General features: G+C 31.9%; 5 protein-coding genes and 1 long non-coding RNA gene across 7 annotated transcripts in view; 3 read left to right on the forward strand and 3 right to left on the reverse strand.

The window, feature by feature from the left end:
* Window positions 1-12,222: 12,222 nt before the first annotated feature.
* Window positions 12,223-22,177, reverse strand: LOC105318052 (uncharacterized). The gene is made up of 20 exons (XM_034446886.2): window positions 22,027-22,177; window positions 21,233-21,878; window positions 20,723-20,813; window positions 20,192-20,445; window positions 19,670-19,838; window positions 19,475-19,570; window positions 18,787-19,386; window positions 18,123-18,692; window positions 17,986-18,026; window positions 17,653-17,816; window positions 17,247-17,442; window positions 17,049-17,072; window positions 16,845-16,949; window positions 15,779-16,006; window positions 15,371-15,491; window positions 15,135-15,258; window positions 14,998-15,040; window positions 14,895-14,919; window positions 12,723-13,058; window positions 12,223-12,597 (listed from the first exon to the last, which is right to left on the reverse strand). Exons 2-20 carry the CDS (start codon window positions 21,866-21,868, stop codon window positions 12,575-12,577), a joined length of 3,846 nt encoding a protein of 1,281 aa, XP_034302777.2. The 5' UTR covers window positions 21,869-21,878; window positions 22,027-22,177; the 3' UTR covers window positions 12,223-12,574.
* LOC136271413 (uncharacterized) lies at window positions 22,055-31,381 on the reverse strand. Its single transcript, XM_066071421.1, has 13 exons — window positions 31,303-31,381; window positions 30,195-30,362; window positions 27,560-27,699; window positions 26,240-26,327; window positions 26,025-26,119; window positions 25,687-25,929; window positions 25,288-25,443; window positions 24,394-24,736; window positions 23,898-23,930; window positions 23,485-23,573; window positions 22,931-23,164; window positions 22,338-22,508; window positions 22,055-22,087 (listed from the first exon to the last, which is right to left on the reverse strand). Exons 2-13 carry the CDS (start codon window positions 30,349-30,351, stop codon window positions 22,055-22,057), a joined length of 1,782 nt encoding a protein of 593 aa, XP_065927493.1. The 5' UTR covers window positions 30,352-30,362; window positions 31,303-31,381.
* Window positions 31,382-35,690: 4,309 nt separating this feature from the next.
* LOC105318055 (transport and Golgi organization 2 homolog) lies at window positions 35,691-38,350 on the reverse strand. Its single transcript, XM_034446887.2, has one exon. The coding sequence runs from the start codon at window positions 38,294-38,296 to the stop codon at window positions 37,409-37,411; it is 888 nt and encodes a 295-aa protein (XP_034302778.2). The 5' UTR covers window positions 38,297-38,350; the 3' UTR covers window positions 35,691-37,408.
* An 8,035-nt stretch (window positions 38,351-46,385) lies between these two features.
* LOC105334719 (uncharacterized) lies at window positions 46,386-49,448 on the forward strand. The gene is made up of 4 exons (XM_011438269.4): window positions 46,386-46,437; window positions 46,588-46,860; window positions 47,943-48,143; window positions 48,304-49,448. The coding sequence occupies exons 1-4, from the start codon at window positions 46,386-46,388 to the stop codon at window positions 48,528-48,530; spliced, it is 753 nt and encodes a 250-aa protein (XP_011436571.3). The 3' UTR covers window positions 48,531-49,448.
* Window positions 49,449-51,389: 1,941 nt separating this feature from the next.
* On the forward strand, window positions 51,390-52,464 carry LOC117683270 (uncharacterized). Its single transcript, XR_010710195.1, has 3 exons — window positions 51,390-51,613; window positions 52,016-52,110; window positions 52,326-52,464. It is a non-coding gene; the product is annotated as an uncharacterized lncRNA (long non-coding RNA).
* A 12,731-nt stretch (window positions 52,465-65,195) lies between these two features.
* The window catches only part of LOC117681780 (uncharacterized), a 7,669-nt gene continuing 775 nt past the window's right edge, over window positions 65,196-72,089 (forward strand). Inside the window, exons 1-4 of one of the 2 annotated variants that reach the window (XM_066075892.1) lie at window positions 65,196-65,306; window positions 65,442-65,714; window positions 70,071-70,289; window positions 70,454-72,089. The exon at window positions 70,454-72,089 is cut by the window's right edge and continues 775 nt beyond it. In XM_066075892.1, the coding sequence (XP_065931964.1) occupies window positions 65,252-65,306; window positions 65,442-65,714; window positions 70,071-70,289; window positions 70,454-70,671 (765 nt within the window). In that variant the 5' untranslated portion in view covers window positions 65,196-65,251 and the 3' untranslated portion in view covers window positions 70,672-72,089. The remainder of the gene's footprint in view (window positions 65,307-65,441; window positions 65,715-70,070; window positions 70,290-70,453) is intronic. The other variant, XM_034447715.2, reaches the window with a different exon arrangement.

Here is a 72,089-nt window from a genome sequence, read left to right on the forward strand (position 1 = left end):
ACCAAACTGAAATGGATGATAATACATGTATATATAATTTTGTTCCAATGTCAAATTTCTCTATATTTTTTTATTACTGTCCAAATTAAGAATTTAAAGACTGTTTTTAAAAAGCAATTAGGGAGAGAGGGGTTCTCTCATTCAACTTTCCAATTTTCTGCATACATCATTTATTCGTTAAGACTTAGAACACAATCCGTTTATTGTTTACAAAAAAGTATAAGTATTAACTAAAATAATATAAGTATTAACTACCAATCTGTCATAATAACGAGATCTTTTCTTATAATTACGTGATCTTTTCTCGTAAATATGAGATAATTTACTAGTTATAACGAGATATTATCTCGTAATTACCAGAAAAGATCTCGTTATAACGAGTTAATTTCTCGGAATTACGAGAAAAGATCTCGTTCTTACCAGAAAAGATCTCGTAATTACGAGTTAATTATCTCGTATTTACGAGAAAATATCTCGTTATAACTACTTACGCCCATAATTACGAGAAAAGATCTCGTAATTATAAGAAAAGATCTCGTTATTATGAGAAAAGAGTTATATAAAATGTTTTTCTGAAAGTCGACTGGTTTAACCTTTCAGTCTATCACATGTCATGTCAACATGCAACATAAGTATGTTGACATGCAAGAAAACAGAAATCAAGTAAGAATTATAGAAAATCTAAAATGAAACTCAAATATCGCCCAAATGTGATATCGAAGATGAAAATACGTTTTGTTTAAGGATGTTTTAAATGATTTATTTCATTGATTTATTATGACAAAATCTAGACCCATAATTGGACATAGTTCATTTTTAAACCCCCCACAAAAAACTTAGGGGCCACAGCACTCACCCGAGTAACATCAGCATTAACTATAATCAAATCAGCTAACTCTTATTAAAGGGCATAAACACGATTTGAATTTGAGCTCACAATTTTCGTTTGTCTTCCATTTTTTATGTCTAGGTGGATAATGTCAAAATGTGACAGTCGAATATTAAGTTACAGGCCAGATACAGATTTCTTTCTGCTGTATTTGTATAAGCTTCAACTTTTGCCAAGAGTCTTTTTGTCAAAGAAATGGCAATTTCTATACATTACACTATTTGTAAAAATATAAGAAAGAGCTTTGTTAATATACGAATGGATTCGGAACTGTAACTTGATTGACTTCTAACATTCAAGTTTTGGTCATTCGTTCTAAATGCGCAAATAAATATTGTCACACATGAAAAATTAAAAATAAAATTTTGATCTTAAGTCGTGTCCAGATCCCTTTAAAGCAGCTTTATTTAAGTCAAAGATAGATTTTTCAGCCAGTATTTTTTCAATTCTTGTTGTGTAAACAACGAAGGATCGGGATGCTTTAATACATAGTAATATAGCAAATTGTAGCATTGCAGTTCTAATTAAGAATATAATTATTTTACCTACACATTTCTGAAATTTTTAAAATCTCTCTTGCGACCCATTTAAAGTTTTTAGGGGTTTGGAGTAATGTTTTAATCAAATTCTAAAATTTATTTATAAATATACTTTGGATATCTTAATACCGTATACAGGGTTATTTTCACCCCGTGTTATTTTCGCCCATTAACAATTGCAAACGGTTTCGCCCCGTCTTGAATTCGCCAAGATGCAGTTGTGTTAACCAAAATATTATTTGCAATAGAGTTCGCCAAGTCTTCAATTCGCCCTTCGACAACGAGGGCGAAAGGGACGAAAATAAAACGGGGGCGAATATTTTTTGTATACAGTAAGCTCCAAGTTTTTTGTCATAATTTAGAAATTTGTCCTTGCATAGTTAATTATCACATTGTAGCATTGAAGCTCTCGAAAAATTGTTTCACAACTTTCAATATATATTCTGATAAACTGTCGAACGCTTCTGGGACCCTGAAACTGTCCAGGGATCAAAGGATCAAAGTTTGAAACATTAAGAATAAACATTGAAACAGATTATTTTAACCTCTCACATGTAATATTAGGCTTTCGTTTTTGAAAAAAAAAATCTTCATCTTGATATTGCCTGAAAATTTCTGTTTATCTGCTTAATACAATTATCATTTTAATTTAAATTCAATGATAAAAGTTTATCTTTTTATGCTGATGAATGAAAACATTGTTACGTCATAACTTATTAAGGGTGCGTGGTGTTTACTCAGGGTTTGAGTTCTCAAATTCGGATTGTTATAAAGTTCAATGTCATGAGTAAAATTTGTTCTAAACACAAAAAAAAATTATGAAATGAATTATTATTGACATAACATTCGATATTTCTACTACATATATATTACGGAATCCAGCTCAAACAAAAATAGACTTTTAACCAAACAGAGGAAATTGGGACTAAATTTTGCAGATTTTGTTTTCCGCTAAAACATTTTTGGCAGTACTATGATATTAAAAGTTCAGATTTTATATGTTAGTCTATATAATTTTGCATATTTTCTGTTGGTTTTACCTCATTATTCATTAAAATAATCGTATGGCCCGAATAGCAAAAATATTGAAAAATGCTTAAAAACGATAAAAGACACCATATTTTATTTTGATCATTGACCTCATATAAATTTTATGCCAACAGCATAAGGTTAATATAATTTGCTTAATACTATTTATGTAGCTATTTTGTGCCACTACCATTCATAAACTGTATTTTATTTTATAAAGTGTTTAATTATTTGTAATATTTTCACAATTAAGAAAATCTCCATCGTAGTGAAAAATTTAATTGGATTTTTCTTAATTTTTCAAAATATATTCAGTGGTCATTAATTCAAAAAGTAGGTCATTGACCTACTTTTTTGAAAGAGAGAAATTACACTACAATCAAAAGTCTATAACTTACAATAGATGGCTTTTCATTATCATCAGTGGATTTTTGTCATTCTGAGTAAACGTCATCCTTAACACGTGCGCTATGATTATAAAACGTGACGACTGAGGTACCTTAAAACTACTGAGCTTTTTCGTGGAGGTTTTAGTCCTTGAAGAATATTGCACTTTAAGGTACACTGTATTAAGCATATAGAAAATATGCAACTTCAACAAGGAATTTAAAACAAGCTGCAATCAACAACTTAGGCAATATACTAAAATTATAAGACTAAAGTTAGTGACTCGCCTATCTAAGTATGAAAAACATGACATTGTTTACATTGTCATAAACCCACAGTTGTTACAACATTAACGACCAATAGGAAAGAATATATCTAACCTCAATAAATATATTTTTACAAAGTGCTTATACATGTTATAAGATGAACTCATGTTTACTGTTCATTAACCTAATGTAGGTATCGCTTTAATGATTAATTTTATTACCTTTCTGTTGGCAAATCGAGGATGTTAAGTGAGTTATCATCATCAATTCTCCGATCATGATATAATAATTTTCTTTTAAAATAATGATAAAAGTAAAATACATATTTTAAAAGATGCCTACAGACCCTAACGGCAACCTGAATGCTTTATTGCATACAATGTACATACATGTACTGTTGTACTAGATGTGTCAGGAAGTCTCGTGTTTGCACTTTTGCATTGCCGTATTATTCTGAAGTCTTTTTTGCTCAGCTTTATTGTATTCAATTTCAATCACACAATAGTGATGAAATGTAAAATATTGAAACCAGTTCTTATTCTTCCAACCCAAGGATAATGCATTTCACAATATAAGATGAAGGCTTAATGGATATCATAACCCAATGTATACAAATTATAAGTTTAAAGTATTTGAAGAATATTTCTTTATTTAAAAAGATTTCTATTCAAACGGTAATTAAACAGTCTGAAAATGAAAATAAAGTTCTGTGGCTAAAAAGTGTTTGCCAGGCAGAGTAAATTTAAGATTGTATGTACTTTTAAGTCATAATGTTGTATAAAGTTATAATTAGATGCTTACGATCAGTTGCAACATCATTTATAAGAGTGAAAACTGGGTTGTTCAGTTTCCACTGAAAATTTTGAAGCGGATAACTGTTGAATTAAATCATGTACATGTACAATGTACTTCAATTGTACAATAAGTACAGAAATTTATACAGTTTTTTTTCGTCCAATGAATCTGAAAAATGGAAACATCTGTGGCTTTTTAAAATTTGCAACCTTCGATCTTTTCCATTTGAAATATATAATGTTTTATTTGTTATATTATTTATTTTATATTATTGTTTTCATATTATTTTACATTTGCATTGGATATCTTTTTGTATTGTAACTTTTTTCAATTGTATTGTATAGATTATCATTTGGATTGCATGATTTCGTACCTGTATTGATTCTTTAATTTGGTTTGTAATAAGGATATCATTGGTTTAATCTTATAATCACTAACGTTTAAACTGCGAAATGCACAATGTGATCTTGTGGCTACAAGAGATATTGTCTTCATTTTTTCGAAGGAAAGTGTAAGTGTTAATGGACAAAAAGAGTTTTAAAATTAAGCTACCGGACATTTGTTATTTTTTTAATGCTAATAGATGAAACACAGTTCAAAATTCCCGCATAATTTAGTTAACCCTCTTAAAAATAATTAAGACCTTGTGGTTAACCGAGAATCATCATTTCTCAGTTCGATACATGATCAATATAGATTGATTTGGTCTTTTTTAAGGACTCGCAAGGAGAATTTGATTTCATCTTAAACAATGGCAGTCATTTACTCATTTATGGCACTATGCTTTACGTGAATTTATACAACTCCACTGTGGTAAATTTGTATTCAACACCTTCTGCATCTGTTGAGCAAGGTGTCGTAATGCAGATCACAATTAGCGGTGCAAAACGCCGACCTTAATATTAGTTAATATTGCAGTCCCTGTGGCAACAACTGATGACATTCATAGAATAGCTGAGACTGTGAGAGAGAGAGAGAGAGAGAGAGAGAGAGAGAGAGAGAGAGAGAGAGAAAGAGAGAGAGAGAGAAAGAGAGAGAGAGCGCTAAAAAGTAAATTTATTTCAAGAGGACATACCGTAGAGGATCTTCAAACCTATGCAATATTTCAATAAAATGTGCGATGGAAATATCCAGATCAGAAAAGAGATATACAAATTAGAGTTATAACACGACACGATCTCGTTGCGAGCAACGAGGAGGTCTTCCGTGCAATATTTTGAAGAGAATATGACATTTTCGTCAACGAAACTTCATGTTAAAATGGAAGCAGAGTCAAAATGCCCTTATATTTATATAAAGTGCTTTTCAAAATGTATCTCGTTTTTGAGAAGGAAAGGATCAAGCTTTTTGGGATACTAGTCCTTTAAAATACTTAATTACGTAACAATTAAGAAAACTTTCATGGGGAAAAAAGAATGCAAGATTTTTCCTTCTATAGCATATAACAAAATATGTTTCTTTTTAAAGACCTACGATTAAAAAACTTTGGAACCCTTTTATTCCCTAATTTTAGGGACAAGCCCCTTTTCTTAATATTAAATGAAAGGTCTTCTGATTTTCAACAGCTTCTTATTTCTATATATATTTTTTCATTTGTTTATACATGTATGTTAATTATTAACAAAGTTGACTTCTCATGATATTAAACATGTTTGTTCAACAAGTGTTTAGAAATCTGTTTCCGTTGTTGTGCTATATTGTTTTGAGGGGACGAACCCTTATATCCTTATCGGGGCCACATAAGAAAATCAGTTAAACGCTACGGAAAAGACTTCAAAGCCCTTTTGGCCCCTAAGTTGAGAGGCCAGCCCCTTTTTCTTGATATTCAATGAAAGTGTTTTTTTTCTATATATTTAACATATCTTATTCAACAGGTGTTTAGAAATTCGTTACCGTTCTTGAGCTATCTGGGAAAGAATGTTTATGGGGCCACCCCCTTATCTCATTATCTGGGTCACATAAGGAATTTTGATAGTTAAATATTTTAGGAACACTATTCTAAGCATTTTTTTACTCTATAATACAGCAAAACTCGTTTAGAGCGAATTTCAGGGGACCACAGAAGAAATTTCGTTATAGCCGTAATTCGTTATACGTTTATAGCGAATTCGCAATTTTTTTATAGCGAATTCGCTATAAAACTGCACTTAAGCTGACAATTCTTCAAACTATTGTACGTTAACAGCGACCATCGTCAGTAAAAAGAAATAGTCAATACAATATTAAACTTTATTCATGTGATTGTTCAATTCAACGATATTGTGCGTAATATCTAATCTGTTTTTTTTAAATGTTTTAACTAGCAAAAATAAAGAAATAAAACTTATCATTATTCGTCATTTAACTTCATACCACAAACAAGCAACCGGATACATGTCTGGCAAATTAAAAATAGAAAAAATTCAATAAAGATATATATTTATGGAATTTCTTTTTATTGTGGTAGACAATGAAAGTGTATACAATTTATTAACGTTTCTTTTATTGTGGCAATCAATAAAAATAAATTAGATTTACAAACATAGATACATGAACATGTGTTCACGGCATAAACCGGTTTTTATCTCGGGTATTATGCCACGTTAAAGTAATTATCGTCGAGTTTTGACTGCTTTGATTTACTGGCGTGTATGAACTTTTCAATTTCACATAGATAAGTAAAGAGACGTTCTGGGGCATTTTCACTTCTTTCAAGACATTGCCTCAACGAATGAATAGAGTTAATGCCATCGTCCGGATTTGGAAGATCTGTTGATTCTACGAGTTTGTCATCATTGTCGCTATCGGCGCTGTTTGGTTCGGAGTTAACACCAAGAATATCGTTGACGATGTCATCTTCGGATCTTGTCTCAACACTTATCACGTTCTCGTCCACACGAACAATATCTTCTAATGACCCGTTGAATCTCTGAGCATACAGCGCTAACGGAACATCATCATCGCATTAAACACTTTACTATTTACATCACTACACAAGACAAATTTACAATTCTTACGTACATTCTTTAATAAATTTTGTTGAAAAAATATATTCAATATAGGAATTTTCCCGTATCTTAAATGAATTTTTTAGTGAAAAAAAAAATTCGTTATAAGAATGATAAAAAACGTTCAAATTTCATCAGCTGGGATCTTAAAATTACTTCGTTATAACCGTAAATTCGTTATAGCCGTGTTCGTTATACGCGACAATTTTATAAAGGATTATATAAGGACTTTGCCGGGACTTTGCTGTACTTTTCAAAATTTTTTTTTTTTTTTTTTTTTAGATATAAGTGATCAAAGTTTGGGATTTCTGGCCCCATAAAACCCCAAATTACGTAACGCATGAAGTTTTATTTATAATCTATGGTAAGATAAATGTGAAATGTACATTTTTGCTTCTATAAGATATAACAAAAAAAATTCTCAGGAGAGTGCTATGAAAGGAAGACTTCAGAGCCCTTTTGGTCCCTGCATTGAGGGACCAGCCCCCCTTTTTTTTTTATATCTGGCCCCTAAAAACCCCAAATTACGTAACATGTGAGAAAATTTTTATAATCAATAGTTAAATAAATGTGAGATAAACATGTTTGCTTCTATAACATATTACAAAATATTTCTCAGTAAAGTGCTATAGATAGAAGACTTAAGATCCTTCTCAGCCCCTAATTCGAGGGGCCAGCCCTTTTTCTTTATATCAAACGAACGCTCTTGGAAATATAAACTTTATTTGCATTACATGTCTTAACAAAATATTTTTCAGAAAAGAGATAAAGAACACCACAAAAAATCGAGATTTTTTTAATTCTCAATTTTCAGGTCCATGCGAGCTTTACCGCCTTTTAAGCCAGACAATTATGAATGCCTAATATCACATCTGCCATCTCTTGTCTATAATCCCTGAAAGTTTGAACTTGATATCTTCTATGTTTAGTAGAAGTTACGAGGACAAGCTGACCCTTAAACGGCAATAACTCTAAAACGGAAATGCCGTCATCAAAATAAAAAAAACAGATGTTTTTAGTTCGAATGAACATGTATCGGATGTGAAAGTTTCGTGAAAATCGATAGAGCCATCTCCGAGAAATCGCCTGCACAAAAATGCGTAAGAAAAAACCCCCAAGAATAATAATAGGGAAAAAGAAACAAAGCAATAACAATAAGGTCTTCAGTTGGAAACGGAAGACCCTAATTATGATCAGATATTTGGTTCGAATGTCGGAAATTCCAAAATATGTAGCTGGAGACAAAAATGCTAAATTTTGGAGGTCACAATCAAAGCCAGGAATAAAATCTATCGAGTCAAAATTGATTTTCTTAAGAGATTTGAAATGTAAAGAAAGCAGCAAGTTAAAATAAAACCCTTTTGTTTAAAAACAAGACCATTCCTACCTATTATCAGCATTTCAAGGAAAAAAATGATTCATAAAAATGTGCTAAAATTCAATTGAATTTTAAGGCTAGTGTAATTCAAACAAAGACCGTTTCTAATACACTATACTGCGATGTTTTTGCCACGGTATATTGCCAAATTGCTTTTCATAATTCTCATATCAATCCTTTTTTTAAATTCTATCTAGTTTCTTTTCATTTGAAATGACTGGCATAAACCGAGAGTGTAATGGGGTGAGTTGTTAAGCAAGCAGTGTGTTAAAAAAAAACGCTTTATAAATCGTTTCCTAAGTTAATAATTCAACGCCGTGTTTAAACAAAATCATTTTCAATACAAATGCATCTATACCATCCTCTCACATCACAACAATCACAAAAAAGTTGGGAAAATAAACTAAAAATTATACATGATCAGGCCTTACTTTATATTATTCAACATCAAAGACATGCCTATTTCGACCATTTTATTTGGTAAAATCTATTTTTCAACATAAGTTTCTCTGAAGAATAGAAATTTGGTAAATATTTCACAATATTATCAAATGCAATATTAACACCTTTTATGGACTGGCTAAAAATATGCCCCTTAACTAACATGATAATTAAATTTATAGCTATGTATTTCTTTTCTTGAGAACCAAAAATAACAGATTTGGCATTAGCTGCAGGTCTGTATCTCCCGGTCATAAAACATTCGGATGGACGACCTGGGAGCTACAGTGCCTCCCATAGTAAAAATCTGCAATTTACGGCGCACAAAAAATTGCGCTAGATTTGGACTGATTAACCTTATTTCCACACAAATTCTGTAACAACAGGTAGTACCATTAAATTGTCCAGGCAATTTATTACTGATATTATCACCTTACCTGCCTCAGACTTTCCCTTAAACAAGCTAACCGACCTCAGAAAACGAAGTATATGAATTTACGTCGAGATCGAGAGTCACAATTAATTTTCACGTGCAAACAAACTGCTCTACTTCATTTAACGGCACTGGTGATGGTGTTTAAAAGAATATCAAAGGCAAGGGAAGTGACGATATCTGTAGTAATATGTCTGAGGAATTTTTTGGAATGAAATATTGGTACAGAATGTGTTTGGAAATAAGAATAATCAGTCCAAAAATAGCGCAATTTTTTGTGCGCCGTAAATTGCAGATTTTTACTATGGGAGGCACTGTAGCTCCCAGGTCGTCCATCCCAAATTTTTTGTTTTCACAAATGGGTTTATGAATTGCCATCAAGTGGTAATGAATGTTCCGGGCTCCTTTTTACACATGCAAGGTATTTTGATAGATTTAGGTTGATATGGCTTGATCATTACTTCACGCGATAATTTAATATTTGGCCAAGCTCAAATAATTGCATGTTTTAAACCCTCCTTTGTAGTAACATCTTAACTGCATAACCATTCGTGACTCTCTCATAACTAATGAATTCACCTTGAGTATCAAATAAATAATGAGCAATATGAAATCCTTTCTCATAAAGATCTCTTCAGAAAACATATTTATTTTGAATCTTTACTTTGTTATGAATCCATAGTGACTGAAGCATGATATTGATATCATCAGTCTCTATATTTTCAGAAAATCACATAAAAATATAAAGATTTTTCCCAAAAGTTATAACGAGTGGCATTTGCCATAAGTCTACAGCATTCCGGTCCAAAATAACATAGTTTATTGGTACATATATGACATCCAGGAATTCTAAAAAAAATACCTATCCAGCTTACTTAAATAAAATGTCCTAATCCATGTTATTTTAAGAGACTTAATAAATATTTCGACATTTGTCATTCTGCATCCTCCTTTTCATAGTTTAATGCAATGCTTTTCGAGATATTTTATCTATTTTATTTCCCCAAATTAAATTATACAGCGTTATTTATATTGCTGTATTGAACGCGATGTTTTTAATGGTGTTGGTTTTACATCATATCCCTAGCTACTGTGGCTGTCGAGCAATTTACATTTTTGAGAACATGTCTGATGAGGAAATTCCGTTTGTTAGTTTATGTTAATTGCTTGAAATCGCAGCATTGACAGTTTGTCATTTTTCATTCCCAAATTTTATTTGAAAGAGACCCTAGCAACTCTGCTTTCTTTTGTTTAAGGGGTGTGAAACCGAAAGGGTATTCAATCTTGACTTTCTTATTTAAACTTTATACAATTTACGCTTTTTACTCCTTATGTGTCAATCCTTACAGATGACCAATTCTTTGTAATTTTGAGCATTGGGCATAATGAGGCTTTGTGTTCTGTTGCTGTGCTTTGTGACCTTGATAAACTCAGCCTATTATTTCAGTTTACTAAGGTGTTGCATTATCTGAAAAAAAAAACCCCAAAAAACAAACAAAAAACCAAAACTTTATGACCACCTCCAAGGACTACTTCCAACCTTTGTTAACAACTTTTTTGCCTTATCATAAATTTCATTGCATTTTTTCCGAAAATAAAGCGCTTGAGGACGATACGTCTTGATGTCACGAATGATGAAATGAAAAAGTTTTTTTTCTGTTTCTTTTCCATTTATTTAATTGTTTGCATTTTAACAAGATTGGAAGCCATTTTATTGGCTAACAGGGATTTTTTTCTGACAAGAAGGCGTTCGAAGAACACACCTTTGCCCTCCATAATCTTGACTATTTCAGCTGATGCCTTCAATGCTAAAGAAAGCAAACAACCTACAACCTGCATAACAACGTAAACCGAAAGGGTATTAAAGCTTGACTTCCTTATCAAAACTTTTTTACAATTTTCGCTATTTAGTCCATATGTGCCAACTTCATCTTTTCGTAAGTTCTATGGTCGATACAACGATTTTTCAGCAAATACAATCTTTCACTGGGTCGCATGCTGACTGACGTTTTTTCATACTAATTGTTAGACCATAATATATCATCTAATTGTCTACGGACTTTTCTGTTTTTCCCCCGATTACGACACCTAGCTTTTTCAAACGGGATAAAAGTACATCAAAATACATTAAAGGGCCATGGTCACGATTTTGGTCAAAAAATATTTTTCCGATTTTAATGTTCACAATGGTTTAGTAAGGAATTTTTAATAGGCAATCAAAATTTGAGTATCATTTGTTGAGTTTTTAGTGAGTTACAGAGTTTACAATTCCTTGCTATGTAAACAAAGTTTTTGTTTACATTTTGAATGTTGAAGTAAAAATTCTATTTTCAGACCTAATGTAAATGTGTTAATCGTTAGAAACAGTTTATTTATGCTTTGAAAGAATATAGAAATAGACATATCAGCTTGAACAATTTTTGTTACTAGTATATTGAACATATGTAAACAAAAATAGGACACGAGCCTTGTTATATGACAGAGTTTTGAGCCTTATATCTTGCTCATAACTCTACGACTGACTGTCTAATTTCACTTAATCAACAGATATACATTCCTAAAGCATTGTAAATAATAAAAAAGTAAAATAGAATTTTACCCAAATCGTGACCATGCCCCTTAAATCAATCGTTTAAAAATTTTCAAATACTTTACCTATCGTAGTAAACATCCTAAGCAATTTGCACTACGCTCATAGGTAACAATTTCGTAAAAGAAATAAAAATTATAAATTTAATTTTCAAAACTTTTATTTGATAAGTATTTCACTATATTGAAGTGTTGCATACCCATTCAGTCAATCAACACAATCTTAACATAATCTATAACTTCTGGTTGTTTTTTTTTTATATGGGAAAGAAATTACCCAAATTATGACGCTATGATAAAATTTTTACCATTCATCGAATTGTTAAAGTACTACTAGTAGATAACAGGATATTGAAACATAAGTTTAACCCCTTTTCTTCCCCCAGCCCGTTTGCAAGACCGTTTTAGATTGTCATTTAATGTTACCCCCCCCCTTCTACCACAAATATAGATTACTGATTATGATTACCTCACAAGTAAAATATATTAAGTATTTTCTAATAATAATAAGATTACTTTTAAAATAATAACAATAAATCAAAACTTAAACATACACCTGCTACATGCAAAATATATCACAACCATTAAAATGTATCGGTATCATTATTCCTATAGCAAGACACAAGTTAATGTTCCAACCCTGTTGTCGTCATTGTTGCCGCCAAAACGACCTATGGGTCTATCGACATTGTGAGGTGCTGCGAAAGTTGCTTTGAATCCAGGGGTACAATGGAATTATTTCATGATAAATGTTGATAATGTTTTATCAATGTTGCTACCTTTGTACTTAGAAGAAAACCAAGCTTGTTCGCAATCATCACAGGTTGTTGTTTTCTAATTGCTACAACCTTTGACCGAGTTGATCTAAAAGACACAAAACAATAGATTACTTCATTTCACAGTAAATCTGAAATGTTATAAATCGATTAAAATACATGACTACAGTAGCTCCATTCTTCCCATGTAAACTTAACTACATGTATGATTACCTGCAATAAAGTGTAGATTACAATCTTCTAAAACTTTCCTAAATGATGATACAACTATTCCAAGTGGATACATTCTATACCACGCTGAGAAAATATATAGGCATTTCTCTTGAGCACTGATTGGTATGTCAATTACTCTTCTGAATGTAAATCTCATTTGTCTCGGGTTTGGATTTTCGTTGGTTGTTTCATTATTGCATATTTCGTAACTATCCGTCTCTCTCTCTCCAAAAGTTGACGGGAACTCTATATCCAAGTTGTGCGCAATTTCGCTCCATTTTAACGCCACGCAGTTATATCGAGAAACCATGTTGATAGTTTTTAGTATCTTTGTATCTTAAATAATTACATTAAAAATAAATATATTAAATATGTATATTAATAATAAATATAATAAACTGAAAAAAATACAATGAGTGGATATCTAGAACTAATAATAAGTGATTTACTTAACATTGCTTCATTTATAAATTATAATTAATTTTTATCAAATCGTTTAATTTTAGGCTATAGCAAGTCGGCTGTTTGATTTTGTATTAGCAGTTATAAGCTGAATTTAACAGATACATTTAGGAATCAAATTCTTTACCATTCGAATTTTAAATACATTGTTGCAGATTATGCTTAATTTATCTCGATACAACATCAACATTTTGTTTGACCATTAAGGATATTTTCGTTAAGGATTTTAATAATTAAAAGTGCAAACCAAATTTAATATGTGGCAGCCGTTATGACAACCATGGCAACCTTTACGTAATTTTGATAAAAATATTCATTAAAGATAATTTTTTCTTTCACTCACTGGCAGGATATGACACCAGAAACATTGCGCTTGTATAATCCAATCAGATTGAAATAAAAATATTTCCGCTTAAAAAAAAAAACAAAAAACACTGTTGATGACAAATCTTGAACAGATTACTTAATTGGAGAGATAATATCTTGTTGTTGAAACCTTACTGTGCCAATTTTAAAAACGTGGGTTTCAGGTCAAAGAGACGATCATTAATAAAATGTACATTTTTATCTATACCGAAAAAAATATATTAAATAAAGAATGTTCGCCCAAACCATATATATTAAACAAACCATAACGAAAAAAGTCTGAAAAGCAAAGCATGGTCAGAATGACAGACCAAGCTGTATATACTTTTAAAAAAGTTCTGTTTATTAGGCTACCACGTAAAATGACGAAGCCCTATAAAAATTACATTGTCCGTCTGTCACATTCTGTGGGAGAAAATTTTAAGAGAGTTTTCGCCATATGAAAATGAATTTTGTAAGAAAAGGGTTTACTATTTTTCTATTTGTAGAAGATCCATATGAATGTTAGCGTCTTATCTACAAATATTTGTCTGTTTGTCTCTACTAATGTTTAAATGGATATGGTTAAAATTGATATCATAATCAAATTATTAAGCCTTTGATTAATAACAGCTTTTTGTTGTTATATGTGAAGTTTAATTCTCAGTACGGTTTGCATTTGTGAAGTTCATATATTTACCGATATGCCACAAGATATGTTTTTATATTTTAAACTTTTCAAAATCCAAGTAATTTCTTATATGTCAGAGCTTTACAAGATTTCAGCATGTTAAGAAATGTTTTTGTTGTGTTCCTAGCACATGCATTGCGTTATTCTTTTCGGAAAATTGAATTGAATTGAAATTGCCCTCCCATTTATGTTAACTATATTCTTTCCTTAAAAATCATTACATCCAGTAAGGATAAACATACTTTTGTGCCATAAATGTAAACATAATATATAAAGAGAAGATATCAAAGGAAAGAAAGTAGAAAAATATAGGTGAATATTTGTCTGGCATAAGACTAAATTTATCTCCTAAGATCGAAGAAGTTTTATGGCATTTTAAGAAGTTTTACGCAAAAACATTGATTTTTTTCCGAATGCCCTTGTACATTTGTCAGTCTTCTAATATTGCCCCGACTTAACCATCTATATCTTTGTCAGTTTTCTAGGTAAAATAAAGATTAGGTCTAATATTAGCAAGCGTTAATTTTTTTTATAGGTTTGATAGGAGAATATCAATATACCGTCCTACGATAAACTATGTTGTTGACAAAGTCTCATCAGGTCATAAAAATGACCTTATTAAAATCAATAAATTCTAATATACATTGAATATAAAAATACTTCGGGTAACTTACCTAATTTGTCAAAAGGATTTTCAACCTAAAATGCAATAAAATGTTTAAAATGTGCTATTACAAAAATCGAACAGTTTTGAACACTAGAGAATTTTGATATTACCCAAGGAAGAACTGCCTCTTTTAATCCAAAGGTTGTTGGTACACTATAAGGAAAACAAATCACTCTTGAAACATTATATGTATGACTATTATATATGTATGCCACCTCCATGTAATTACATGGTATAATGTACTTACTTGGATTGAATTTTGATGGTTTCAAATGTAAACCCTGCTGCATCTAACTTAAGAACAGAGTTTAGGACCATCCACTCCTTTTCCCCCTCCCTAACAACAATGAGTTTTTCAGTGTTTTTATGACCTGTTTAAGAGATAACCATTCGTTTTCATGATCTAATTTATTGGGTATTTGGTAAATATATTTAAATATGTTTTAATTCATCTTTCTCAGCATGAGTTACGCGATACATTACCGTATTTACTTGCTTGAAGACCTTTGTAAACGATAGGTAAACTAATTTCCACTGGATCATTTATATCCTCCTTAACCAAAACATGGACAAATGGGCATATCTGTTTTTTGGGTAAATCCATCTGACGATAAACACGCAAATATGAATAGAAAACATGTAAGTTTTACCATTTGAAGGAATTAGTTCATATTATTACCCAAAAAGCAATATTTTTGTAAATAAACATAGGCAATTGAAGCCTCTTCAAAAAATTAGGTTTAAATGTTCAAATTATACATGTAAAATGTATATAATATTAGATGTATTTATAAGAAAAATTATGCTAAATGCATTTTTAATTGTTACTAAAGCTCATTTTAATTTTTAATTGCTGCTCTATTAGAGACACATGGAAAGACATAATATTACCATAACATATATGTCGCAGTTATTTTGGACACTTCCAGGAGGGAAAGAGAGGCGTATTCTTTTATCAGCATGGAGAAATATTGAATTTCCTTCTTTCCTAATTTGATGATATTCGATGTCTGGAAAACAGCATATCGTGTCCCTATTTACTTGTATCTGTCCTAGTTTGCCAATTACGAAGCAATATGTCGGAAGTTTTGGAAGAGTGCAGCAAAACTTGTCTTCTCTCTGGAAAGGTAGTTACGCATAAAAGAAGTTTTTTCCTGGGCAGAAAACTTGATCCTACAATTTGTGTATCTCAAATAAATAATATATACGTGATAACATTTAAAATGAAATTTTAAAGATATGTGCGACTAGGGTTTTGAAAAGTTCTTGATCGTTTGTACCCATTCCCCTATCTTGTATACCTTCTCTTGTAATTTCAGATGTTTTGTGTCTAAGGTAAAATTTCTATGTAATTTACCGATACTTTTAAAGAAATAAAGAGAGTGATATTAGGGTTTCCAGGAAGACATACATTTCATTAAACATTGAAATATTTTGATATATAGTAGTTATGATACTTTGTTTAAATAATATTTTTACATTAAAAACATTTTAGTACAATGTAATTTTTAAATTAATATTCTTAATAGACGCCAATGTATTCAAAAATGCGTAAAGATGCTTTCGAAATGTTGTTAATTTCACACAGTCATGTAGTCTGCATCTCCCTACACGGTTTTAAAATGCATCATGGGCGTTGCACTGTATGAGTTTTACATATATTACAATTTTTTCCAGTACGTGAAATACATATTAAAACATCAAACAATATGTTTGAAATAAATTAATGAAACATTCTAAACTACTGTGGTTTCGCCAATATTCGTTGAATACCAATTTTAGTGGATTTCGTTGTTAAGTTCATCCACCAAACTAAATGTTCAATGACGTGTAATTTCTACTAACATTTTGTATTGATTGGATCATTGGCCACGAATTCACATATCTTTGAAACCGTGATTTTCATTGAATCCATTCAATTGTTACCCGCGAATATTTATGAAGCCACTGTATTTACCGGTCGAATTGCATATCTAAACCAAGACTGCCTATCATCAAAACTGCAAACTAAATAATCCTCATCGGACACGAGCTCATCGTCCACTTCAATGATGGTGATTCTCTATATTTGAAAAGAATTATTGTAAAAAAAACTGGTTTTGCACACCGTTATAAACTTCAAGATGCAATTGATTTGTATGAAAATAAAAAAACCCCATACCTTTGTGATGTCGTTTACCTTCATCTGGAAGTCATCGAAAGCAAAAATATCAAAATTTATACACAATATGTAAAGTTAAAGAAATGATACAAGAACAGGGATCAAATTCATATAAAATAACATTTGTAAAGCCTTAATATCTAAACTACGCACAAACTAAACTGTCAAAAAGTATCATCGCTTGTAGAGGCCACGTACCTGAAATGGCCGATCATTTGGAAGTTTAAATTCGTAGATTCTTGTTTTTGCAAATAGCAGTAGCCGTCTAATTTCCGATGACAACGAGAAATATCTGTGAGCTACATTGTTACATTGAATATCAGGTGCGTCACTCAGGTTTGCTTCAGGGAAATGTACAGTTAGACGGGGATGATCTTCATTGGGGTTAAAAAATCTGTATATTTAAAACATATCTTATTTCAAAAGATTGCATTGTTGAAGAAATATGATATCAAAAGATTTTAACATTTGACATATATTATTATTAGAAATCAAAATTTTGAACTTACAGTTAAGCTAAAGATAATTTCATCATTGTCATGTACAAGCAAATGTTTAAAAATGTATTGCTCTTTTCGTGTTTTCTTTTTAAAAAATTGAATACCTATATCTTAATCCATTTTCCTCACTGTAGTCTGCTGCAGTTTTCATTGCCATGTACATACTCCAACTCATAGCGTTTGTGAGGTAGACTAAACATGGTATTACCCTCATGAATCGATATTCATCTTTGCATTTTAATGTTACGTGCTGATTCAGGATTTCGAGCTTGATGGAAAATTATTTTCTTAATCGATCATCACATTTAATTTCATTTTTCAAATTTTTTTATTCCAATATTAAAGCACTCAATTTACTTAAAATTTGAAAAAAATATATTGTTTCTTGTTTTTAAATACTTTACTCCAAAAAATTAACATATGACATGCGATGTTACCTTGTGTAGTATATCTTCTGGGAACGATATGCCCTGTGACTCTATAAACAGAAGACAGTTAAGCATGACGATGACAAATCAGAATTGATCAAAACTATTTAAATACAGATAACGGATGATTCTTAAAAAATACTCACCAATTTTAGGTTCTGAGAATATGTGTTTAATGCGTTTCATTTGTTTCCAAAGGTGGTCATTCAATTCAAAATTAAAGACTTCGTCATCAAGGACCTCATTTCCGGTCTTCGATTTTAATTTTGATTGCATAGCATGTACATCCGCAAAGTGGCCAAACAGAATTGCAATAAAAAGGTTCACTCCAATGATTGAGATAGAAAAAAAGAACAAACCAGTTACTATTCTACTCTCTACTGAATCCAAGTTTGGGTTCAATCGAAATGATATCATTGCTAGAAGCATTCGAAGAAGAGAAATGATCGAAGAATACAAGTCTTTAAAGTTTTCTGAATATCTGCCTAATGAAAGAAAAAGGTAAGACCCAAACGAAACAAGAGCAAATATTATTAGAATCATTGACATAAAAATGTCATATCTTGCTTTTGCAAGCGACTTTTGAAGAATAAAGAAATGGTAGTTTATTGTTAAAGGTTGGAGGAGTCTGAGAATTCCAAAAAAGAAGACCAGTCCTAACGCAGTCCTGTAAACCATATCGTACAACTCCACGTGCTCAAGAGAAACATAGGAACCTGGAAAGAAAAATACACTATAAAACCATGATTATATGTGAAGCAGTTACATCTATAAATTCGTTATAAATGCAGTTATAAAAAATTGAAGTACCCCGACTCTCAATGATGTCGTTGATTGCTTTAATTGTTGTGTCAATCCGCAGGATATAAAATATAACAGCTATCAAGCTCAGAAAAAGATCCAATGCAATTATCCACGAAGAAAAAGTTCGAAAGCATGCGCTTCGCTTTTTGAATATGTATACAGCGAAGAAAACAATGCGCATAATAATGATAAACACAAAGATAAGTTGACAACCTAAGATAATATAATCCATGCTTGTAACATAAGGATAGAGGTTTAAGGATTTAACTCTTGTTGTCATATAGATGGATCCGTATTCTGAAATTTCAAACACTATCTTTAAATGACTAAATAACCTCGTGTTTGCGTTGAAAGTATTAGTTTCAAAGAACACTGCTCTGGTTTTCCCGTCTATCCAGGAAAGGTTCTTTAGATTTTCGATGTATTGCTCGACTAACGACTGTTTTGGTCCTAAATCTATTGTATATCCTCCACCACCGTACATTGCGAATTCCCCTATATACGTCAAAGTGTTTGTTACTTCTGCACTCTGGTATATAAAACTATTGTCTATTGGGTCATATTCGTCATAGCAAGTTGTATTTTCCGTTTGAAACGGTAGCCAGCCTATAGAGAAATAATCACAGAAAAGATATAACTGCACTTTTTAGAATTTTTTGTGTTTTATCTTATAGATAAAACAAAATCCTCTTACCTTTGCAATAGTTAGTTTTGTCTTCTGTTTCGATTGAATAATCACTAGTACATTTTGATACCGAACTTTTCATTTCTTCTAACGGAGAACAGTTATCTTTAAAAAAAAAAAGAAAAAATGTAAAACTAGCATTCAGAAAAAAAGATACAATTAAAATCTATCTGATAAATACGAATTTAAAAAATGTTTACTTACGAGACCTGACTTGTCGTAATGTTGACTTTGAAATCCGGTAACTATATTCGTCATTATTAAATCTTTGTTCGTATGCTGTCCGTAATGCAAGATTACTGTACCATTTTGGCCAAATCTGAGTTAGCATGTAACGCTGCATCCAAAGGTAGATATCGTCTGTAGTATTTGCCTAAAATATGTAAAAAAAAAAAATTAATAAAACATTGTTCTGTCTCTTTTAAAAATTCAAAATCACTTGTAATGCATTTGGTTTAAATAAGATTTAATTTATTGTTTAAATGGCAATCACCATCATGAGTATAATGTTAATATTCTGAAGAAAGTTCAAAATTAATGTATGTTGTTAACTATTAGTATTGTTTCTTAAGGGTCTTTATAGTTTGTACACAACTGCCGATATTACATTTGGTTACCCCCCCCCCCCCCCCAAAAAAAAAGAAAATCCTACATAAAATCGGCAATTAACTGTATACTAAATGAATTAGAAATGCAACTTCAAGTGAAGACTAAACCAAATCTCACCAGAAATGAATCTTTGATCGAACTCTTTAAGTAGGAATTTTGTCTGAAGGCTTCAGTCACTGTATTATGCGCACAAATAATAGCTAAGAGAAATATGTAAAGAAAAGTCAGCACCCATGATTTGCTAATTTTTTTTAGTTTGCTGTCCAGCTGTACTTCTTTTCTCTGTTTGTTGATTTTTTCTTGATCAACAGCTGTATTTGGGCATGGATAATAAGCAATTTCTCTTCGCTTTATATAGTCAGAGACGTAAGCTACAAAATATAAAACAACAACGAATTAGTTGTGTAGATTTCCAACCCCTGTACTGGTATTTACAAAATAAACACGAGAATAGTGCTATGGCATAACTTCTCATCATGCACTTAAATAGAATAGAATAGAAAAGAATAGAATAGAATAGAATAGAATAGATAGATAGATAGATAGATAGATAGATAGATAGATAGATAGATAGATAGATAAATTAAAGATAGGTACTAGATAAGCAGACAACTTTTCACAGTGATTTCATATACATGTATACCCAACCTGTCTTTAAGTGATTTTCCTCTGCACATTCTGACAGCACATTCGTTGATTTTTTACAACATATTCCAAATAATGTAGCCACAAAAAGTACCTGATATTAAATTTTTAAAAAATCTCATGTAAACATTAAAAACACATAAAATGAAATAAAGTCGTGGTCGCGTTTGTATTAACTGTAAACTATGATGTTACAGGGGCGCAAAATATAAAAGACATTCAGTGGAAGTAAGTTTTTTTTTAAATTCATTTTTGGTCAATATATAAAGATAAAGATAGAAATCACTACATACTCTATCATGTTATTGACTAACAAAACAAATTGTACAATATGGAAACGTTACATCACAAGGATTGATTCATTTTAGTCCAAGTCATTATGACGTAGGAACAAAAGTTATGTGTAATGTAGAAAATAATGTGTTTTGTCAAATACATAGCAGATATATTACAGAGATTGAATCATTGTTAAAAAAATAAAGCAAACATAAAGTATTTGATATTAGTCTGTACCTTTAATGGATCCATCATGAATGCCCCTTCAGCTGTTCCGAAAACAAATGACAGTAACCAGTCATTTGTTTTTCCATAACCAAATTGAAGAGAATACAAAAAAGTGAAGAAGCCTCCCCCAACAATGGCTGCAACAATAAGAAAATAGGCAATGAATATTGTCCACCATGGTAGTTTGCCCCCAGTTCGCCGTATATCTTCAGACGAATCAGTTTTTAACTTTCTATTTCGGAATAACGAAATAATGATGATAGACGGGATTACTGTAATAATCGACGACATTAATCCGACATAGATTTGTTTCAGGTTTAGTTTAAATGGACCAAGCGTGACAGATCGTTGAACTGTTCCAGTCGTTATCTGCTTCTCTTCGGAAGGCTCAGAATTATACCACATTGCACTTGTAACCATTGATAAGAAAAGTAAAGCAACTAAACTCCACATCCGCTGGACTCTAGTAAATCGGCTGTAGTTGGGTCGCTTAGATATTGAGAACCAAAGATGGTCGTCAAAGAAGCCACGTAAACTTAGTTCCGTGAATACCACCTGTCCGTTTATGATTTGTGGTGTAGCTGGAACAAGTGTTCGATAAGTTTTTCCATCTTTGAATTTCAGAGATAACCACTCACCACACATAAACGCATATCTATAAATGCCAAAAAAAAATAGTATTACTCACAAACCAGATAGATTTTCTTCACATAATCATCAAATATACTGAATACAGTTATTGATTATGAATTCAACAAAAAAGTACGGAAAGTAGTATGATAGAGTATTGGATTGAAACAAACCTTTCATTAGTTGTTAAATCGGTAACGACTATTTTAGACAATTTCCAATCAGGGTTTTTCCCTGTGTTGTCATGCCACACTGTTAATGACACTAATTGCCCTAGATATTCCTCGGTCGTTAAAAGAAAATTACAACATGTGCCACTCTGAAAGTTCTGCAATTAAAGTATTTTTACTAGTTTGGTTTAAATGAAGTAAAGGTAAATTTGAGATATATTAAACGTAGGAGAGAGAGAGAGAGAGAGAGAGAGAGAGAGAGAGAGAGAGAGAGAGAGAGTACGTGTGTCCAAGTTTATAACTTTAAAGTTTACCTCTCGGGAATCTGTTTTAACCATTCTTGCATTTGTAGTTGCCTTTTTACCATTCAGTGTAAAAAAAACCGTAGAACTCAAAATTTTCGAAGATCTTATTGATGTAAAAATAGCTAAACAATATTGAACTTTATCGTCGGGTTCATTGTCCACTAACGGCAAATACTCCCACTACGAAATAAAATGTGTATATAGTTAGATATTTTTCGTAAAAAAAGATAATATTTTTAAACTACAAAAGGGTAAAGTAATTATTCTTCCCGCGGAAAGTCAAAGAGGAGTGAGTATTTCATAATGAAATCATGTGCACTTATTTACTAATGAATGTTTTCTAGATTGAAAAGAAAATCAAACATAAAACTAAGCACGTATATGAGGCAGATAATCTTTTTAAAGGTACATGTATATGGCGAAAAAAATTATTTCTTAGGATACTAATTCTTGATTTAATTCATTTTGCGAATTTATAACAAAAACCCCAAATAAATAAAAAAAAAAAACGATTTCATTTAACACATCGTTTTCGATACTCTTGCTTCAATATTAAAGTCTTGAAAATGTATACACCTGTAGATATGCAAAGTTTGACTTACTAGCAGACGATCCTTCTGGTCAGCTCTTCGTAAGGGAATGACAATGGCAATGAAAAATATTATCAAGAAAACCTCTGCTGCTAAAACTTGGGGTGTTTGTTGCAGTTTTTCAGAAAAGTTCAGGAAAATATCAACAAAGTTGATGGGAGTGGGTGGCGAAAAAAGAGCATCCGAACCAAACGTTCCAAAGAATGTACTTTTGAAAACGGCGACATTTCCTTCAGCTCTACTGATCTGATCGCATAAAAGATGTGACAAAAATACAATGGATCACAATCATGATTTATAGTCATAATCAAGTAATAACTATTACACATAGAAATGGCTGATTGTATTGATGATATTCCTCCGATTATATATTATTGCTGCCCAGGTCAATAAAAGGCAAAAATTATTTACAAAGCTAGTAAAGCAAAAAGTAAATCGTCACATATACGAGTATAACTAGGTAGATATCCCTGATATTTACCATCTTGTGTGCAGGCTTGCTCTTGAACGTTTTTTTATATACATGTATGTTTCTACTTCTAAAAAGTGATGACAGTGAAAAATACCTTTGAGCCAGCAGAAGTATCCCACTTTGTGCCTTTCAGGTTAACAACGCTTAGAATCTGTACTCGATAGAAATGGCCCATGTATTCAGCTTAAAGAAAGATCAACAGTACTACAAAATAACTCATTAGAAAAAAAAAAGATTATTTTGTTACTAAAGTGGTGTTTACTTTTTCTGAGATTTTGTAGGACCACTGACCGGAAATAATCCAGTACATTCAAATTACTTCTTTAAATAAAGAAATAAAACTGGCTGAGTTGATTTAGATATTCTTCTTCCAATGGGATTCTTTATTTTAACAATACATGTACTTCAATGTTCGTACCGTTAACACCTAAGTGCTTTTATCATTAAAATCGTTATCATTTAAAAGACACTCTCTGTATATATGAAAGAAAAAGAATTGTAACTTACATAGATCTCTTCGTCGTCGTCTTGCAACATCATCTATAAAATAAAGATAATTGCAGATTAATCAAAACAACCCGGTACGTTGTATCATAATCGTAAAGCAAGTCTTTCAAAGAAAAATATTGTCCTATATCTAAATGTACCTTTACCGTTTATACTCTAGTTAATCGCAGTTTTCCCGAAAAAGTATTCTTATAATTATTATATATAAATAGTATGGCTGAAAAATGTTGGTACTTCGTTTGCATATATGAAACTTTTGGCAGAAAGGCGCAATCTTCTGTACGTTTACACCTAATCGATATCAAAATTCAACATCGCTATGTATGTGTGACACATTTGATAACTTCAGACTTGCCAATTTAAATTAAGATAATATAAAACATTTTTGAAATAAATATAATGAAAAAAAAAATGAAATGAAATTGTGAACAAAGAAATACCGTAAACATTTGGTAATAAAAATACGTTTTTTATTAAAATGAGTAATAACAGTTACCTTGACAGCTTAACGTTAACACAAGGGGATCCAGATAACCCCCTGATGAGTACTTTGTGTTGTAAACTGTTATCTGGAGAATAGAATCGTTGAAAAATACCGGCTGGTCGACTGGTTCGATCTCCAGTATTTTCTTAATGCCTTTTGTTTTAATTGAAATTGCCCTGTTAAAGACACTTGGCTTTGTGTACCCAAATATGCCATAAATTGTGCATTCTAAAACAGATTTTAATTTGAATTCAACGGAATATGCCTCATTTGTTTCGTTCACATATGCAACCACCATGGATGACCCATCGTCTAGTATCTCAGGTTTTATCCAAGTGTGGCTGGAAGCAAATATCTAAAATTGTCCAAAATGTTGATATTAGATACACAACTTTTATAGCTACTCTTACGAGCTAAAATCATAATGTTTGAACTTTATTCACAATTTTAACCGTTCAAACCCACGGATTTCTCTAAAAATATGAATTCATTATTATTTTTGATACATGTAAGGTTCTGAAAAAGGCTGTATTTATTTAAATGTACTTACATGTATACTTGTAGATTTTTTTTTGTTTCCTAAAACGTGATATTTTGTGTACAGACATTATTGGCAAAATAGTCACTAAATTGTGTTCTCTGCTAACCTAACAAAGTGAGGTTAGTTACTACTGAGAAGTGCATGTGTATGGATATACAAGTATATAAATCATTCTAAAATGGATGTGAATTTGAACAGATATTAGTTATGATACATATAACAAACACCATCGGATTATCAACCATGACATATGATTACAGTGACTATAAAATTCCCTTTGTTCGTTTTGACTATATTTTTCCCCAAAAAAAGGTACAAAAATGTACTCATATATGAGCATCCAAAAAGCTGATTTCTATATTTACTTTGGTCATATCAACGGCCATATCCACTGGATCATCTAAATCCCTAAGTTTTAATTGCTTTCCTTTTTTGTCGGTAATGACGACCTTTACCGTGGAAGATGTTGTGGCATCAGTGTTATTCACGTATTTATAAGGGCTTTGAATGTATGTAAGGACCTGAAAAATAATCATGGATTGTATGATATTAAAATTTGCAATTATTATTATCATTAAAATTATCATGAATTTATTATCATCATTTAATGATTGTGATATGAACAACTATAGAACGTGGGTTTTATTATTGTCAATATTTTTTTCCGTTTGTTTTGTGTTTTTTTTTTTGTATCGGATAATAATTTCATACTATGTATAATAAATGAAGAGCTAAAATCATTCTATGCTCTAGAAAATACACACATTTACTGCTACAACCGCACTGCCTATCGTGTCTTGAAACGTCTCGAAGTATGGCAGCTTCATATACCCATACTTTGTAAAGAATTCGAAGGGCAAATTCTTCCCCTTGTCCTTTAACACAGTTAATGAAAGAATGTCTCTCTTATCAACTGTTTTCTGTATGCCTTGTCCATCGTCTGTTTCTAGCCAGAGATTTGTGATTCGTATCAAGTTGGCCTCTGCTTTCGTCAATATACTTTCAAACTGAAGTAATTTAAAAATAGGAGAGGCCCTTAATAATACACACTGACGCTTCAAAAAATGAAATTTATAATGACTTTATTCGGTGTAACTGATACCTGTATATGATTTATGGTGCAGTTGATGACTTGTCCTATAGCACAGCCTTTCATTTGAAGAATAGTTATAATATATGTCAACCCATCGGCATAAACTAAAAATTTAAAACAAATCAATGCCATTACACGAATTCCTTCTAACATTTGTTGATATGTAAAATGGTTAATATAATGTAAATCAAATTAATATCCATCCTGATAAAATTCAACATTACCCTCGACAAATGGAAATATGTCGTCTTTTCTTTTCATTTTTTTGTCGACTCCATCAGCCACTAGTTCCAAGACGTTATTGAAAGATACCTTTATCAAGATAGATGTAACTGAATTGAGTTGGTCTTTCTTTCTGACCGCACAGGAATAAGGATTGGTCATCGAATATACTCAATTTGATTAAATGATGCAATGTTTCAAAACTGGTGGGTTTTTTTTTACTTACATTCACTTACAGTGATCCTTATAAAGATTTTTCATTTATTTTTTCACCATTATAATTTCTAGTTCATTTCAAATTCAAACGAAACGCATGTATAAAATATCATTAATGCCATTATGATATATCTGTGTTCGGGCTATACCTTTCGAAATTTTGCGGCCAATTTTAAGCAAAAACATACATTTAATTTCCCTACACCTTCTATGATATTGTGAAAAAATGCATTAAAATAAATGAAAATAAATAAATTGATTAAATACTTTATATGAGCTTGCTTTCAGAGATAAAAAAAAATATGTTTTTAAAAGGAAACATGAATATTTTAAATCATAAACAATCTGCCTACAGCCTTAATGTCAATATGTATCATTGAACCTTTATTTGTCTATATTCATCCATTTGATCTTTTTTAAACATATATCTGAGGATGTAATATTTCAACCATTTAACAGCAGTCTGAGCTGAAACTTTCCGACAATCTGATATCCGTTGTTCTGCTGTCTATATACTTTTACTTGTTCCTTTATATCTAAAGTAGTCCATTTTTTTAGTTCACCTTCAAAAACACTGACCATATCTAACCAAATCTTGAAAAAAAACATCCTTCATTGATAATGACAATTGGGCTTATTCTGTGGTTTTATCAATATTTGTTGAATACCAATTTTCGTGGATTTCGTTATTTAGTTGATCCACGAAATTAAGTGTTCATTGAATTGCAATTTCTAATAACATTTTGTATTGATAAGACCACTGGCCACGAATTTACGTATCCTTGAAACTGTGATTTTCACTTTATCCACGAAAATTGATACCCTTGAATATTAATGAAACCACAGTTTTTCATTTTCTAACACTAATTATAATCTTTGTTGAAGGCCGCTTTAAACATAAAAGAATTGCTCAAACCGATAAAGGACATTAATAAATTTATAAATAGTTTCGTCTTAACCTTCGTTTGCTTTATACTACATTATTTTACTGTTTACCAAATGAATGCAATAACTGGGAGTTAAATATAAGGTAGACTATAATTATCTTTGAGTCAAGCATGTTTTACCTTGAAGCTAATTAAAAAAAATAATAAACATTTACTTACTGACGATGCTTGTAATTGAAACTCATGCTTCAGGTGGTCTTTTAACATGTCTAGGGCAACTTGGGAATACCTCATGGCTTCTGGCAGAGTAAAAATGGAATCAGACCAAACTCTTCTTTCCCAAACGTCTAACAGATTATCTACAAGAAATCCATTTTAATAGAAAAATAATAGTAGTTCACAACATTACAAACAATATCACTTTGTAAACAACGAATGAAAATGATCAATATAAGATCAGATACAAATTAGCTACATTAAAGGTATATATGCCGTTTTTAACGGCATTTTTGCAATGTTGAAAACTAGACCCAAATTTTGCCCAGGATGACTAGATACATGAAAAAAAAGTTTATAGAAAATTTTGCAATTTTTTGATAAATATTTACGAGGTACATTGTACTAGTGTCTTTTACTAATTAACAATTTTTAATTGTCAATGAGTCCATGACTGATGGCATGTCTCAATTTACTTTCCGGAGTTAGTGTTATGTAACATTACATATATTATTTACCTTCTGTCAGGGTTGCTAAAATCTATGTCTTTTATGTTTTGTCATCTATTGCTCTTGTAAGTAATTGATCTGTTAGGTAAATTGTGTAGGTGAAAAAGTTTAATGAACAAGGATTTTATTAGATTGCTCAAAGCTAGCTATCCTTTGTGTTCGGATTAAGTATAGTCCAAGTTTCTATCACCTCTAATGTGTTGTCAAATTGTTACATAATCAATTAGCCATCATCATGTGCGCTTCGTATGAACACATGTGCGCTGGTGACTTTTACACCCCTAAACAAAAGAATAATTTAAAGAAAGAATTTCATTGGTTAATTCTCACAAAATCGCATTTTCGGCAAACTGGGTACGCGTCCCCGTGTCGGTCACTTTTCCATATTGAATAAAACCGCACGGACGTAAAGCCTTATTAATCTTCATTTTTCATCTATATTCAGGACTTCTCCTTATCGTTTGATAAGAAGCGCCATTGGCCAAAAAGAAGGGAAGATCACTTAATTAGTCATGGACTCATTGACAATTAAAAATTGTTAATTAGTAAAAGACACTAGCCAGAATTTGAAAATGAATAACCTATGATTTACCTATGCATATTCATAAACAATTAACGTTTGAGGTGGATTTGCGCACGTGCGCGGGAATAATAATTTTGAAAAGCAGTTTGAAATTTTTTTTCAAAGTGCGTAATTTGTTCAAAGTGCGTTGCCACAAAGCAGCATGGGGAACGAGGTATTTCGACAGGTTTGTTAACATTTGTTTAAATTCATTTAAACAGTTAAGTGTGCTGTTAACAGAAAAAAATATCAGATATTGTCATCGGCATTTTATGAGGATGGTTGCGTATCGGTGTCGAAGACAATCGGTGAGAGCTCTTTTGAAGTTGGCCATTATTTTCATACATTGACAACATGTATTATCATAATAGAACGTCAAAATTATCCCGTCTGGGGCCCCTCGAAACAAAAAAATTGCAATTTATAGATTTGAAGTATTCGAGTGATAGCTATACAAATTTTATCATATTTAGACATTGAATATCGTACCATACATATAAGCCTTTTCTGCTTTATGAATAAATATCTTGTTAAACCAAGAAAACACACTGCTGTGTGATCCGCCTGTCTATAGCAGGAAACCGGCAAGCCCTTAGTAAAACACGAAGTTTCTAACACCTGTCCAACGCTCAAAGTGGTCTTCTATAAAGATTCTCATTCTACAACGTTTTCTGTTAAACTTTTTCTTTCTTTCTTTTCTCTTCGAACGCGTTATTCCACTGCAAACTGACCGACCACGTTTCTGCGTCGACATCTTGTGTTCGTTTTAAAATTAGCCTGTCACATCACGTGCTAATAAATATTTCAAAGTTGGGCGTTTATTGACCGGCCCGGTAAAAAAATAATGAATTGGAATTTATATCAAATATTTTTATGTGCGTTTGATTTAAACTGTATAATTTCTAGAAAGTTAATAACTCTTGTAGCTTAATGGGAAATTGAAAACATTTCTTTCATTTAAAATGTTAATTTAAAACGGCATATATACCTTTAAGAATATCATGTACTCAAATTCAGTTAAAGAAAATATCACAGAAAGCACACACATCTTTTGGATATACACTAGTTCATTAACGAAGTGTGTTTTACCTGGTCTGATCTATTGTATTATTTATGGGTGCATATCTAAACAAAATTATATTTCTGGAGTATTGTAAAAATTAGAAATAGAAATTTAAGATTTGAAATTCTTGAAATCAAATGGGACCATGTCCTTTAAATGTAACTTAGATGAGTGGACAAAAGGAATTTAGTCTGTTAAAACATTATATTTTTCAAGTTGTAATTGCGAATTTAATTTTGAAAATTTTATTGAATTTTTACTGTTACCACAAATATGTTATAAGGCCCAATAAAAGGCTATAATAATATATTATAAAATTTTAATATCAAAAAAGTTTCATTTGAACTAAAATTCTGATAAATCTTATACAATATTTTTTAATCATAGATGAAATATAATATTATAAATGGATGGATAGATTGATGGATGGATACATGTATACGGAAGGACGGACGAACAGACAGACGGACGGACGTACGAACAGACAGACAGACAGACAGATACTTCTGGTACAAGTTTCTCCGTAGAATCCAATGGTACAATCGCACGTAGATTCCCACATATCGTCATCTACTGTGACCACACACGCCCCGTCATGTTGACAGTAGTTGTGACATACCGAGTGAACGTTGCATGATGAACCAAAACAAATCTTGGACATCACCTGGCCAACTGAATTTCAAATCAGAAATTTACTTTCTTTAGTTACAAGTCATGTACATTTGTCTGGTAAAGAGAGGAAAATTTCAATAAAATTCATAAAGTCAAGAAGACGCCATTAAGATCTATAATTGTTGTTCAATTAAAATAATCGGTACTATATTTTATAAAATTCAACATAATGTTATTGGTGGTACAAATATTTTGATTTCATTAGTTATTTCTACATCTTTTGTAAAAGGTGGTATTTGTTTAAATGAAAAACTACAGCGTATTATCAACTACGGTTTTCTCTTTTCTAAAAACAAATTATTCTCATAACTTTTAAATACAAATATTACAGCACGACAAGTAACCACGTTGTTTTTTGTTTTTGTATTCATTTTTACAGGATCAGTTTTATAGAAATCACTTGCCTGACATGTTGTAATTTTAAACTGCCGTACAGTAAAAACTACAAACGGCTCAATATCACATCAATGTTATCACAAAATTTCGTAGAAAGTTACAGGAGTTCATTTTCTGATAAATTTTAACATTGCAGTTTTGTTTACTTTTATTTTCTAAATTTACAACTCACTCAAAATTATCCCATAGAACATTTAACTGTCAGCAAAATCAAACTACAGCTCATAATTCTTTTACAGCACTAAAGTATACACTTAAATACGTTTGAAATTCTTAGGCTCACATACACGCAAAAAATTTGCTTTTTTTGGATTTCATGTACATGTTTATAAGGAATAAGGAATCATTCTTTGAGTATTATGAGGTGATAATTTTGGTCGGGGCGTGATCAAATCCAATAAAGCCCGAAGGGGTTTATGATAGATTTGATCACGCCCCGACCGAAATTATCACCTCATAACATTCAAAGAATGATTCCTTATTACTTATATTTATATAATTTTTAGCCATCGTACGATTAAATTTTAAATATAAATAAGCATACCCCGCTGGGGCCTCAATTTGGCGTCATTTGTATTATTGGTTATATAGTACAAATCGATACGTAGTGTTATCACAGGCAAATACACTGGAAAATGTAAATATAAATGATTACTTACCGAACAAGGCCATCAAAACTGCATTAACACATACAAACTTGCATGAAAAAAGGTACTGTGATACCTGTACAAAAATTACATCAATGAAAGTTTTGTTACATTAAAAACAATTCACAATTTTGTTGATCTACATGTATATATTTTTTATCGCTTTTTATATCTTTAGTTCCAATTCCCACATCCATTCTAATTAACTACATCTCTATAACAATCTAGATTTACGTAGGCAAATTTAGAATTTTGTGATTTCAAACTTCTGATGTAACACAATTTCATTAAAGAAAATTTTTTTGAAATTGATGGGTAACAATTGTGAAAATGAAATAGTTGATACTAAATTGACAAGAGTATCTAACCACTTACTATATTTTGATTCCTTAAATCAAAGCTTAATCTTTAAAGAGTTATTAAAAAAAATAAACAGCATTTTTAACATATAACATACCTTCATCGTCATTGCTACTGTAAGAAGGCTCTGAAGTAGGACAATCGTTCACATTTTCATTTCAATGCAAATGGGGACATAAAATTTTACCTATTGATCTCTTGACGATAATAGAAATATGAATTGTTTATGCACTGCTTTGTATTTGTGTGATTCTTTCATAAAAAAAAAATATTAATGTCTTTTTGAGATTTTAAATAGATTATGACCAACCGGGAACACACAAAGCCAGTGGTCTATATTTTTTGTTTGCGTTAATAAAAATTCTAATTCTGAACTCTCCCCGCCTCAATCAACCTATTCTTCGTCATATTATTGACTGACTTTGAATTACCATGCAAGATGTAATATTCAGAGCTATTTTAAAACGAATGATTAATCATACCATTTTTCAAACCAATATGCTTCGAAGAGACTAGAAATTATGATTCTCTTCATAGGATGTCATCCTGAAACTATTGTCAGCGGTCCCTTTTTTCGATGAATTATTAAAATATCATTATAGTTTTGATAATTTTTTAATTACTGTAACAGTAAATAGAATTTATGTTTTGAATGCGATCATACAACGTAGATGGAATATTCCGGGGTTTTTTTTACGATTGTTTCTTCTGAAGGAGATCTAATTGAATACAGTTCATAAATGGCCAAAACCATCGATCCCGCTGAACAATAAAATGCTTTTTTATGATTCATGCGCGCATGACGGTAGCGACATTGCAGAAAAAATACATAACCCGCGTTAGACTTGCATTGACCTTTCCTACATACAAACAGCTACAGTATACGTAATAGTTACGTATCTGGATCGCGGAAAATTGAAATGTTATTTTATAGATGTATTTTCTTTTAAGGATCATAGCAAGAACATGACTGTATAACTTGATGACTGGTGCTATGATGTTATAAGTTCTTCGTTAAATATATCCAGTATGGTAGCTTCAGCGGTCACAACGATCAATGTGATTAAAGCTATTGCACAATGTTGAAAATAATTAAGTTCGTTTTCTGTTTGTTTAATCATTTGTTATATTATATACCAGACAATAACTAATCACTATGTTGGCATTCATTTTGATAAATGCTCTATATTTACAAAAGCCATTCAAAATACATTTAACTAAGCAGAAAATGACAAGGAAAATTAATAAAGCCTTTTATGGTGGATTCAGGTCTGGTTTCTCAGTTATTAAATTTAGTCAGAAAACTACATGGTGGCAAATCTTTATGTCGACTTGTCAGATCGTTATGTCTTGTCATAATGACGTCTTTTCCTTATACCTCTGCAGAATGTTCACTATTTCAGAGTAAAACGATATATTTTGCTGATTCTCTAAAAGTCACCGTAAATAGACCAATTTTAAGTATAACAGACTGATTCCCTGCAAAATGAACTGATATACACACGTATTTAGATCATTTCACAATTTCTTTAAATCTAAGGAAGGTTTTTGAAATAATCCGAATAAAATCATTGTATAAATTTGAACCTTTTTTCATTTATTGATTGTATTTGTATAATTAGAGAAAGAATTTTAATATTAACTTATTATTTATATTAACATTAATTTAAAAAAAAAAATCAATAAATTGATCATTAAAAGTAAAAGTTACTAAATTATTGTTAATGTACATGTACATCGTTTCGTGGTTAAACCGGTATGAAAGAAATAGCCAAGTAGTCTTAAAAGTCTGACATCATCATTATCATTTCGTGCAGTCCGTGATTTTCCTGATGTTGCTGAATATTCCGACCAATTGATATACTGGTGAGAACTGCATCAGGTAGAACCTGTCAGGTTCAATAAAACTATGAATCACAATCGGTTTTCTTAAGAAATAGAAGGAAAATACTCGTTGGATATAAAGAACTATATATGATAAGAGTTAAATTTTGCCCCCATAATTCGCCATTTTTTAAGTGTTTCGGGTACAATAAAATTTTGAATATTTTTTTAGAAGAGTTGATATAGAATATTTTTTTCATCTATTTATTTGATTTTTTTGCACTCACTGGCAGTATATGACGTCAGAAGTGACGCCATTTCTATAATTCCATCAAAATCAGCCAAAAATTGACATTTTCTTATCTATTTACGAATGAGAAATATAGAGCGCATGCTTGAACAAGGAACATTTTTTTGTCACTTATAAGTCTTGGCTAGATACATCTCTGATTAAAATATTTTATTTGTTCAAGAATGCGCTCTATGTTTTCGGAAGGAAAAACTGCTTGAAAACAAGCTGTTTTACGCTAAAAATGCAAAAATTACGGGAAAAGGTTGTCTTTACAATGTCATATTTCTAAATTGTGGGCACTTGAATCAAAATGAATATTATGTGAACACATCACATACATATCTGTACTAAGAAAACAAAGAAATGATAGTAAAATAATGATGTTCATTTTAGGGGGCCATTTTAGGCCCTTATCATATATAGTCCTTTACATAAAAAAGTTATTTAAAATTAAGCAATGGTCTTTCACAGGACATGTAGGAGTTTTTTGGAAATTTTCACCATAGCAGGCTGCATAAATGTCATCTCGGCAATGGCAGAATTGTCTAGCACTTTGGTAATATTTTTGTCTTAGTAAAATCCGGAAATCCTAGCGGGATACATGAATATGATCTTATCCCTTTTTCTGGCCATTCCTGGATAGCCAACATTAACAAAGAAATCAATTCATTATAGTACTACGAGGATTCGATTGGGATAATTAATTGACAAAAAAACCCAACCCAAAACATATACAAATGGTATGCACAATATGCATGGACAAAGGGAACCCAACAGAGGAAGGATCTAGCTGTAACCATCGGTAATCAATATAAATTATTATAAGTAACGCTATGTCAACAGGACAAAGATAATTGATTATTAATTAGAGATGTTTTTATTTTCTAAGCATTCTTTGCAATAAAAGCTTCGAAACAAAATCCCCAATTGGTCTCGGGTGATATACCCCCCCCCCCCCCCCCGTAATTTGAATGTAATTAAAAAAACAACCCACACGAAGGATTTTGTTCAAGTTAATGAAAGAATTACTTATTTATGGGTAATGGTTTTTTGATCACATACATTTGTTTTGATCGATATGAAAAGTAATTATAATAAAAGAATTGCAGAACATGATATTAGGATAACAAAAGATAAAAATAGCTTGCAACAGTAACTGAATTATATAATATCACTGCGTTTCACAGATAAGGCATTCAGCTATGTTTAGGCAAATTACATGTATTAAACAAGTTTACTTTTAGTAGGGTACCTCACTACCTCATGACCTATACTATTTTAGAATCTACGTCACAAGATGGCGATGTCCTACCCTGTTCAGGGACTCTCTAAAAACGAGCATATTATAATTTTCATTGTAGAATATGATGCATATCGGATGGTGAACTAACTGGAAAGTCACCTTTTTCAAATTCCCTTTCCTGTGTATCGTGAATTTGACGGACTCAGAGTGAACGAAATTTATCAAAGTAATGAAAGTATTTAGGGTACACATGTATGTAAAATTTAGATAAAAAGCATTAATACTAGTAAGTGTCTTCGAATAAATGTATGTTAAATTATGTATATACATGAGGATTTTTACAGCAATTTTTTTGAAAAAAAAATTAGAAATTTTATATCTCTGTACAAGCCGTGCGTGTTCAGGCACGTAGCATCGGGGGGGGGGGGGGGGGGGGGGGGGGGCAGGGGGGCTACGTGCCTGGTGTTCAACGATCTACTTCCTGCTAAATGTCACAAACCAAATAGTTCAGCTTACATAAAAAAAAACATCCATAGCATAAACAAAAAAATAAATAAAGAAAAGACCACACGTGAAAGATTTTATTCAAACAAACAAACAAGAAGACATGATCATTGGTGGTAACCATTGTCGACCAGGAAAATACTATTTTTGCATATATTTTGTGAGAATATATCTACATGTACATGTAAATGTTAAGATGTGTTTAGGTACATCTATATCATTTCAATATTTGTATTTCTGGTCTGGTGAGTCTCGGAATCTAACCCCTCGGGACGGCCGGTGCGTTGCTAACATGATCGACACCATTTTTTTAGGTTTAAAAAAGGAAAAACTCCATGCATTAATCATAAACAAATACTTCCGTCGTTTGTAAAAACGATAGATGATGAAGGTATAAATTTAATTAGTTGACCATAAAGACACCAAGAGAGAGACAGTACTGTACCTAGATCTCCTGACGTAACATATGAATTTAACTTGGTTTGAAAAATAAACAACCCATGCATATATACGATATATACATGTATGTACGAAAAATGTTTATGTAAAATGTAGAGTGATTTAAAGATCAAGGTTCAGTGAACGTGTAGTATAAAGTCCCATAACTCCTATAAGAATAACTCAGTTCAAAACTACTCAATAATCATATGTGCAGATAATATGAGCAGTTTGATGAAAACTTTACTTGCTCAAGTTTGTAAATATTCAAATACACGGTAGAACAAAAAAGAGTAAATGACCAATTATTCCAATTACTATTTATTATGCCTTGTCAATTCAGAATAAAATGGACATGAATCTGCATTTGTAATGATTTTTATGATGAAGAATAATATACAATGTATTAATGTTTTGTATTTTGAGCATTCACATTCAACAGTGGAATAAGATTACTCGATTATTGGTAGTTTACATGTGCATGTATATTTTTAGTACAAATAATTCAATGTACCATTATTTTTATATCACTTACATGTAAATGTCAAATCATTGATAACAGGTTTTTTTTGTTCTCATTTTAGATGAAATTACAGAGTAAAAAAAAACAAATTGTTGACAACATTTGAAATCATAACCTTAACTCAAACACAGGGCAAACTAACGATGAAGTTTGGTACTAAATGGCGTTTAATTCACAGTAAATGTACTATATGAATAGTATCGTCAAAATTTAGAGGGCTGGATGGCTGTAAGCATTTTTTGACATATTAAAAGAGATCTGTATATTATATTTAAAAAATATTGAAAAATATATAATACATTATATTATTAAAAACATTTGTTATGTTATATTGTACAAAGTAATAATTATATGTATACGGTCTGACATAGTAACCATATACTGTATGCTACATGTATGCAATGCATATTTTGTTTAAAAAGCAGATATTATGAGGTGGTACCAGGAAGTCAGGTTCTTGATATTTTGCTTGAAATTAATTGTATAAAAATTGTATGAAAATGTGCAGTCAGTAAAACCGAAACTATCATCAAAGTCACAAACTGCCTGGTACATTCATATTGTTAATATTTTATAATCTCATGAACACTGCATCATGCATGAGCACTAAAAAAAATACCAAGTAAGTACATGTATCTGGTACTTTAATCAAGTCTTAGGGCCTAACACTCATAAAAGGAAAGGAACAAAATTAACATACATGTACATGTAATCAGTGAGAGGACTTTACTAAATGATAGGTGAAATATGAAATCATAAATAATAAATAAGGAGGGGGGGGGGGGATCAGAGACATATGATTATATGCATCCATTAAATTTACATCCCAATTTTAAATTTCAGTACGGTTTCGTCCCACTGAAAGTTATTTTCATCCACTGGAGTATGCAGCGTTTTCTCCATAAACTCACATTGTCCATCGTAATCTATGGTAATAATAGAATTTGTTCGTGTTCCATAGCGATACTCTGGCATATACACAAACAATGAACTTAATTGGTCCACATCTCTTGCAATGTCTGCTTCACTTCCATTTGGATTAGTGATTTCAGACTGTTTCCTCAAAACTGGATCATCTGGATATTTTGTTTTGTCTTTTAAAAAATCCAAAAGTTTGCTTGTTAATTCAGATTTCTTGTCTACTTGATTAAACTGTTCAATTATATCCATGAACCTCTTTTTCCCTTCCTCGACTTCTTGCCACGGTGTCCTAGCAGATAAAGAATTCCCTAGACATACACATTTATCAACTAATGGTATTTCACCGTTCTTCATATCACTGTCTCTGTTATTGAAATAAGCCATTTCAGTGTGAGGGGATCTACAGTCCAACAGTAAGAGATGAAATCCATTATAAGAGTCCTGTTTGGGCTTTACACATTTTTCGATGTAGGACTGACAGTTGAGATCGCATGAGAGGAAATCTTTAACTAGACAGCCCCTACTCTCTTTATCTTCTTCTGGAATTTCTTTAATGTTTAGCAACACACCAACTTTTCCCGTTTTAGACATACCTAGCCACGTACAGCCCTCAACATGCTCAACACCACTCTGCAGATCCTGGCCACTCAGACAATTTTTATCGCTATCCCAGTAATCCAAAGGTTTTGTTGAACGGTCAAACTTTTCATCTCTGTTATTTGCAATAATCAGTCTGTACTTGTTTGGCTGTGGGTTGTCATTAACATAGAGAAATAAAACGCACATTATGATCTTAAAAAATCAAAACAGAAAGTTGAGACCTTTGCCCAGTATCTGGAATATCGAACCCGACTATAATTTACATGTATATTTACTAATATTTAAAATTTTACTGTTCGTGGATATCTGTACAGTGTAATATAATAAGTACATTGTCCTATACCTTTTTTCAAGGGTTATGTAACGGCAGGCATATAGCATCATTCTGAAAGTGTGTCTGTGTGTGTGTGTGTGGGGGGGGGGGGGGGGGGGGAGGGGCTCATCCGAAAAATATTGACGCCTTCTAATCTTTATAAATACACCCAGCTTGTTGGAAAAGCCAAATATTTTGATAGTGTTCTTCAATCGGACGTGGGTATACGTTTCATTACAAAAGAGAGGAATTCAGTTTTAAAATCACGTACTAAATGTGAATCAGAGGGATTAGGGAGGAGTGCAAAAACGAATTGAACAATTGAACGCCTTAAATTTGTAAGATTTTTACGTTTTCAATGTCCCTTTGATTTCGTTATAATTTTGAAATTCAGCGTTTTGTTTTAAAGTTACAAGTGTATTATTAATAAATGAAATAATAATAACCCCCCCCCCCCCCAAAAAAAAAAAACAACAAACAAACAAACGGGCGTACGTTTTTGCAAAATCTCTCGAAATACAATGTACCTAGACTTTTAAATTGTAAAGACTGTTATATTATATTTAGCCACATTTCTACCTTGCACAAAGTTATTTGGTCAGAGTCGTTTGAATTACAAGTAAATCCTCTTTTCTACAAATATTTAGTTTTATTAAAGGGCATGGTCATACGAAAGACGAATAGGGCCACATAAAAAATATTTTTATCTCGTAATTACGAGAAAAGATCTCGTTATTACGAGTTAATTTTCTCGTAATTACGAGAAAAGATCTCGTTATGACGAGTAAATTTTCTTGTAGTTACGAGAAAAGATCTCGTTATTACGAGTTAATTATCTCGTTATAACGAGAAAAGATCTCGTTATTACGAGTTAATTTTCTTGTAATTGCGAGAAAAGAACTCGTTATTACGAGTTAATTATCTCGTAATTACGAGAAAAGATCTCGTTATTACGAGAAAAGATCTTTTCAAAATGGTGCGTTTCATTATTCTATTCTCTTTATGTCAAGTGTATGAACTACGGCAATGTCTTTTAACATACACATACTTGGCATAATCATCGCTTAGTAGCATAAACAAAATTTGATATAAAATCGGACCAATCAGTATCAAAGAAATTTCAGAAGAAGGAGCAAAGCAGGTTGATTGATGAATTTATTGATTAGAAGGATACATGTAATTTGTTTTCAGACTCCAAAATGTTGATATACAAAATCAATTATTTTCAATATACATATAAGTTGTGTATGAACACAATTCAGGTAAATCCTGTATATCAATGATTGAAACTACATAGTCATTAAAGTCAACTGTAACAATAGAATTGTGTTTTTACGACAAGGGCTACCTGGTATTTACTTCGGAGTGGGATTATAATATATAAGATGAAATGAGAATTACATGAAGTTCTTTCCACTTATTCATATTAGTTAAATGTCAAATCCGATCATTTTATTTAAAAATTAAAGAATAATATCCGGTGTAATTTAAACATTAATCAGAATTGAATTAACGTTTATGGAAAGAAAAAGAGTGAACCAGTCGACTTAAAGGTGTTTTCAGAAATGCACTATTTATATAAATCTTTTTTCGTAATAACGAGATCTTTTCTCGTAATTACGAGATCTTTTCTCGTTATAACGAGATAATTAACTCGTAATAACGAGATGTTTTCTCGTTATAACGAGATGATTAACTCGTAATAACGAGATGTTTTCTCGTAATAACGAGATCTTTTCTTGTTATTACGAGATCTTTTCTCGTAGATACGAGATAATTAACTCGTAATAACGAGATCTTTTCTCGTAATAACGAAATCTTTTCTCGTAATTACGAGATAATTAACTCGTAATAACGAGATCTTTTCTCGTAATAACGAGATCTTTTCTCATTATAACGAGATAATTAACTCGTAATAACGAGATCACTTCTCGTAATTACGAAATAAAAATATTTTTTTATGTGGCCCTATTCGTCTTTCGTATGGTCACGATTTTGGTCAAATTTTATTTTTCTGTTTTTATTATTTGCAATACTTTAGGGATGCATTTCTAATGATCAAATGATGTGAAGTGCCAGTCGTTGATTTTTAAGCAAGATACAGGGCTCATAATTGTCGTCATGTAAACAAGGGTCGTGTCCTGTTTTTTGTTTACATAGGTCGAATATACCGGTAAAAAATCTTTTTCAAGCTAGTTTGTCTATTTTATTATTCATTTTAAGCATAAATAAACAGTTCCTAACTATTAATACATCCATTTTAGGTCTAATACTTGAATTTTCACTTCAACATTCAAAATGTAAAGAAACGCATTGTTTAGCGATCGAAGAATTGTAAGCTCTGTAACTCGTTTATAACTCATCAAATGAGACTTAAATTTTGGTTGCCTATTAAAAATGCCTTACTGAAGCATTGAAAACATTAAAATCGAAAAACTAATTTTTGACCAAAATCGTGACCATACCCCTTTAACAAGTGAACCAAATGCCATTTCATATACACGTACAGTATGATTACATGTAAAAAGAAAGATTCATCGCCATCTCTTAAAGAAAATAATGCTCTGTTTTGTCGACCTTGAGCTTGGTAACATACGTGCATCTGATTACTTAATGTCGTTCTAATAATTAAACCAATGCAGCAATATATAATTATAACGTCTGTAAACAAACATATTTGTTAATTAACACTCATATCTTTATATATGCACGTATTAGGGCAGTAAAAATAGTCGATATTGATTAAACCGACTTTAACGAAACGGAAAATTTGTTTTTCTGAACTATAAAACTTTAAACTCAATACGTTTAACACCAACATATTCATATGGTAATTCCAACTTCATTTGTATTGATCAGAATAAAACACCGTAAAATGTCTTTTTATCAATTCTGTGGCCGAAGGAATATTCTGCATCTAATGAAAAATTGAATACTGAATATAAAGCATCACATACCACCCCCCCCCCCCCAAAAAAAAAACCCCAAAAAACCCCAAACACAGCAAAACATCATTAATTTAAAATATATTATACATGTATTATGCACGTCATATTCTGCATGTACTTAAAAATCAGCAGCATCCTTTGTGCACCACTGTAAAGTCATTAAGTTGCTCGATCTGATGCTTTAATATGATTGGTTCCTCCTCCTCAGTTTCTGCGTGATAGAATTGTTGAGTGGTTTAAAATATTTAAAATACACTGTAGTCTTTGATTTTAGTTCTACAACTTATATTAATACCTCTCGTTGGTACGTACGCATGTTAGCGCGAGGGGGTCATTGGTGCGGGAAGAAGCCGCACTACCCGGAGAAAACCCACGTGTCCAAGCGGGGGATCGCCATTCCCTATGGCATACAGTCACTGTCCATCACGGGGTTCGAACTCGGGTCGCAGCGGTGAATAGCTAGTGCATTGCCCACTACGCTACTTGGACACCTCATTGTAAGAATATCACCACGTTTAATAACATAGTCATATACCTATAATAAGTCATGCATTTTACATTATTTCCTTTTCTTTTTCCAGGTTACATAGTTATAATATCCTATGTCTAATATATTTAGCCACATTTCTACCTTGCACAAAGTTAGTTTGGTCAGAGTCAATTGAATTACAAGTAAATCCTCTTTTCTGCAAATCTTTAGTTTTATTAAAGGGGAATGGTCACGATTTTGGTCAAATTTTATTTTTCTGTTTTTATTATTTGCAATGCTTTAGGAATGCATTTCTAATGATCAAATGATGTGATGGTGCCAGTCGTTGAGTTTTAAGCAAGATACAGGGTTCATAATTCTTCGTCATGTAAACAAGGCTCGTGTCCTGTTTTTTGTTTACATAGGTCGAATATACCGGTAAAAAATCTTTTTCAAGCTGGTTTGTCTATTTTATTATTCATTTTAAGCATAAATAAACAGTTCCTAACGATTAATACATCCATTTTAGGTTTAAAACGTGAATTTTCACTTCAACATTCAAAATGTAAAGAAACGCGAAGAATTGTAAGCTCATCAAATGAGACTCAAATTTTGGTTGCCTATTAAAAATGCCTTAATGAAGCATTGTAAACATTAAAATCGAAAAACTAATTTTTGACCAAAATCATGACCATACCCCTTTAACAAGTGAACCAAATGCCATTTCATATACACGTACAGTATGATTACATGTAAAAAGAAAGATTCGTCGCCATCTCTTAAAGAAAATAATGCTCTGTTTTGTCGACCTTGAGCTTGGTAACATACGTGCATCTGATTACTTAATGTCGCTCTAATAATTAAACCAATGCAGCAATATATAATAATAACGTCTGTAAACAAACATATTTTGTTAATTAACACTCATATCTTCAACTTTATACATGCACGTAGGGCAGTAAATATAGTCGATGTTGATTAAACCGACTTTAACGAAACGGAAAATTTGTTTTTCTGAACTATACAACTTTAAACTCAATACGTTTAACATCAACATATTCATTTGGTAATTCCAACTTCATTTGTATTGATCAGAATAAAACACCGTAAAATGTCTTTTTATCATTTCTGTGGCCTAAGGAATATTCTGCATCTAATGAAAAACTGAATACTGAATATACAGCATCACATACCAAACCCCCCCCCCCTCCCCCCAAAAAACCCAAACACAGCAAAACATCATTAATTTACAATATAATATACATGTATTATGCACGTCATATTCTGCATGTACTTAAAAATCAGCAGCATCCTTTGTGCACCACTGTAAAGTCATTAAGTTGCTCGATCTGATGCTTTAATAAGATTGGTTCCTCCTCCTCAGTTTCTGCGTGATAGAATTGTTGAATGGTTTTATAATATTTAAAATAGTCTTTGATTTGAAAAAGGGGTGGGCTGTCGGTGGGGCACGACCTAACCCAACCCACACTTTTTTCGTTGCAAACGCATTTTTTCGTACATACTTATATTTTGATTTTTACAGTAGAGTGTCTCTACCAATTTTTTGATTGGAACAAAATAGGACAGAAAGTTCAAGTTGATGTATTGTAGAAACAATTTACATCTTCAGTGCCTTAAGATTTTTCTGTGTTAAAGCTACATATATGAGCCAATTTACGGTTGTTGTTTTTTTCAATGATTACATGTATATCGATCATTGGCACATTGTGTTTACACCGCGTGGTAATGCACTTGAATAATTGATACATATCTGTCAAACTTTTGGGGTACAGTTTGAGTTTGAATGACAAAATTTTTATAAAAATAAAAACAATTTTGGTTGCACTTTTAAAAATTGAAAATGATACAATAATATACCGGTAAGTAATTAGAAACCATTCTATTACTTTTATGGGGTGACCATTAAAGTTGGTTTATGATCAAAGTTATCAAATCTTCGGGCTTTATCTAATTAGATCACGAACGCCCGACTGAAATGACCACCCCATGGAAGTTGAAGAGTGATTCCTTATTCCTTAATTACCCCCCCCCCCATTCCCCTTCTAAATTAGCAAATGTAGGTTTTGTATTCCAAGCAATGTGGCTGACTTGAAATGTTCGTGTCCAGGGCGCCTTTGCATAGTTCCTTTCACCGTACAGAGCACGTCGAATATCCCGATATTGCAACTGAACAATTTTATGAAGCTTTTCGACGAGCTCTGGGAGTTTGCATGTTTTCCAACTGGTTGACAGCTTCAAAATATTGTTCATGGACTCACAGGCATTGTTTGTCCATTTCTCAGGAACAACTTTGTTTTGGTTTTTTGGGCTCCCAGACAAACTTCTTCAGATTGTCTGTGTTGTTTTTAAAATATTTTGCAAACTCTGGAACATGTTCTTCATATAATTTATACCTACCCTCTAATTCCATTCCATAGTTTTTAAATCATACTCCACGTCATCGGGAGAATTTAAAAGGCCATCGTCTCCAAAAATGTCATTACGAATGGAGCGAAAGTTTACATCCTTTTCTCATCAATATTTTTTATCGAAACAATTACATGTATAAAGTTTATTTGCCATGTATCTATACATGTTACCGCGCTGATTTAGACTTCAAAATTTCAAATGATATTTACCATAGAAGATAACTTACATAAACAGTTTTGTACATACCTCATCAAATCTCAACAAAGCTGCTGTAAAAGAATATGAATCGTTTTCTCCAGAAAAACAGCTAGTGCATGTATATTTATGGGAATTTGAAATTTTAAACATCTCAAATTCTTGCACATTCAAACTTTCGCAATGAGGATGATACATGTACCAAACGTCGCAAATGTCGCAACAAATGCTAGCTTTCTGGCAATTTTTCCTGCATATTCTGCACGGCCAAAATAAAGTGGCTTTTGAAGAAGCCTTGATTTTACGCCTTTTTAGAGCAGGCATTCTGCTGTCAATAATTTGATAAAGGAATTGATCGTATGATTTGCAAATAGTTATGTAAAATATTTATGAAAAAAATTGGAGAATTAACAAACTGACAACACATCCTCGTACATTGACGATGGGGATAAATTTGACAATTTTATAACTAACAAGGTTGACAGGTAATGTTTGAAATATCGTGACATGCTTAATGAGACGGTGTAGAGGGGACGTTATATGACAGCTTTGTGTATTTCTTTATCCTGTACCCTGCTAGTCCGCACCACAGGTAAATGTAACTAACGGATTCAGCTGTGATACCGCTTCCTGTCAGGTGAATAATTGGACTATGACACGCGATTTTACACACATTAAATTTACTGACAACTTAAACATGCTTATATGATGCTTTAAGTGGAAAAAAAAAAAAAAAAAAAAAAAATATATATATATATATATATATATATATATATATATATATATATATATATATATATATATATATATATATATATATATATATATTATATCAATTGACCTCATTTATTATTTACTATGTAATATAATGAGTATCACAGACAAGTTTATAATTTGGAGTTGTCTTTCTTCTTTGCTGCATTATTAAATTTCCCCGGATTTTTATTCTAATGTATGCATACAAGTTGACAATAAAAGTTTTTAAGACCAATCTGGGAAGAATCTAGGATCCCGGGGGCCTATTTAGCTTATCGGGCGCTATTTTATAATCTCGGGCGCTCCCGGGCGCTTTTTAATGAGACCGCAAATATCTAAAGTATATTTCAAGTGCATACATTTTGGACACATCTCTGTGTAATCGAATACTGAATATCGGACGCGTTTTTCTAGAAATGTTAAGACATGCCCACCATTCATTTCTCTTTGGAAACACTCATATTTTAGTTCCAGAAGCCTTTTAAAGGACGAAAGCGATTATTTATTCGGTCTACGCTAGATGAAGGATGCATATGTTCATGTATATGTTATAATATTTGTTCTTTTCTCTTAAAAATGCATAATCATTTGAATTGGAAGTCAAAAGTAAAGCAAATGCTTACGAACAGGCCTTATAAAAAGCCTCCAATTTCAACCTCTGATACGATATAGGTTTTTAAAATTTTTAATGAACTTATAATTGTTTCTATAGAAACGTAATGGATTGGACTTGTAAATTAAATATTATTCACCGAATGGTTTCTCCAAAGCACTTATATCTCACATACTAGTAGTTTGCACCTTAATATTATATACAATAATGTTATGGCATCTAGACATTTTGGTAGAAAATGCATCTCGGCTATACATGTACATCTCGAAGACCCGATTAACACTAATCAATTTAATTTTTCTGCCTGTAATTGAAAACTAAAACGAAGAAAAGCTTTAATAAATAACACCCAACGAAAAATAAGTTTGATATCATGCAGTATTAACTAAGCGGGTCGCGATTTCAATTTGCGATAATGTAGTACATAAATGAAATCGATTTTTCTAATTAATTTTCTGAAGTGACCAATTCATTCTATAATACATGTATTTAGACACATTGACGATAATCAATAACACAATTGAAATTTACCGTGATGGATGAAGATGAAAATGGCGTCCTTTGTTATCATTATTTGGATTTGGTCAATGACATCTACAATCGGTATGTACCTGTTTTGAGTTGTTAAAATTAAAGCCAAATTTGGAATTTTAGTTGATATTAAATCTAGAATTTTTTGTCTAGCATTCTTGGTCCGTTAGAATGTTGATATTTTTCTATTATTTTGAACTGAATAATTTTTTATTCTTGTAGAAGTTACTACAATTTTCTACCAACACTCAATATTTCTTCGACACAAAAATCCTGCATATGACAACGGGACTTCATCCTTCTTCTCCGGTATAGTGGCCACTGCCCAAGCCTGTATCAGCAAATGCCACTATCAGCTATCATGCGAATCTTTGGTATACGACACTATCTCCTTTAAGTGCTCCCTGTTTGAAGGAAAAAACGTGAAAGATGAGATCAGTAGTAACCAAGTATTATATGAAGTTGTGAAGAAAGCTGTACTGCGTGATATCAGTGGTAATTATTAATTTTCAGCAAATATATGTGTTTAAGATATGAAGCTAGATTTTTTTTAACCGGCTTGTGTTTTTAAAAAGTTAAGGAAAAATCTTTTTGAAATATTTTTCTCTAAAACCACTCGGCCTGATAGGCAGAAGCTTTTGAGGAAGTTTCCTTAAGTATTGTGAATAAGACTTCAAATTATAATCCCTAGATGAGGTAGGGTAGGGTAGGGCCTCAAAGATGGGGTGGGGGAGAGGGGTTAAAAAAATCTTATTTTAAAAAAAATGAAACAACAAGAGGAAATCAGTACTGTCTTAAATCACTCTCGAGGCACCATAAGAGTTTTATAAATGATAGCGTTACAGTACTAAATTCATTTAAACTTAGTATTATATTTTCGATATATTTAAATCCCCTTGTCAAGAAATTCAAAGTTAAAGGGCCATGATCACAATTTTGGTCAAATCTTATTTTTCTGGTTTTATTATTAACAATGCATTAGGAATGCATTTCTAACGAATGACAATTGGGTGCCAGTCGACGAGTTTTAAGCAAGATACAGGGTTCATAATTCTTCGTCATGTAAACAAGGCTCGTGCCCTTTTTGTTTACATAGGTTTAATATACCAGTAAAAAATCTTTTTCAAGCTGATTTGTCTATCTTCTTATTCATTTTAAGCATAAATAGTTCCTAACGATTAACACATTCAATGTAGGTCTAAAACTGGAATTGTCACTTCATCATTCAAAATGTAAAGTTAAACAAGTGAACCAAATGCCATTTAACAAAAGCTTTGTTTACATAGCGAAGAATTGTAAGCTCTGCAACTCGCTTATAACTGAACAAATGACACTCAAACTTTGGTTGCTTATTAAAAATGCGTTACTAAAGCACTGTAAACATTAAAATCGAAAAAAATATTTGTGACCAAAATTGTGACCGTGCCCTTTTAAAATTCATCGTCATGATAACACATAACATCATTTCGTTAACGCTTATTTTCCTGTTCTTGCAACAACTGTAATTTTCTAAATAAGAAGAACAAGAGTAGGATATTTTGAGATGTGACACTGAAATTCTTACAACCCTTTTAAAGATTATGCAAAGTACCTATGTAACGGAAACAGTCCTGGATATTTCTACAACGAGTCAGTACCGGTTTGTTACAAAATCGATTCTCAACCCAGGTCAATGACTGATGCCAAGTTGTTTTGTGGAGAATCGGGAGGGCACCTTTTACGAATAGACACGGAAATCAAACAGAAGTTTGCAGAAAACTTAAATTTGGAAACAACAAGTAATGTTTGTTATTTTTATTTATTGACCTTCTATAGATGTTTAAATTAAATGAGAAAAGGAAATTACGAGCATAATATTTAAATAGGACATTTTTGCAGAATTGTATTATTATTTATATCACGTATTATGTCATACTTGTTGATGGCCTTCTTTTTTAGGCTCAGTATCAAAATATCGCATTGATGGCAAGTATAATGGTACAAACTGGACGTTTTCAAATGACCAAGCAATAACTCAGTTTTATTGGTATCCGGGAGAACCGTCAAGGGAGCAGAGCAGCTCTAGATCTGTTGGACTCAGAGTAGCGTACAGCGGTAAATGGGACGATATTAGGCCTTACGGAAGTCACGGATGCATTTGTGAAAAGGATATCAAATTTTATTAGTTAGAAGAATCAGATGAATCAGCAAATATTTAAGTTTTGATGATAAGTTTTTACACTACATATAGTTGCTTCAGTGGCTATATAAAAGCTGGAGGTTACGAGAGTAGTAACCCGCTCTTTAAATGAGAGAGAGAGAGAGAGAGAGAGAGAGAGAGAGAGAGAGAGAGAGAGAGAGAGAGAGTATCTCCCATGGATTGGATGGTCTTAAACCGGGCCTCTGCCCCATATTTTTCGATTAACATGTAAATTGAAATGGTAAATTTGAGTACGTATATATGTTATATATTGTTTCTCCTTTTCTGCCGCTTTCAATCACTATTCAAAACATTTTTAAAACTAAAATGTTATCTTTTCTGTTATATGGTTCTCAAAAAAGCACGGGACCGGTGGAAAACAGCAAAGTAAGGGAATAACAGCATTGGGATTAAATATAGTTGTACTGTTTATTTTTAAAGTAAGTTCAGCGCTTTTTAAAAATCAATTCAGCTACTGCTCTGTGCAAGCACATTTAAATCCATTACTGATATTTCCTTACTTTGCCCCTTGACACCGGTCCCATGTTTTTCTTTTTGCACTGGTGTCTTAATGCTACCTTGCAACGGTGACAGATAACGCCCCCATATTATCATTTTTGTTGTACCTGTACATATGCTTACATCTACAAATATGTTTTTTGATTATGCAATTTTACAATAAGGACTCAGGGAACGTTTATAACCTAACAATAGTTTTTAATTTATATATGTGCTTTTCTGGTAAAAAGCATGTTTTAATAGTCAAAGGTTAGCAGCAATATTGTGGGTCCACTGCATAATATTTTGTCCCTAGTTTACTTTATTGATTGTATACATGTGTATGTTTACTATTTGTCATTTATTTTAATTTGTCCTAAATAAATGAGCCTTCTTATTTTTGTTACCTATGAGTTACTGTTATAATTTCATAATGAATATCGATATCGTAAAGACGTGAATATCATTTCGCTTGAATGAAACAGGTACATACTGAATTACTCAATTTAAATGTGGCTATGAGAGAGAGAGAGAGAGAGAGAGAGAGAGAGAGAGAGAGAGAGAGAGAGAGAGAAAGTTTAAAGATGTCTGATTCGATTTCATTGGCTGTTAAGGTTTCTCAAACCAATTTTTCTAGAAAATTATAACCTTTGTAAAGTTAAAACTCAAATGCAGCTGTAAAATATAGTTACTGAATCATGTTCATGAGTCGCTTTTTAATATGTAACATTAGAAAGTTTAAAATTCGGTTGTTACAAATTAACAACTCTTCCTTGAATTTGTCAAATTTTAGAGACACTAAAACTTTTTAGAATTAATTGAAAGTTAAAGAAAGCATATTATTGGATTTTCATATACTTTAAAACATCATGGCCATTTTATTAGGACGATCCAGTCTGTTCGCCCGTCCGTCTGTCAATCTGATTGCCTGAGATCATTTGTTTCGAGCTCATACTTTATCCATAGAGTCTCTTTGAGTAAGGGATGTGCAGTGACCTTGAACAAAGTTTCTAGATCTAAGGTTAAAATAACAGCAGAATTTTATGAAAAAAAATCCGTGTCCGGATCATAAATATTCTCTTTCAATAGAGTGCCTTTGCTCAAAAAATGTGCAGTGACATTGAATGAAGTTTCTATGTCAAGGGTCAAGGTCATATCAGACCAAAAAACAAAACTTTTTTCAGAGTAAACATACTCCCCTCTTAGCTTTAACTTTTTTAAAATTTTTGTGACGTTATGATCATTTGTTAAACAGAATCCAAAAAATTACTTATTGTCCTGCAAACCTCCAATCAGTTACCTGTAGCTGTCCAAAACAACTACAAAAATGACCAACGTGGACCAATGTCCCTCCCCCAAATATGTTTTTGACTCAAGTCCTGTTACCAATAGAACAAGTAATCAAAGTGGCGTAAAATTTATTGACAAAAAATACATCAAACGCATATACACGTAAAACATGATTAAAGAATATGAGAAAATTAATAGTTACAAAAACCCCATACACACTATTACAAAAATTACCAAACATACAAAAAGGCAGTGCAGCCACAAAGTAATGCTACTTTAAATGGAAGCAAAAATGGGTTGGGTGGGTGGGAAAAAAAAGAGCTGCTCGCCGAACAGCTTGCATATATATGGCGCCAAAAAATTAACTGCAGAAATTGCGCATGGCACTGCGCAAAGAGCGATAACTCCTGTGCATACAGGGACCATGTCAAAATTTATTTTATCACAATAAAAACCACTTAAATTATCTTTTACACGCTTCATTGTCTGGACTGGTTTTCCTTTATCCAATACACAGCTAATTGTGCCACATACGTTTCACATATGTTTGAACTTAACACACGTACAACATACGTTAAACATACGTTACACACATGTGAAGTCAAACCGTACATTAAACATATGTTGAGAAACGCGTGGTTAACATACGTGTGGTAACATACGTTCAACATCACATATGTTTAACATACGTTAAATTTTACACATGTTAAACATATGTGAATCACATGTTTTACATATGTAGATCTCAACCACATGTTACACATATGTTAATAGACACATGGTTAACATGAGGTCTAAATACCATGTTACACGTGCGTTAATAATATATATGTTTTACATATGTGTGAACTGAAGGCATGCATTTGAATAACTTTACATTAAAATTATCTGCATGCGCGGATCTAATGGGGGGGGGGGGGGGGGGGTCGGAGGGTCACCCCCCCCCCCGGAAAATGAAAGTTAATGAAATTTACACAGTAAAATTATCGCAAATATGCCTCGGACCCCCCCCCCCCCCCCGGGCAAACACAATTATCCTTCGGACCCCCCCCATGTGAACATGTGTGAAGAAAAGCCTTGCTACTGTGCGTGTTTATTGGTTTAAACTATGCATAAATAAAGTTGTTTCATTAACAGAAGCCATGTGTCTTCTTAAAATTAATTCGATAACGAATCCGGAATTAATACGAAATCGGTTTTAGTTTTGTCGATGACAAAATATACGTCACATTTTTACGTCACGGAGGCAGAAGATCGAACTGCAGGATTGATTTAGCAGAGGTAATGATTGTCAAGCATTCGTTTTTATTTACTTGCATTTGAAAATTATATCGTACAATTATCAAAAGAGTAAACATGTAGCACGGAGCTGTAACTGTGTTCTCCGGGAAAATTCGGTTTGAATTAATGACGATAAAATGATGTTTCCCCAGAGAGCTACAACTAAGCAGCTGTTTGGTTTAGTTAATATAGAAGAACCAATACTTATTAAAACCCATAAAATATATGTCGATCTTGGATAAGACGCATTTGAAAACCGAAATATTTGAAAGTAGAGAAAAACTAGAGCAAAGCCTATGCAAAGTAACGAGTAGGTCTTCCATTGCAACTAAGTGAAATGATTATTGAATTGCCTCTATTAAGTTGTATTCTTATTGCATGGTAATTGAAATTTTTTTATAGGCATGCATTGGCTGCTTGACATATCCCTGGAAGATGACACCAACTAGCTAACACAGTCAATGACAGATGTCTCTTTGAATTGATAAAATCATAATGTAAGTACACAATTTTTTCCCATACAAATCCAACCTAATGAATAACTCAAAGGTATGGATTTCTATGACATAGTTCATTAAAAGTAGAAGTCACTGGGTGTTCAGGATCATTAATGATAATCTGTTGCATGACACCTACGTGTACATTTGTATTTCTTAGTAAGTGTAAAATTTTGATATATCTAATTATCTAATGCATGTATTATATTTTGTAGCAAATGGATATAATACAGAAGTTTCAAAGATCTGTTTTGATGTAGCCTGAAGATTTTGTAATGAATGATCCAGGATCCAAAAGTTCTTCGCGGAGTTCAAAGACAGTTGCAATGTATAAATTATATTTCTTATCATGTATTTAAAAACTCTAATGATTGTATGTACTTAAGTTTGTATTAATATTTTAGAAAGAAGTTCAAACAAGCATTGTCATGGGAAAACATGAAAAAGGAAGAAGTTGGAGGTAGACAAAAATCAGGATGAATATACTAGAGGTAAAAATTATTTTGTCAAATTAATACTTGTGATTGACCTTCTATTTTGCCCCCCCCCTCTCTCTCTCTCTCTCTCTCTGAGAGCTTGCAAATAAAAGAAAAAATTATTAACAATTGTAAACTTTCTTCATGTTGTATTTGCAATAAAATCTAAATGGATCCTGTTATTCTTTAACAATATTGTTGAATAAAAAAGCAACCGAGGCATTTGCAAATTTTACTTTATCATAAAATGAAATTTAATGTAAAATTCTTTGTTTTTTTTCCAGAAACTATTAAAGCACAGAAGAATGACAACAATATAAATCTAAATGTAATCATTCAAGGAATTAAATTCATTTTTAATCTCGAAACTGTCTTTTTTCTGTAACTCTAGTCTTAGATTAACAAGAAGTGGAAATGCAAAATGAATGTTTCAAAAGATCCACTGAAGTAACTGAGTAATCAATTGAAGTGATTCAAGCAGCAAGATGAAGTATATCAAGAATGAACTGAAAAATTAAAAATATTCAAGTAATTCAATTTTAAGCAATTAACATGTGTTACGTATCATAACGTATGTAATTCATATAAAAAACGTACGTTGGATCCACATACGTAAAACGTATGTAATATATCACGTATGTCTAACACACGTGTTACATACGTTTCACATATGTTCATTAACGTACGTTAAACACACGTGGTACTTAAATCACGTTAAACGTACGTGAGGTCACATACGTATCACACATGTTTAACGTATGTGAAACGTATGTGGCACATTTTGCTGTGTATATAGTTTATTGACATACCCATATACAAAATGATCAGTTTTTACCCTCATGCTTATTGTTCATTATAGGGACTTGGACACGATTTAAGCTCAAAATGTTCAAATTTTATAATTCCCTTTTTATTATCTAGAATTGTAAATATGGTTATTTTCAATATATCGTCAAAAATTTAAAGTCAAATAAGAGATGAAAGAGTTTTTTTTTGTGTTATGTTAAAAAGCTCGAGACATGTTATTGTGTAGATATGTGTGATACAGGTATGAGTTTAATCAAATGTTGCTATTTTTGTTGATAATAACATTCATTAACACATTGAATCTGTTTATCTTCTTTTGCACGAGTATTTTTGTCAAAGAAATGGTAATTTCTGAACTTTGCATTATTTAAACAAATATAAGACTCGAGCTTTTTTTTTTTTTACATAATAATCGTTTCTTACCTCTCTGTATCTCGCTTTAAATTTAATTTGATTTCAAACATTTTGTCAATCAATAAATTTATAATGAAGAACAAAAAAAAAAGAATAAAATAAAATAAAATTTTGATCCCGATCGTGTTTAGGTTCATTTAGCTTATTGGATAGTGCCATGTATATAAAATGAAGCAGAGTGATCCTAAAAACTGTTCATAATAAGGAAAAGACAACATGTTTTAAGTTCGTTACATAAGCCTCAAACTGCCCATTCTGTCAGATATTGTACTGTCCTCGCCTCGGACTATAAATATTTGAGAGAATGTACAGTTTTCAGCTGATAACCAATAATGACCACATAAACAGAAGCTTTTGGGTTTAGGATAATTATGCAGTGACGTTGAATCAAGTTCAAAGATGTAGGACTTGGTCGATCTATTTAAAATCCAGTTTAAGATCAAAAAGTATTTCAAATTGGCTATGTCTTGCTCAGATTTAACCAACATAGTGACAATAGTTGAGGGGTAAGAACTCGACGTTAAAGGTCATATGAAACGATATCCTGACCATATTGAGTTATATACGGGAATGAGTTCGTAAGTGCCTATTTAATAAGACTGACATTGTTTTTTGGATATTTTATGCAAAATGTGAGCGCCACAGTCGATCAAAATTACTAAATCGGGAAAAGGAACATTGACTTACGCGGCTTACCTCCCTTGCTTATGACGTCAGTAAGACCCAATCGCCATATAAAGCTATGTTGTGAATACAAATATCCATGTCTTTTTGCAGCATTTTAAAAGAAAAAAAATACTATTTAATATAAAAACTTGTATAATTATACAATAATCAGCCACGTCAGTATTTTTTCTCTCAAGAAATGAAATCGTGTGCGTTTTTATTTACATGTAATAGCGTGTACATAATGATATTCAGTTTCGTGACTGAAGGGAGAATAAAAGATTTTCTTCATAGATCCACATGCAAGTGTAATATAAATTTAATAAAAGCATATTTATATGTTTTATTTTGATCTTTTTAATGAAATTGACAAATTCAAAAATAAGTCTGATCGTTTTTTCCCATTTGCACGTTCATGCAATTCATTAAGATTTTTTTTCTAAACAACTTGTAGGCCTCATTGTGCCTCATTCGCTTCACGATTATATTGTTTGTTTCACTTTCAAATTCACAAATATGTTACCATTTAATTATTTTTAGTCTAAGAGAAATTTCTTCAAATGTTTTGTTTTTGAAACGTGTACTTGAATGTGCGGTGTTTTGATTTTAAAACGTGTATGTGCGGTGTTAACTCACAGATCCCTTTTATCTCACTTTCTTCCGCAATGTTTTCTTTCGGGTTTTTTTTAATCATTATTGATGCTTGTTCTTAATAAAATCTGTTGATTATCTTCACATTCGTTAACAACTATTTTTATCAAACAACCGATTTATTTTACCGATACATTTCTAAATCCTTAAATGCCATATTTCCGCGATCTAATTTAATAAAACGTTAATACACGTGTACACAAAGTATTTTCTAAAGATATTGCTACATGTATATATATCAATAAGTCAGAAATTTATATTATTTCGAAATAAAATTTAAGAATAATTTTGCGGCATTTTATAGCAGCTCTTAAATACAAACTATGTACACAATGCCTCAAACATTTTCATTGGCCTGCCTTATATACTTTTTTATGTGACAAAATAAATCAAATCAATTTAATTGCTTTAATTCCCTTTAAATGTAGCTCAATCATTATACGTACCGAAGAAGAAAATGATGTTTCTATTTCAAAAGGATAAGGATAATTCATTAATCAGCTGTAAATGTTTGAGCATTTCTTTCGTTAAATTTCCACTCCAGAACGGGATCTTCATCATGATTTTACTTTTGTGAGAAGCTGATATTAGATTTATTCATTAACGACCAATTAAAACTAAGTCATCTGTAGGCTACTACGAAATCAAATGATCTCATTTGAAAAGAAAGACACGTTCGTATATGCAAAAATTACTAAAATTTAATCGATAAACTACTGTAAAATTACACTAGTTTTAATGCATTGTTTACATCGGTGGGTCTTTGTGACGTCATAAATCCACAAAATCAAGAACGATAAGCGGGCAAGAATTTTTTCAGGTGCTCAGTTTTCACGGTTATTTCTCAGTAATGCAAAGGCAAAAAAATCTTACATCATGTATTTTAACATTTGTTTATACCAAGCTTTATATTCATGAAAGAAAATCATAGTGTTAAAAATCGTTTCATATGACCTTTAAGCTCAAAGCAAAATCCTCTGAAATGTTTTTCATTGTATTATCCAATATTTCAGCGGGACACTTTCAGATGGCCACCATCTCAATAATATCTAGTCTTCCTCTTAATTCGACATGCATATGCACGCAATAAACCGCTAGACTTAATATGAGAAAGGTAATTCCAAAAGGCATTGGGATATGGCATGAAGAGAAGGAATGATAAAAATGTAAAGATAATCACCTCAACTCTAAACGATTCTTGTAATTACTTCTATAGATGACGATGAAAATATAATTATAACATTCAGGTCTTTCAGAAATATGTCCGACATGTTTTGTAGTTCACCTGTACATTCACATGTAACATACTATTTTCAGATCTAGAGTCTGATAACAATGGTCTATATGTTTTTTTTTTCATTATTTTATTTTTAGTATTCATATGATTAAAGGATCCTTTTTCCAATACCTCTGCTATGCATTTTAATTTATTTAATTGTTCCTCAGTGGTACAGATATAAACTTCCAATTCAAATAGACGATCCGAAATTTTATAAGTAGCAATTGTATTACAACGTATAAAGTATAATATTTTCTGAGCTTCGCTGTGTCAATATTGGGACGGAAGACAACAACAATCAATTCAAATCATTCCGGTATTCAATTATAAAAACGCAATAAATCCAAATATTTGGTCACCGCAGCAACAACGGTTTTCAAATTATAAGTACTGCAAAAAGTCGATAAGCTAGCTTCACTCCCATTAGAATCGATCAGATGTGGTATAAGTAGGATATCACAGGTTGTTTAAACGTCTTTAAAAATCGCGTTTTCTGTAATCACTTATTCCTTCTACGTTTTTCAAAAGAAGATTTTGACATCAAATTAGACTTTGTAAATGTAGAAAAAATGGCGCCTTTGCTTTCCAAGATGTGGCTTTTGTTAACGTTAATTTCCGTAAACGGTATGTACATCAAATACTTGCTTATTCAAAATGACGTCTTCGACTAGTATATTAAACTGCAATTTATGTCAAATTTACCTATGTTGACACGTGCTTTTATTGGAAAACGTAACATTTTTTAAAATTTTTTGCAGGAGTATCCAGTCTTGTTTACCAACATACGGTTTTTCAAAGAGATCTGAATCCTGTGCATGACAATGGGGCTTCCCCCTTCCTTTCCAGTACAGTGTCCACTGTCCAGGCCTGTGTCAACAAATGCCACAACCATCCATCATGCGAATCTTTGGTATACGACAAAGTTTCCTCTCAGTGCTCATTGTTTGACGGAAAAGACGTAGGGGAGGAAATCACTAGTAACCAAATATATAATCGGGTCGCGAACAAAACTGTGCATCAAAACATTATTGGTAATTATAGATTACGTTATCTACTTTTTTTAACAATAGATAACTTGTTCATTTTTCTCTAAAATTTATTTAGCATTAAAAAAATTTCTGTGTTACCTGAAGGGAATACTGAAAGTACATATCGCATGTTTTTCAATTTTCGGGATTTTTAGAATAAAATCGTTTTATACTCATTAAAATGTAGTTTATTATCGTTTTCATAAAATAATCTGGCTAATTCGTGAGTTTAAAAGAGATGAAATTCAAATGACGCGATATGCATATTTTCTCTCTCGATCTACCCGCCATGATGTGTGACGTCATTTGCGACCTCGAGCGAGAAGGTGCTGTTAGCCATCTTTGTAATTGGATTAGATTTAAACGACAATTAAACATATTATCTGAATATCACCTATCAAATTGTCGATAACGGGACATGATGGTGTTTTGTGCCTCCTGCGGGTGTACTAGCCGTCAAAAATGGGGATTTGGACTGTTATTTTTTAAAGTTTCCCTTACGAAAGTATGCGGAAATCTTGCGACAAATAGGGGTCTATCTGTCGACGAGAGGACATTCAATACATATATCATTAATTATATGGTATATTTTTGTTATTATAGTTTCATAAATAAATCGTATTTATTTTTAAAAGAGAAAAAATAGAAGTTTAACCACAGGGCCTGTGTACAAAACGCAAGTTTATCGGAGAAAAATGACAAAAGAGGGCGCCATTTTGGTTACCGCCTCGCTTCATTTGCTGTTTTCTTTTTGTTATTGTTAAACTATACGTTCATGTATGCGTCGGTTTAGTATAAATGATTTCTTTAATCACAGCTCACCTCTGCAGAAATCATAATTTAAGAACGGTAGGTGAGATTTCCGTGAGTTTTATTTTATGTGGGAGAAGTCAAGGATCGAGTTGTCGATATTGAATGTTTACGCGAGAAATAGACAAAGTTTGTTGATATACATTTATACGTAAATGGATAAAAAAAAAATACGGATATGGGATCTTACAGAAAAAAAAACAAAATTTAAGGAAAACTTTCTTGCCTGCTTTTATAATATTTATTTATACAGTATAAAGTGGAGTTAACAACTTTAGAAAGGTGTGACCAGTTACGGCCGAAGAAACAAACTTCTTGTGCACCACAGTTTTACAAAAATGAACATTCTGAGTCGTTAAGAACGCCAAAAAATAAGACTGTTGTAGATTTTAATATAAACACCTGCAACCGATTTTTTTTTAGCTTAAATCCTTACTAAGTTGTGTTTACAATGTTTACACGTCGATCAATTTGATCGTTATTGCCGACTTCATCGTTCCTTCTTCGGCAATATTATCGGGGTATTTCTAATTCGTACTGGTGGCTAAAACATGTACGACTGAATAATAAAGTTCTTTTAATTTAGTCAGCATGTAAAAAAAACGTACACGGTGAATAAATGTCAAAGATTTAAAGAAGATAATGCTAACCCTACAATTTATTTACAATCAGCTGTTCGAAGGAGGTTGCATGTGCCGTCTCTGTACCATGTGACACGCTATCTAATAAACGAGTTATTAAACGATCGGGGCTATAAATTAAATTGATATTATGGCTAATTACCGCTTTTATACCGTTAACAAACTGTTAGAAGTACTTATTAGATACACAAGGAAGGCCAAAAATGTAAAATGTCCCATACTTTAGAAACATGCGATATGTCCTTTTAGGTTTAGTTACAAATAAGCAAACAAACAAATTTATTGACCTTAGGTATAATGAAAATATTACTAGCTATAGTTACTGCATGAAGTGTATACAATCATAATCAAATGATTCTTAATCGTATATAAATCGTACTTAAGTGTGGCGTTTATAAAAGGAAAGTTTTAGGAAGCTGAGTGGTTTAAAAATTACACTTCACATCTATCTTCAAATTATGTGTATATGATATTTTAGCCATAAACTATTAATACTTAAGTAAAGAAAAATCCCAATATTTTAGCTTTAAAATTTTGGTTGTTATATTTTATACAGAGCACTTTCCTCGACCATCCATCCTCTTATGGAATCTTCAGTAAATATTTAAACAATAAAATGCTTAATTTCTTTGGTGATTCGTGCGGGATATGAAGGTGGCGACATTAAAGAAAAAATACATAACCCGCGCTAGCGAGTTATGTATTTTTTTTCTGTAATGATCGCTACCCTCATAACCCGCATGAATCACCAAAGAAAGCATTTACATCGTTTATATTTACATCTTTCTTTTAACAAATTAAGAACATCGATGCCTTTTCTTTTATAGAATGGCTCTGTAATCCATAGTCTTCTCATAGTCTAAATAAAGTCTAATGGAAAACAAACCGATACCAATCTACAGAAAATTGGAGATGACCCACTTTACATTAAAAATATCATGTTGTATCCAAAGGATTTAACTTTTTAGACAAATAATAGTCCGTAAATTCATGGCCTCATATAGAATTTTAATAGAACACTTTGTTGTGACTAAAATGGCTATGTTGTAAAAGCACCAGACATAAAGTTATTTTATTTATCTAGATTTTCGTGTTGTGGGATCGATACCACCAAAACATAAGTCTATATTGTTTTACTTAATCTTTTGTGAAAGTATTATAAATTGAATGGTTAAAAATTGGGTATATGGAATCATACTTTAAAATTATCAAATAGATTTAATTAAAAAAAAGAACTAGGTACAATTTCAGACATATTTTACATTTTCCGACCCAAAAAAATGGGCATTTGCGCTATCTTATCCCCCCCCCCCCCCCCCCTCTCTTCTTTAGTCATACTAGTACACGGGACAAAGTAAATCAAAATCAAAAGAAAATATTTGAAGGAAAACGAAATCAATACGAGTATTTCAATAATTCTGCTTCTCCGAGCTTGAAATTTGATTTTATACGCACCATTCATTAAAAGTATTGAATTTTCCATACTTCTAAAATAGTTTCGTTTAAATAGTTTGTCTAATATTCATATACTCTAATTAGTGTAAAGATAAAAAGAATGGTTTTTACTGTAACGCTAAAATTCTAACGACTTTTTAAAACTTATGCTAACCACCTGTGTAATGGAGACAGTCCTGGATATTTCTACAACGAGTCAGTACCGGTTTGTTACAAAATCGATACTCAACCCAGGATAATGGATGATGCTGTAATGTTTTGTGGAGAATCGGGAGGGCATCTTTTGCGAATAGACACGGACATCAAACAGAAGTTTGTAGAGAACTTAAATTTGCAAACAACAAGTAATTTCCTTTAGTAATAATATGAATAATTCAAGGTGATTGCAATTGCATGCTCGTACATTTTCTTTATATTGTGTGTCAAGTATTAGGCAAACGTTTCTTTTTATGTAAATATTAATCTTTTGTTTAGGCTCAATTTCAAAGTATCGCATTGATGGCAAAAAGATGAATACAATCTGGACATTTTCAAATGACCAACCAATAACTCGATGTTATTGGTATCCAGGCGAGCCTGATCTTGCAAATATACATGTACCCTCTATTGGACTGCAGGTTGGGTATGGCGGTAAATGGGACGATATAAGTCCCACTAATGCTCACGGCTGTATTTGTGAAAAGGATATTAACTTTAATTAATCAGATTCAACACGCAGTCGACACTACATTACCACTTAGAGACAAGCAATTACTAAAGGCTGCGCTAAAATGTATAAATAGTTTTGGTACGATTTCTGGCAGGTCATTGAATATAGATAAAAAAGAATGTATTCTTCTCTGTGATTTGACAGGAACAGAAAACACGATACATGGAACCACTATAGAAGCAATTAATGCTATGTCAACCCCTGAATTTTTTACAAGAGCATATTTGGGGCAATGAAATTTTCATGTTTAAAAAAAACCACTTTATTTTTTAAACTGGTTTAATAAAGATTTGAAATATTTTTGACGAAAAGGGGCTAAAACCACTGGAATTTTTTTCGAATATATTAACCCAAAAGAACAATTTAATTTGTGAATATTTTATATTATTTATAATTTATATTTCATTTAAAAAACAGTAAGACCTAAGTCTGGCTAAACACACAACTGTTATTCATAGACTGCGGTACCTATTTCATTGGAACATACTAGTATATGAATCGATAGGTGATTAAAAATGTAAATTTTACTATAAGATATTTAGAGATCACAAATTTGAAAAGCCATACTATATCAAGAAAATACACAAAAAGTTTAAAATTAAGGGATTAGAATGTATTAAAAAACATTTATCTGAACAAAATCGTTTACATGTTTGACAAACAAATCGCAGATTTTAACTACATGTATAAACTGTTGAACAACATACTTATCAGTAGAGACCATCACAGTAGATGGAAAAATAATTCTAGTACATGCTTGTATTCTAAGCACCCTAATGATACAATTAAACATTTACTATATGATTGTATATTTACATTCCAAATATTTTTTGCATGTAAAGTGTGTGAAAGGATACTGCAGTTATAAGACTGTAACACACACAGGGTACTCAAAGGTTAGAATGACTAGTTTTATTATGAAGTCACAAACGTTGAACGCTGTAAAATGCAACGTCACAAGCGAGAATCAAAGTTCACGCTTGTGGCTGTTACAGTGGCTCTTCCATTAATTTGAACTTACCCTTAGGATAAAACAGAAATGTTGACGTAAACATCACATTTGCAGACAAGAAAAGAAGTTTAAAAAAATGTAAATATAAGCATTAAATCATTATTTTTTGAAAGATATAGTCTCATAACTGCAGCGGTGTGTGCATACAAATTTTCATAACGCGCTAGTGCGCTTTATTCAATTTGTATGCACACACCGCTGCAGTAATGAGACTATATCTTTCAAAAAATAATGATTCAATGCTTAAATGAATGTGAAAAAAATATGGCATATTGTTAGCATTATCTTACATTTTGTTGTTTCATGGAAACATGTAATTGTTGGATTATATAAAGAAATCAATAACAAAATCATCATTTATAACAATGGTATATCGTATATAGCGCTTAGAATTTATAAATACAAGATGAGGTGTAGAATAAATAATGATATTGAAAAACCAGAAGACATAAATTCGCACGTAAAAATTTCCACAAAAATGTTTTACTAAGCCCTGAAAAAATCAAAATTCAATAAGTTTAACATAAATATATTTAGACTTTTGTTTGAGAAGCTGTATTGTTATTTTTGAATTATGATTAATAATGTATTACAAAACTGATATGGGGCTGTTTATGTTGAATCTACATCTGGATGTTTAGTCTTTATGTATCTTATTTTTTTGCATGTATTTTCAAATTATACAATTAATTTCATAATCCTAGCTACTGGAGGGTTTCTGTCTCTCCAGTGGAGCTGCTATAGAGGAAAACAATGACTCTGTAGGATATGTGTGATATCCCCTGTGTCAGCAAAGAGATTTGACAAAAATTTGTATATGATTATATGAAGGTCATTCTTTAATTCAATGGCGAAAATATCCATCATATTATATTTTTTTTAAATGAGATAGTCTTTTCGGTTACATACGTGTACTTATGTTTTTTAAAATACATATTTCAAATATACTTAGAATATCATACAAACATTATATATCTTTCATTTTGTTCCATTGTTATTATTATAAATACATTGAATGTGTCATCCTGCGAGATGATATAGAAAAAACTTTCACTTTTCTGTATTAGGTTGGAGCTTAGTCTGGGCCCCATCCCTGGCAGCTGCCATTACGATTAGAGTAGGTAAAATATTTGTTATAGTTAAAGGTCTAGGACAATAAATTAAAAAAAAAATAATTAATCGTAATCATATATCCTTTTCGTGTTAGTCATTCTTATACAAAATTGTGACACATTTTTGCATGTATGACTTCTGAAAACTGTTTTGTAAAACATTTAAACTTTATGGATTTTTTTTTTATAAAGATGCATGCTAGATATCACTACCTAATAAGAATTAGACAATTAACCAGATAGACAATATAATATTAATCATTGGTTGTTTTGACTTCATTCATATTTCAAATTTTTTTGGTATGTACGATGTCTTATTATAAATTTTTGCATTGATTTCTTTTTTCAGAATAGTTATTATTGATAAATACATTAAATATATATAAAACTTATATGTTGCATATTCAATGAAAAAGATTTGTTGAATATCAAAACCATTTATTAGAGGATTTTTTTGGACTCAATGTATCCATCCATTGTTTAAAACTAGTCTTAAAATCATATATCTAGTGCTCTGATGTTTGCTATGATACTTGGTAAGTAGTTATTAGATATGATCTAAATATTTAGATTAAAGGTTTTATATGTTTTAAGCATATGTTTTTAAGCCTTTGAAGCATGATTTTAATATTTTACTATCCATTGTTGGTGGTGTACATCCTATTTTGCTCAAGAACCTCTGGCCCTAGGGCCATAAAACTTAGACGAACTTACTTCTGATCTAAGTCTCACTTTTACAAAAGGAACATATAGTGGAAAAGTGAGACTTAGATCAAAAGTAAGCTCGTCTAAGTTTTATGGCCCCGAGGCCTGATCTTTTTATGAACATTTTTATCGATTATATCCTCTTTGTCTTCGCTAGAGTAACCGTTCTTTATGACATATTAATTTTGTAATTATTCAGAAAGTTGATTAAATTATTTGAAGTTTCGAAAGTAAATTTTAAATGGGAATCAATCCGGTTTCTAAATTATATTAAATCTTCAACTTGATTTTATCTGCGTATTTATTAAAAATGTGGAACCTATCATCACGGATCCTACCGTGAAATGAAACTTTATGGGCATGGAAAAATGTGTCAAGATCTGTTTAGTAAACTGATACATTCTAAAATCAGATACTTCTAGTCTATCAAAAAGAGGTTACCTAATTTATCTGCGAATCCTCTCATGAATGTAACATTTTAAAATGGTTAAAAGAACATCACATGCATAAGAGAATTTGTAAAAAGGTAAAGTTAAGTTAAGATTATAATGCACTAGTGACATAATAACAGTATGACTTACTTCTCTTTGGTACTATTTGAGCTGCTGTCGTTATTTTTTTTTTGCATTAAATGTTGTAAAATTCTCCTTATATAGCCTAAGGGTGAGTTGTAGATCATTTCCTGATACTGGTGTAAATGCGCCTTTTATATTTATGTAATATTGGCACGAATAAAAAGTCCACTATTTGTTTGGGAACATTATATATACAATTTAGCTCATTGACCACTGAGTGGGAGTAAATGCACTGAAGCCCGTCTGGAGATTTGGTTACTTGTGTATCAAAAATTACCTAGCATAATGCGAGCATATGGTTTACCTCTAGTCTCTGGAAAAATCATGCGCTGTCTGCTAAAGTGGTTAAAGTCCATGTTTTAAAGGGCCTATAAAACAAGTAGAATGACCCGGGTAGAGTCTATTATAATGACCAATACCAGAATCATTCAAATGAGGCTTCATACGGGATAAATCCAAAACGCACACTGAGGATTAATAAAGGATGTAAGATAAAGAACTTGGAATTGAATGTGACACACTATCAATATTGAGACGATATACAATGGCAATCAATTCAAATCGACTCTATATTCAGTTCTGAAAATCCAGTGAATCCAAATGTTTGACCATCACAACAACAAAGGTTTTAAAATTATAAGTTCTGTCACAAAAGTAAAAAGTCGATAAGAGAGCTTTGCTCCCATTATGATGAAATGTTTAATCGACTTTTAGAATTGCTTTTCCTATAATCACTAATTCATTCTGCAGTTTTCAAAAGATGATTTTGACATCGAACTGGAGTTGGAAAATGTAGACAAAATGAAGTCTCTGTTTTCCAAGATGTGGCTTTGGTTAACGTTAATTTCCGTAAACGGTATGTGCATCTAATACTAATTTATTTAAACTGACGCCTACGGCTAATATTTTGATATTGCAATTAAAGTCAATTTTACTTATGTTGACTAATACTATTATTGAAAATTGTAACATATTTTACAATTTTTTGCAGGAGTATCCAGTCTTGTTTACCAACATACGACATTTCAAAGACATCTGAATCCTGTGTATGACAACAGGACTTCCCCCTTTTTCTCCAGTACAGTGTCCACTGCCCAAGCCTGTGTCATAAAATGCCACAACCACCCATCATGCGAATCTTTGGTATATGACAAAGTTTCCTTTCAGTGCTCACTGTTTGAAGGAAAAAACGTTGGGGAGAAAATCACTAGTAGCCAAGTATATAATCAGGTCTCAACGAAAACTGTGCATCAAAATATTATTGGTAATTATAGATTACGTTATCTACATTTTCTTAGTAGATTAATTGTTAATTCTTATCAATAAGTTATTAAGCTAAAAAAAAGCCCGTGTTACCTAAACGGTTACAAGTAAACAAACCATCAGGTTCAATAAACCCTAAGATATTTTTATCTAGATTTTCAATTTTTAAAAAATAATGCGTAGATGTGGCTTACTTGACAATAGTACCATTTGAAAAATATTTAGTTTTGTTAAGAAAATTAATACAATGATACCTTAAAGGAGTATTTATGAATACAATTAGGGACATTATTCAAGAGTATAACTAGTTTCTCTTACCTGAAGTTTGTTGCTTGTTTTTGTATTATGAAGGTATTAGCAATTCTTATTTTTTTTTTAAATTATGACAATGTAGTCCAAGAAAGAAACATTGTTACAAAAAATGAGAGAAATGTTTAGTCTGTGTAATAATCATATTATTAATAACTGCATGTATAAAATCATAATCGCAGGATTCTTTATCGTATATCAATTATTCTTTAGCGCATATCGTTTGTTAGATGAAAAATTACCTTTTAAACCTACCTTGAATTGGCGTTGCTTGATTTAATATGAATTCCTGTGTTTTTAACTCGTCCAATGTAACCAACTAGAATTCTGTCAAAAAAATTTTAAAATAACACTTTGAATACAATGTAACAAAAACACAAATTTTCAGGGAATGTTTTTATATAAGCAGTAAATGTACAAGCTTCCTGAAAACCTTTGTACAGAAAAATTCCCAATTACTTCTAAAATTCTCGTGCAAATTTATACTAAGCACTTTGATTGAGACGATTTATATTGTCTAAAAAAGGCTACGACCATCTATTACCTATAATTCTACTTGAGTTATTGCCGAGATCAAAGAGATGCCGCGGACATTATTCTCAAATATACCACGAACGTCATCAGTAAATTATCAGATCAGAAATACCTATTTGTCTCGCACTGATCATGAAAGTACAACTTTAAACCGTAAAAAGTTTTAAAACCATGTCAATTCCACGTGTTAGTTCCAATCAAAACGATGTATATTGCCTCAAATTTTTATTTTTAAGAGATCAACGCGGCTAATACTAGGTCCTCCCTAGCACATTTTCACTGCGTGTTTTTACATAAAACATATAACGTGTAGTTTTAAAAATCGTATTAAATTGCCCTTAAGATATTAGGAATATGATTCAAAGATATTATATAATTAAGTGAAGAGTATTAAAAATCCAAAGAAAAATTCTGTCGTCTGCATGTTATTCCTTTGATCGATACACAGTCATGTAAACATTACTATAAAAACCGTTGGGGTTACACGGAACAACCGTCAAAATGACCTAGATCATCTCTCTATAGGAGAAACGATCTTTAGAAATACTGGGCTGTTAGTAGAATAGAAATAAAATTCTTGTAATCGTGATTGTTGCAGGATAACCTCCTCGGTCTCGAAATGTCGGCTTTTATATTTCAAAACAACATTTCTCGTCCTCGAAGGTTATTCTGCAACATTCATGAAAACTCTTACTTTATTTCTTAAGGAATATTCAGTATCATGTATAATAAATCTAACAAAAATAAGTCACGTACATTAAATTTATAGCGAGCGCAGCTCGCCGGCGCGCAGCGCCGGCGCGAAGCGAGCTCTACCGGCAAGGCGTGTGTGAATAGAAAATTCGGACTAGTTGCACATTCATTCAACGAATTTTTTTGGCGTCAGTAAATCGGACCAGTAATGCATCGTTTTAATCGTCCCAGTAGTTCCCTGTAATCATGGCAATTTTTATCACTTCACACTCTCACGAGAATGAGAAAGACAAATTTAGACAGTAAAAACAATAACGATGTAGGCGACATACAGTCAATGTTACCTCTAAAGTTCACCTCAGTACACTTTCAATCAAAAATAATCGTGTGACGTCACAAACGTTTACACATTGATCCGATATATTTTTTCGGAGTCAGTAAATTTTGACCCAAAATTCATAGTACCAATGGTTTCCAACCTCACGTTCCAACATCACGTTCTCCCGAGAATCAAAGTAAAACCTTTGAAAAGCTTAATATGTTTTACGGTGCTACCGTTATGGCGAGCGCAGCAAGAATTGCACATACCTTGCATTATTGTCAACTTATACTGAGTTTTATTTAGGAATCAACGAACGTCAAAGAATTTTTGAGAGAGTATTGCTCTACAATAAGTATGCCAAATGTACTAATTTCAATGGTTATGATACATACAGCGCAACCCCCTTCCCAGAGAGAGAGAACGAGCGAGAGCCAGAGAGAGAGAGAGAGAGAGAGAGAGAGAGAGCCCAGTTCCTGTTTGTAGGTGTGTAATTTCCCACTTTTAAATTTAATGGTCTGACTATATGCAATATCTACATAATTTTTTTAACTGTTTATTTTTTCATTTGATTCCTTTTTATTTATTTCAAAATGTCCTATTGTTTATTTCCCCCCTACTCATGCATGCACAATTAGCTTAAAAATGGATCGTTATGATAGTAAAGTATGGCTCTTGCTAATATATCTCTATATTTAAAAAAATTAAAAACAAATCATCCGTCAATGAGGCAGGTATCGCAGTCTATTCTGGAATAGCTAGTACACGCATTACAGATGTTTGATCCACCTCTAAATTTATCGCGGGAAATATAGCGCGAGTGCACTGTGACGTCATCCATGACTTTGTTCGTCTTTGTTTACGTTTCTCGACTCAATACGGAGGTATGGAAGCATGTCACAAATCTTTTGAGTCTCGCCATAGCATATGCGGTACTCAAAACGTGTCTTCAAACTTTAAGTCACTGTAAATTACGAGTTAAAAGTCGGCCATTTTTGGCATAGCACCACGGGTGAAAACATTAGAGAGCATTATGGGACGTAGACAAAAAATTTTGTTTGATGAACTGTAGGTTTAGCTCGTTCTTTTTCCCGCGCACACTGGTTCTTAGAGCTCGCTTCGCTCGCCGGCGCTGCGCGCCGGCGAGCTGCGCTCGCTATAAGATGTGTAATTTTAAGAACATCATGCTTTTTAAGTAAATAAAACAGTATACTTCGCATACTTTTATTTCTCAGGGGAGTTTTAAAGAGTAAGACGATACTTAACCAACGTCAGCTTTGACGTCACAATAAGCACTGATAAGGGGAAATTACTCTAATAGAAGTTATTGTAAATCTGCTGAAATGACCAAAATCCTCTTAAAATCTTGCAAAGGCTAAGATAAAGAACAGCTGACGAATAAGGACATTTCTTCAGATACAGGAAACAGTTGTAAATTGCACTAATTTGGATGAATGCTCACAAATATTTTATTCACTATCCGGGGATATAATTACGGTAATTTCCTGAAACGTAACGTTATACGTAGCAGCGCCTTTTTTTAAAGGGGGTGGGTGGGTTGATGGCAGCCTCATCCAAAAAATCTTTGCAAGCAAACAGAAAAATAAATCATGAAAATTCTAATCCTTCAGCTCTTTAGCAGTTCAATGGTTTCTTTATTTTCACTTCCATTTATTACATGCGGGGGGGGGGGGGGGGGGGGGGGGACAACACCATGTTCTTTTAACATGATAAGCAAATATTTTTAAGCGTAAATTAAAAATAAAATTAAACATTAATTATTTTTTTTTTAAGTGGAGGGGCAAATCCATGGTAAGTCGATTTTCTATGTATAAATTGACAAAAATAAAAAAAAATTTAGCATGGGGGGAGCTCTATGATGAGTCAAGTTTTATATGTAAGTTTAAGAAAAAATGTCTACTGCAAAAAAAAAAGGGGGAAATCAATCAATCAATCATAATCACAATCACTTTAAAAGAGGAGATGCAGTGCAATGAATATTTATATATTAAAATCTTTATTATTTAACAACATTGTATCTGAGATTAAACTATTGTTCTACATATAAATAAATAAATTATAACAAATCTTATAAACAATGAATAATGAAAATTTACTGAAAAATAGGTATGTTTTATTTTTTGGCATTCAAATTTCACGTTGTTAATTTTATTTTATTAATTTATTATAATTCATTGTTTGATCACATGCTGTGCTCGCCCCAACGGTCGCACCGTAAAACATATTAACATATTATGTATTAGGTACACGTGACAATGACAATCAAAAACATTAGAGAGTTTTTGAAGGAAAACAAAATGAAAATAAGGTTTACAATCTTTTTAAAAAAAATTTTACGCATTATTACGATTGAATTTATTGAATTTCTATTTTTCTCAAAAAAGTCTTGCCTTAAGTGCTTATCATATAATTATTTATATGCGTTGTTTATGGTTTAGATAAAAATGTTTTTAAACTCTGAAAATTACCACCTTTTAAAAGCACACGCTAACCACTTGTGTAACGGAGACAGTCCTGGATATTTCTACAACGAGTCAGTTCCGGTTTGTTACAAAATCGATACTCAACCCAGGTTAATGGATGATGCTGTGATGTTTTGTGGAGAATCGGGAGGACACCTTTTGCGAATAGACACAGAAATCAAACAGAAGTTTGTAGAGAGCCTAAACTTGGAAACAACAAGTAATTTTCTTATAATTGGTACTAGTATTTATTATATCATTCATGAATAAGATAATATAATTAAAATTAGAATCTCAAAATGTACAGTATTGCAAGTCCATGGATCTTTTTTCAAAATTGTATGTAAAGTTTCAAGCTAACGTTTCATTTAATGTTAATTTTAATGTTAATAATCTGTTTAGGCTCCATTTTCAAGTATCGCATTGATGGAAAAAAGAATAATACAGTCTGGACATTTTCAAACAACCAACCAATAAAACGATTTTATTGGTATCCAGGCGAGCCCGCCAACAATATTTCCTCTATTGGACTGAGGGTTGGATATGGCGGAAAATGGGACGATGTTCAACCCAGTGTTCTTCATGGCTGTATTTGTGAAAAGGATATTAAATTTAATTAACCATTATAATCGTCGTGTAAATTTGTAAAATTAACATATGTCAGAGATTTCTTTAGTTAAGCCCCTTTCACAATTGGCGAACGAGCACTTTACAACACTTTCCGATCGAAATTGAGCTCTCTCATACGTTGCGCGAGCTCTCGCGTACGTTGCACGAGTTTTTTCATTCGTTGCAGGCGTTTTAGTGCTCGCATTAGGTCTCCTCAAAATAGTGGTCATACATACTATTCAGACGTTATAGAATGCGATTCAAATCATCGCAGTGCAACGCACGAGCATTACTACGAACGTTTTACAAAGCTTTGTGTACTTGCAAGAGTGATGCACGATTTTTAAGGTCGTAAGATGAAATGCTCCTGTGTATGAGTGTGTTTTGCGACCATGAGCCACTATTGCTCAATTAGTTTCATGTAGTAATGCAACGTTTTACTATCATTGGACGACTTATACCCTGCATAAGCATCTCTGTCTCAGACCATAATTGACAATATACATTTATTGCATGATTGTGAGGAAATTACGAAGATTTATTTCTCTAAGAAAAATCCTATTTCCCAAGGGATTCGCCCGACAAAAATTGTGTTTTTCTTGGGGAATAAATCTTCATATTCCCTGAACATTAATGCAATAAACGGTTTATTATACCGAACAACATATGATTATATAAAATACGTAGATTTCTAAAAATTGTTTGACTTTTCAAAAGCAATAACGTCATGATTGTTTAATTTTCTATGTTACTGTCTCGCTTTTCTTTCATAATTTCTAAACATAGATAGTAAGGTTGGTTTTGTGATATACAGAGAATCAAAATGATTAAATATTTTTGATTGCGTAGACCCTGAGGTCCACGCAGAAAATATATAAGCGAGGTTAAACCGGATGCTATGGGGAAAATTCAGCCTGCGCATGAGCTAGTCTGGTTCCTGTGCGTAATGGGTAGCTCAGGGAACCAGGCTAGCACACGTTTATCTGAAGGGAATCGGGATTCCGTGCCATATGCACACATAAGTTCAAAGGCGCTTTAATTGTAAAGTTGTCGGTAAAAAGTATAGAAACAAAGTATTTTATTCAAAGAAATGATTGGCATGTGATATGAACTATCAGTATTATGAAATAAGTTAATGTTATGCCAAAACTACAACATGCATCAACTAGCACAATTTGCAATGTTTTGTTGTTTTCCGAATACACATGTAAATATACTTTTATAGTAGGCGAGGCTGGAGAACTTCTCAATTAAATTTCTTTAAGCATAAGTATGATTGAATAATTATGTCACTGTATGAAAGTTTTAATCTCAAGAAAAATGCATCAAAATATGAAATTTTTCATATACACAAAGCTGTCCCTGCATAGTTAACAAAGTAGTGCTAATCGTAATTTGTGCACAAATAGTGGAATTCACCGAATGCCTG

The sequence above is a fragment of the Magallana gigas genome, chromosome 2 (assembly GCF_963853765.1).
Source record: "Magallana gigas chromosome 2, xbMagGiga1.1, whole genome shotgun sequence".
NCBI classification, from domain to species: Eukaryota; Metazoa; Mollusca; class Bivalvia; order Ostreida; family Ostreidae; genus Magallana; species Magallana gigas.

Excerpts from the sequence above, each read along its gene's own strand:
- LOC105318052 (XM_034446886.2), bottom strand. The coding sequence starts at position 21,868 with ATGTGTGGTGAGTGGTTATCTCTGAAATTCAAAGATGGAAAAACTTAT. Across the intron at positions 19,571-19,669 it reads ATTACGACAAGTCAGGTCTC|ATAACTGTTCTCCGTTAGAA; the intron begins GTAAGTAAACAT and ends TTTTTTTTAAAG. Across the intron at positions 17,443-17,652 it reads GAAAATGGATTAAGATATAG|ATTTTTTAACCCCAATGAAG; the intron begins GTATTCAATTTT and ends TTAAATATACAG.
- LOC136271413 (XM_066071421.1), bottom strand. The coding sequence starts at position 30,351 with ATGTCCAAGATTTGTTTTGGTTCATCATGCAACGTTCACTCGGTATGT. Across the intron at positions 26,328-27,559 it reads TTCAATTACAAGCATCGTCA|GTATCTTTCAATAACGTCTT; the intron begins GTAAGTAAATGT and ends ATCTTGATAAAG. Across the intron at positions 22,088-22,337 it reads TTAAAACAGATTCCCGAGAG|GGAAAAACCCTGATTGGAAA; the intron begins GTAAACTTTAAA and ends ATGACAACACAG.
- LOC105318055 (XM_034446887.2), bottom strand. The coding sequence starts at position 38,296 with ATGTGCGTTTTATTTCTCTATGTTAATGACAACCCACAGCCAAACAAG.
- LOC105334719 (XM_011438269.4), top strand. The coding sequence starts at position 46,386 with ATGGCGTCCTTTGTTATCATTATTTGGATTTGGTCAATGACATCTACA. Across the intron at positions 46,438-46,587 it reads GTCAATGACATCTACAATCG|AAGTTACTACAATTTTCTAC; the intron begins GTATGTACCTGT and ends TTATTCTTGTAG. Across the intron at positions 48,144-48,303 it reads CTTAAATTTGGAAACAACAA|GCTCAGTATCAAAATATCGC; the intron begins GTAATGTTTGTT and ends CTTCTTTTTTAG.